General features: G+C 38.8%; 1 protein-coding gene across 1 annotated transcript; it reads left to right on the top strand.

The window, feature by feature from the left end:
* The first annotated feature begins 9,625 nt into the window (after positions 1–9,625).
* On the top strand, positions 9,626–34,160 carry DIPK2A (divergent protein kinase domain 2A). Its single transcript, XM_081954769.1, has 3 exons — positions 9,626–10,454; positions 30,087–30,390; positions 31,445–34,160. Exons 1-3 carry the CDS (start codon positions 9,801–9,803, stop codon positions 31,774–31,776), a joined length of 1,290 nt encoding a protein of 429 aa, XP_081810895.1. The 5' UTR covers positions 9,626–9,800; the 3' UTR covers positions 31,777–34,160.
* Positions 34,161–67,936: the final 33,776 nt, after the last annotated feature.

Here is a 67,936-nt window from a genome sequence, read left to right as displayed (position 1 = left end):
TTGGGTTTGGGCCATAACCACTGGTGGAGCCAAAAGGCAACCCAGGAACGATTGGACCCAACAGGCCAAACCATCCGGAACCTGCAGCACCCGCAGCAGATACCAAACCTACGGAAATCCAATGAGTCCCAAAGATCTACTGGGATTTGGCGGAGGTGTTCAGTGAGGAAGACGGAAACTACCTTCCACCTCACTGTCCCACAGATTGTGCAATAACTTCAAACCTGGGGCAACCTTACCAAAGCAAAAAATGTACTCTATGACTCCCAAGGAAACGATTAAATTAAGGAAGTACATCGACACCAATTTAAAATGGGGTTTATTGAACCAGCGAAGTCGAAAGTAGCGGCTCCAGTGCTCTTCAGAGAAAAGATGGTGGAGTTCGCCTCTGTGTGGATCTGCGAGCCTTGATTGCGGTATGCGAAAAGAACACCTATCCCCTCCCCCCCCATGAAAGATATGTTGAACTGTTGCGGCAGACTGTGACAGGAAACCTCAGTCAGCCAAACATAGGACGCGAGACCACAAGGTAAAAGAGAAACAGGTTTTTTAATGATGCATCAGAGTTCAGAGCGTTTAACACTGCAAAGTCTGAACTGCCCTGGGTAGGCCAGGACAGAACTTTAATACCCCTTCAGACGTTTTGGGGGTTCCATAGGCGTGTTTGTCCAAAGGGAAAAAGGAAGGTCAAGGGGAGGTACATTCGGTCAAGGGGAGGTACATTTTAGATTCATCATCATCACAACCTTTACAGTAAAATGTTACAAATATGCTCCTTGACATTTAACAAAAACAGAAGTGAATTTGTTGACTGCAAGAAAAGAGAAGTTGAAAATGCTAACATTATACAGAAAAACAGAAAAACAGAAATAATGTGTTAGCCTAGGCGATCTCTACATAAAGGTGAGTAAAATGCTAAATGCCACTTCCTTATTTCTTATCTTACCACATCTGTTTTTCTCTGTGCCCTTCCATAAAGCGTTTCTTAAGCTATGTGTCACTAAGATGTGTAATTTCCTATGCCAGCTACAGAAGTCCTTTTAATATGCAGACTTAATCCATGTTTTTATCAAGGAGTTTTATCAAGGAGTCTAGGGGCTCCTATACCCTTTAAATGAGGGGGTTATTTACCTGCTGCCTCAGAACCACTTGGCTAAAGGCAAGATTTTCACCAAGCTGGACTTGAGAGAGGCGTATTATCGCATACGAATCCGAAAAGGGGATGAGTGGAAGACCGCTTTTAACACTCCCCTGGGCAGTTTCCAGTACAAAGTCATGCCTTTTGGACTACAAGGAGCACCCGCAGTCTTCATGCAGTACATAAATGAAGTGCTACATGGCCACCTATACCACAGAGTACTCGTTTATTTAGATGACATCTTGATCTTCTCTGAGACCCTGGAAGAACATGTGAAAGTCCTGAAAAAATTTCTAGCTGCCAAACTATATGCAAAATTGTCGAAGTGTGAGTTCCACAAGACCTTGCTAGATTACCTGGGGTATCTTATCTCCAACGAAGGGGTAGAAATGGATCCAGGAAAAGTGAAAGCAGTGTTAGATTGGAAACCTCCAAGTACTCGCAAACAACTGCAAAGCTTCCTTGGATTTGCAAATTTTTATAGACAGTTCATTACAACTTTCTCGAAAATTGCCCTACCATTGACTGAGCTATTAAAGATGGGCCGTACCCCAACAAAGCCAAAGCAAACCAACCAACAAAGTGGACAATGAACTGTCAAAAAGCCTTTGTGAAATTAAAACAGCTCTTTGCCCAAGAGTCCATATTGCATCACCCCGACCCAGAGCGACCATTCATAATCCAGACGGATGCCAGTGATGTAGCGATAGCCGTGGTACTACTGCAAAAGACTAAAGAAGGCCACCTCTTGCCATGCGTTTACATCTCCAAGAAACTCACCACTACTGAAAGAAGGTGGGCCATTTGGGAGAAAGAGGCATTCACGATCAGGTGGAGCATGCTCACCTGGAGACATCTCCTAGAAGGGGGGATATACCGTTCAAGGTCATAAAATGATCATAAAAACCTCGAAGCTCTCCTAGCCCATCGGAGGTTATACCCAAACAACTTCACTGGGCACAATACTTCCAAAGGTTTAAATTCAAAATTAAACACATCCCTGCAGGAAAGAACTTGTTAGCAGATGCTGTCGAGAAAACCGCAATACGATAGTAAGAAGGAAGAAGTTATCCACCCCATCATATCTCCCTCTCACCAAAAGGCAGCTCATCACCACTCAAAGCCAAGATAAGCTGACGACCGAGCTGAAAGCGGCACTCCGGACAGACCCGTGGTTCAACAACAACCAGGACATCCTAACGATGAATGATGGCTTAGCCTGGAAGGGGTCCAAACTGTACGTCCCTGCAGAGATGAGGCTGCAAGTTCTACAGTGGAGTCATGATGCGAAACTAGGAGGCCACTTTGGATTTCTAAAAACGCTCCACCTCGCCAGGCGTCAATTTTGGTGGCCAAAGATGAAATCAGAGGTGGAAGATTATGTAAAAAGCTGTGCTACTTGCGCCACGATGAAAACCCGGCCGGGAAAGCCACCTGGACTACTATGAGTGGCTAACCCTAGCTGACCATGGAAAGAGATTGCAATGGACTTCATCGTCGAGCTTCCAGCCAGCAGCGGTAACAGAGTAATCTGGATACTTATTGATTTGTTTTCTAAGCAAGCGCATTTCATGGCTTGCTCAGGGCTGCCATCTGCAAAAAAATTAGCGAAAATGTTTGTGAAACACATATATTGCCTGCACGGGATGCCAAAAAGGGTCATTTCAGATCTCGGAGTTCAGTTCACTGCCAAATTCTGGAGAGAGTTCCTCAGATTGATTGGGTCCACACAGGGACTCAGCTCAGCATTTCATCCCAGCACAAATGGCGCAGCGGAGAGGCCAATGCGATGGTGGAACAATACATCCGATGTTATGTGGACTATCAGCAAGACAACTGGTCAATTTGCTACCCTTCGCCGAAGTGGCATACAACAATGCAGTCCACAGCAGTACCGGATTAATTCCTTTCAGGATTACCAGTGGCATGGAATTCGTTCCCATGTCTGAGCTGCCTAAAGAACCTCCCTCCTCCATGTCTCTGAATGAATGGATGGACACACTAAAGAAGGGATGGTAAAATACAAAGAAGGCTCTAGCAGATGCGGCAGAAGCCTACAAGAAGCAAGCTGATAAACATCGCTCCCTCCAACCCTCCTTCTGGGTGGGGGACAAAGTTTTTGTATCAACCAAATACATAAGATTAAAGATGCCTAGTAAGAAATTGGGTCCAAAATTTCTAGGTCCTTTCCCAATAGAAAAGATAATTAACCCAGTTACAGTTCAACTCAGCCTACCCAGAATTCTAGGGAAAATTTATTCGGTATTCCATTGTAGCTTGTTGAAACTAGTAATGGGGTCTAGCATAAGGCCATCCACCCAAGCTCCCCCTCCTCCTGTAATGGTAGAAGGGGAAACACATTATGAGGTGAAAAAAAATCTTAGATTCCAGGATGCATAGAGTTCGCTTACAATATTTAGTGCATTGGAAGGGGTACCATTTGTCTGAAGCTACGTGGGTGAAAAGTTGGGATCTAAAAGCGGATAAATTAGTGAAACAATTCCATGAGAAATTCCCCGATAAGCCAAAGGGTCCCCCTGGGGGAGGCAGAGGTGGTTAATTGTGTTATGCTAACTTCTTATTTTAATTCTCTTTTCCAGAAACGATTTCCCTTTTGAAGAGAAGCCGCCTGTCAGGCCTGCAGCGGTTCCTTTAAGAATCTTTGGCCTGCCACACTCTCTCTTCTAGCTTCATCTTTAGTATGCATATTCATTAAAGGGGGGGGGGGTAGCAATGGGTAGAATGTGTTGTTTTCAAAATAAAAAATTCCTTTCTAGAAGCTCAAGGTTATTTTTTGTCTCTACACCTTGGCACCTGACCGGAAACAGCGGGGTGGAGCATGGAAGAAGAAGATTGGAGCATGTGATGGATTAGTGAGTGTGGGGACAAGATCATAAACTTTCAACTGGGTGGGAATCCTAGGTAACTTCCAGAATTGGGATTCCACAGATGTACCAACATGTCTGACTTATTAAATTGGAACTTTAAGGAACGTTTTGCCTTGGACTCTGATTTAATTCTGCATGATACTTGGAACACTTACATATATAACATAACATAACATAACATAACCTCAATGCTGGATGGTTCTGTGATTCTCTAAGAAGGGGATATATCATAAATATAATTGTAATGCCAACAAACATAAAGCTTCAATTTTAACAGGTAAAAAAGCAGTAGGATCAGGAGCAACTTCCAACTTTCTGCTGGTTTTTCCATTGCCTTTGCTTGTGGGAAGCTGGCAGGAAATATTATGTGTCATGAATGATGATGACTGTGGGAATGCTGCAATGGAGACAACACTGCGAATAAAACTGGTGTGAACATTACAGGAAATTTCAATTCCACAGGAATAATAGGTCACAGATGTTTTATACATCCTTTAAGTTAGTGGATTTTAGGTATCATGATTCAAAAATTTATTATAACATAATTCAGTCTTTGGGTTGATTTCAGGGAACATATAGACAAACAGATGATAAGAACTTTATGAATATAGTATTATAACCCTAGACTCTTAATTGTTCATTCATAACTTGAACAGCTTTTAGCCAATGCAAACATGACCTTTTAAAACTGGGTTTATTATATTAAAATAAACTAAGGAATCCTTGTTCCAGAACAGGTTTTCAATTGGAAAAATAGGGAGTGGGCTTCTTTTCATGTAGATGATCTGTTACTTGCTTGTACATTTTAGCAGAAATTTAATTCTTGCAAAATGTAAATGTAGAATAGAGTGGTTTTGAGATTGAATTAAAAACCTTTTATTTATTTGAAATTTTATGCTTCCATAAAATTAAATCTCCAACAATTTCTTAATAACAGAAGTGGCAGTGCCCCAGGGAGCAGGATGGTGGTAGTGCTGAGCAAAGGGCAAGGCAAGACACAGTATCCAAAGACAAGTGGGGGGAGATAAGTAAGTGGGGGAAATTGAAGCATGTCCTATGTTGTAAATGTGGTCAGGCAGTCAACAACCAAATTCTGATCACATGACCATAGATATTTTCCAATGACCGTAACTTTGAGAATCAGTATAATTACCATTCATTCAGTGCAGTCATAACTTAGAACAGTAGCTGAACAAATGGTTATTGAGTGATTAAGTATCTGTAAGTTTCACTTAACAGCCAAGCTTTTGGTCCCAATTGTGGTTACTAAATGAGAACTGTATATAAAAAATTGAGGTAAGGGCTGTAATTTCTAGGGTAATTCATACCTAATTTATAAACTAAGGTGGATAGAGCAGTTTTTTCCTGCTACCAATAGCTTATTCATATTTTTACTAAGTCTGGACTGTTCACCATGGGCAATGCGATTCAAATGAACAAAAATGGGTTTGTTTCATACCATATTTATCTTGACCTTCACAAGATTCATAGTAATACCGCTGTATGGGCAAGATTTATTCAAAGGACTTATGTAGGGGAGGTTTGGATTTAATCAGGTATAAAGCTGTTTTTGTAATATATTTATTGTTTATACTATTAAGTCTTTAAAATATTGTAAGCTACATACACAGCATGGTAGCACTATTAGATCAGGGCTGCTAACTCATGATGGAATGCAAGATAGCAGCATAGGGTTGCTCCTTTCACTGCCATCTAGTGGCCATCTTTTTTTTCAGTTGATATTTGGTATTACTGAAAAGGTGATTTCCCCAGCCCAAAATTATTTATTTTAATGTCATATACATTGAAAAATAAGAGAAATGAAATAAATGTCTTTGAATTATGTATGTGTAAATGACTAAGATTACAAGAGACAATAAGAATCACCAATATATTAGTGAATTAGAAAAGTTTAAACAGCAAATAAAGTGGATATCTAAGATTAAATAATTTACAGGAACACCCTTATAAAAACTGTAAATAAACTATGGCAGACATTTATTCAACCACCTGAAATTGACAGTGTCATCTTACCAGTGAATACTGAAAAGAAATAGAAAGCTATTCAATCTTAAATTGGGTTGATATAAATAAGTATATTATTCACTGTGCTATCTACCATATTCGGTGACAAACAGAACACTAGATTCTTCTGTTACACTATGGATATAAAGTTTCAAAGAATCTTAAAATCTTAATTTTAACCTGTTTGTTATCTGTAAGATGATAGAGGCAGCAGTTACTTCCCGATTTACCAGTGGCTTTCAGTCAGATGTCAGAATTGTAATGTACTTATTTATTTAATTTATATTGCCACCTATCTCAAACAAGTGACTCTGGACAACAAAAAACAAAAATAATCAAATTACAAAAATACAGAGAAAAAAATAAATTTATACAGCAGCTGAAAAAATTATAATCCATAAATGTTTACGTACTGTAATATAATATACCATAACATTAGAGGAAGTAACAATTTACTTTGTTACTTCCTCCAATATCCAGTAGATGGTTCTAGTGTACTTCAGATATATCTTTTTAATTGATACAGAAAGCACAGAAATATACTTTAAAAAACAAGCCTTCTTCTCTTCCATTATTTTAAAACTATTTGAAAATTTTACAAGTATTATTTTTAAACTTTCTTATGTCTGTGTATCAAATGTTTGCAATTTTGTGAAAAATATACTTCCCTATCTGTACAAAATTTTTCTGATAGGATATTAAACATTTAAGAGTTTTATTTTTAGGAGTGAGAAATAAAGAGAAAAATGAAATTATGAAAGCCTTTGATCACGATAATTCTTAAATTAAAAGTAAAACACCGTAAAGTAAAAAAAGACATTTTTTAAGATTAATGTTGACAAGATGGTATAAAAATGTAGAAACAAATAAAAAATATAGAGATCTGTAACAGTTAAAACTCAAACAGAAACTACTAGAAAAAAATACAATGTGAGGAATTATGTTGGTTGTACTATTACAATGGAAAGGAATAGACTACTAATTAAATTCCAAACATAAGTTCATAAAGGCAGTGCATGCGTATTTAATCTTTAATTTTAATTCTCATAGAACATATGGTGCTATTTGAACTTGTTTAATATGCTTCAAATATGCACTGGAAAAACATTTCACATATTCAGTACTCAGGAATATTATTTAAAATGTTAATGACTTCATGTTCAAGCAAGACTCGAGATTCATACAAGAGTTTCATATTCCAAAATGTTGATTATAAAATGTTTCAAGGGACAATTCTTAGCATTTTATCAGGGATAGGTTAAAGCTCTGTAGAACCATTACAACTATTACTAGAATAATCAAAATTATTTCCTATTTGAAAGTATAACATTCTATTACATAAACTATTCTGAGGAACTAACATAAATGTAAGTGATAAGTAAACAGAAATATAGCTATATTTAGTAATTACAGTAGGAGCAATATAACTATGCTTTATGACTATGTAAAATGGAATTATTTTCACTTAGGTTTGTATTTCTTTAGTTTGGCCACATCAGTTGCCCCGCACCCTCAAGGAAAAAGAAATAACTAAAAATGTAACATAGGAATTTGCCATATTATTTTTATATGTACCAATATTTCCTAAGATAAGCTACTATTATTTATGAACCTCCATATTCTGCATATATTCAATTATTTCATGCAAACTAAAAACCTAATCTTCTTAATATAGTTGTTTTGAACTACGTAACTTTTGAAATCCAAAATATAAGACCTCTTTCTCTCTCCCATGCACTCACTTTACTTGCAGCAATGAAGATATGAGATTTTTGCTACCACAGGACAGGTTATTTCTTAATCTTGTTCACTGATATTGAATTATAGGCCTAACTAAAAAGTTACATGGAGGATAGTATCAGCTTTCTTTATTCTGAAGCAACCCATAGCCAATACAGACTGCATAACAATGTTCTTGCCCTCAATGTTATTGTGTAACTGTAGTTTGTTCAGGGTGAAGCTGTACAGTAGGTACATAACCAAAACACATGCATTTTGAAATTCTTTTAGGGAAAAATGTCATTTAACGGAATACAGGTTCTGTATCTCTCTTTTACTAGAGTGTGAGTGACAACCTAATTTTTCACATACAATATAAAATAATTTCCTAAAATTACCATTGCTATTATTACAGGTGTTAAGATGGTGTATACTTGTTTGGAACATACAAATTGCAATCTAAGTCCTGCATATGAAAATGATTCCAAACAACCCAGACTGGGAGCATTTCAACCATCTCATTGTCTGATGAGATAGTTAAAATGCTGATGTGCTAAGTCTCAGCCATGGAAATTTACTTGATTAGTTGGGAGCATTCACCCTCTTGATCCAACCTACCTCACAGGATTGTTGTATCTTGAAAACCTGGTATCTGGTGGACTACAAATGTAACCAATAGTAGACCAACCACATTTACAGTCTAGTTAATCATATTGGGCCAACTCCTGTGTACACAAGGGAGTCTTGTTCAAATAATTGTGGGTGATGGTGGAATAAAATCTATATATATATATACATTTATACATAAAACATCCTGATTTAAAACCACCATCGCACAAATGCATTAATGTGCTCTTAAAACGTAGCTCCCCTCCCTTTTTTTTCCTGCCACCTGGGAGTTAAAAGGAACTCCCATCATTTGGGCAGCCCACAAGTGTGACTCAGTATAAATGTGGGACATATATTTAAGTTTCCCAAAAGCTATTCGGTCACAAAACAACCTCTTTCTCTTTGTCAAAACCATCCCCACTTCAGTGCAGCGCGGCTGATCTCTGCGGAAAGCCAGAGCTGCTTTGGTCAGCCGCGAGTTTTAGCAATCTCCGAGAGTAGCGAACAGCAGGCTTAGAGGGGCAAAGGTGAGCTGGAAAAGTACGAGGACGGTTGCGGCCCATTCCCTGATTCGCACGGTTTTAATGGGGGAAGATGTTCAAATTAATTGGTCCCGGTCAATTAACCGAAGGTCAAGACAACGGAGAGCACCGGCCCCAGCGCCCCTGACCCCCCCCCTCTCCTATTCCAATAAAGGCAACATGGCGGACGCGGCTGATTTCCCTCATTCCAGCTCATTTCCACCCTTCTTCTTAAACAGACCGGGAATTTAACAAAAGACAAAAGCGGTCAGGAGGCAACACATTGTCACACAGCGGGATCTAGGAGGGGAGACATAATGAAGGGCGACACAATCCATTCCCCCCCCCCCGTCCCGCTTGGAGCGCGCTCGCGCAAAGCCACACCCTCTTACGCCCCCCCTCCACCCTCCACTATTCAGAGCCTCTCCGGCTCCGCCTCTCTTTCCATCCTCCCCTTTCTCAACCTGATACGGCGAATACCATAGTTGCTTCCCCTCCCGCCGTGCACAGAGTTATAGGAAGGTGCATCCCCTTGAAAGAACCGCCGCTCTTCCAACCGCCCCCCGCAACCTCGCCCTTCATTCGGATCGTAGGCGCGCGCCGTTAGCGCCAGTGTGGCACAGCGGCGATTGCTGGAACTCCTCCCCTCGAAGGGGGCGGGGCGGCCCCGTCCGGCGGGCTCTCGACACCGCCCCTTCACCTCCCATCCCCCTCCCCTCCGTAACTTGGCTGCTTTTTATCAGGCGAGCCCGGCGGTGGAGAGTTTATCGGCGCTGGCGCTGCAGCGTGGGAAGTGCGGGGCGCGAAAGGACGGGAGGCAGTGCCAGAGAGGGGGCAGTGCCCTGCCGGCTGGTCCGGCCGGCCGGCCAGTTGGTCGGTCGGCGGCGGCGGCGGCGGACGATGCTCCGGCTGGTGTCGCTGAAGTTGGGGCGGCTGTACCGCTACGTGAAGCTGGCGGTGCTGGGTATCCTGGCGGCGGCGCTGGCCCTCAACTCGCCTTCGCTGCTGGCCTCCCTGCAACGCAACGAGCTGGCCGAGCGGCGCTTCTTGCAGCTGAACAAGTGCCCGGCCTGCTGGGGCACCAGCTGGTGCCGCAAGTTCCTGAACGGGCAGCTGCGCCTGGAGAGCTGGGGCCGCCTGCGCCTCCTCGACTTCCTCAACGTCAAGAACGTCTACTTCGCGCGCTATGGGGAGCCCCGCGAAGGCAGCCGCCGGGTCGTGCTCAAGCGCCTGGGCTCCGCGCGGGAGCTCGCCGACATCGACGCCAAGATCTGCCGGCGCGCCACCGGCAGGGGACGCTGCGACTTGCTCCAGGCCCTGCACGCCACCGAGTTCGCCAGCATCAACGGCGACGTCCGACTTCTGACTCCCGACGTCGTGGAAGGTTGGTCGGACCTGGTGCACTGCCCGTCGCAGCGCCTCCTCGACCGCCTCGTCCGTCGCTACGCTGAGACAAAGGACTCGGGCAGCTTTCTGCTCCGCAACCTGAAGGAGTCGGAGCGCATGCAGCTGCTCATTACGCTCGCCTTCAACCCGGAGCCTCTCGTGCTTCAGGTAAGGGGCCGCCGCTGCTGGGTCTTCCCGCCTCCCCTTTGGCCCTGGCGGGGACCTCGCTTTTAGCTCCCGCCTCCCGTCCCCTTCCCAGGTAGTTGAATGGCACGTCAACTAATGGCTGTGTGAAAACGACCGCCAACGGCTGGCCGAAGAGGGATTTAGAGGTTCAGCGTAAACCTGGTTCAGGCAACCTGCGGTCTCCTAGGGATTTCCCCTCCCATCTGTAGATGAAGCCCTAGTTAAGCTTTCCTGCCTCATAATTTCCAAGATGAGAAACAATTTTAGCTGCAGTAGGAGCGGTATCATCAGTATCTTGTAATATCTTGAAGGCTTTTATCCATCTATTGCCTTGTATAAGGCTTCTCAGATTTCGTAAGGTAAGGTTCTGGTTTTAAAAGTGTGGGTTTTCTCTTTCCCATCCTCCCTCTTGAATGGGGTAGCAAATTTGAAATTCATAGCTGTGCAGAAACTGATTTTAGGGCTTCTTAAATGTGTATGGTTAGAATTGGTAACAATCATGCATCTTAATTGCTTCTCAAATGCCAGGCGTTTAATGAAAAGTGAAAAGTTTAATGAAAACCTCTTTTCCATCTACCAAAATTGAACTAATTTCTTTTTTCTTTCTTGTTGACTAGCTAGTTTTACATACTTTGAGTGCACCCTGAATTCAGGTGTTGAATGGCAATTTTGGTGGTAGAAATGCCCCCAAAAGCCTTAAATCACAACTGAAACTGTTTTGCATTCATTAGGTTTACTTGTGCATTGAGATTGTCCAGTGTCTGCCTTTTAATATTTTCTTCAGAACATAAAATAGAAAAAACAACAGGAGATTGTGAATGCACTAAACAACTTGTTTCGAGACAATGTAGCCAAGTACTTAAATATCTGAATATGTCCCAAGTAGTGTATTTGAATGCTAATGCAATCAGTTGAAATTTAGTTAAATCAATACTATTTCAATTTCAGTAATAAATTGAAACATATATTATAGACTGATAAAATATAATTCCTTCTCTTGAGATTACCAGTATGTTACAGCATAAGCTATGGATAAAACTGTATTTTTATTATTTATCATGTATTGAAATGTATCTTAATCTTCTGGGATATGTGTCTTTGTTCATAACTTTCTTTTTGCTAAACTTCCATTTCTTTCCAGCAATTACTATTGCTTGAAACTTGTTTCTCAGGTAAAAGGCTTATGGGGGCAGCCCAAAAAATGAAAGGTATCTTCCTGTTTGAGGCTTCAGTAATGTTAACATAGCATTCATTCAGTTAATCAGGATTGTTAGACATTAAGTGTTATATTTTTGACAAGCATCAAATTCAGTAATTCCAGTTAGATTTCAAAACAGTGCTATATAGAACAGTAAAAATTATGGCAGTACAGATCTAATTTATTTCTGGATGTGTTATGTTGGGAAATATGAACTATTTGACACAGTGTATTCATTATTTTAGGTATTCACCTGTTAAGAATATATTCTATGTTATCAGAAATAGTTAACGAATGGAGGGACAAAATCGAGATTACATAGGTGGTCATTGAACAATATACATTTTATTTTGCACACATAAGCTGCATAAGTATAATGCAATAATTAAGATTCTCTAATTGTACAATTTGATACATCTTTCACATCTTATGAAAGGCGGTATGTTTGTGAAATAAATGGTTAAGTCACTTTCAGTTACTGGAACGGTTGACAAAAAAGGAATGGCTGACAGCCTAATGGTCTTCTGAAACAGCTTGTGCTCTGTTAAGCACTTAGTGACTTGATATGTAACACTTTATATTTCTAACTATTTTTAAAGGATGTCATTAACTTAGTCTTCTTCTCCAACAAGCATAACTGATAAAGACTTTTATTGTGATTTTTTTTCCAGATTCGCTTTCAAATTAACTTTTTATGCTTTTATATGTGTAACTGCATAGTTAAAATTCTTGAATTAAAAACGTGATAATTATTTCTTTAGTTACTAAGATCTAATCTTTAAAATACGATTATTGTAAATAGATGAGCTGAAATAATTTTCAAAAATCATTAAAGATGTTGGTTCTGCATGAAAACAATACTTTAGATGCTGAAAGAACGCATATACTTCACAATATATGTTTATTGTTGTATTAATTGAGGTAGTAAGGCAGAGAAAGTGTACATGATTTTACTTTGGGGATATTGAACATAAAGCTAGGTAGCTTTATGATAGGTAGGTAGATAGGTAGGTAGGCAGAATATTCCGTGTTTCTCACTTTGAAACAATTGGTTAAGGGCTTTAAATATTTAGAATACCTCTATATAACATTGGTACATTAATTATCTCTCCAGAAGTAAATTATTATTATTAAGTCTGGAATTTATTTAAATATGTTTCTTTTTAAAACGTCTAAAAGATTTCACATTAACAAATTGAATTAAAAGGAAGAGGTAAGTATTTTATGTATCCTTAGGTATACATGAAGACTTTTTATTTTTCTAGGTTACAAGTGTTTCTATTATTACAGTTACCTATAATTCTGGTATCAGGATTATTCTATCATTTTCATGTTAGCAATGTGTCTTAGTCAGAATATTCCTGGCCAATGATGGATAATATCACATGTATCCAAAATGCACAGTTTTGACTTCATACGGTTAGCTTGTGTAATGTATGATGAATGATCATTGTGATTATTGACTAAAGGGGTAAAGAGACCTTATAATCAAGTAGTTGGACATTACACAGTTTCATCTTAAGAAATACTTAGAAAGTAAATACTATAATACAGTTAGCAGGAAGATTTAATAGTTGATTGGTGCTTAAGAAGAAATGGCAGTGCACCAGCAATAATAGTTTGTAGACTGTATTTGTTGCCAGAGTCAAAGCTAAACAATAATGTATAATTGTATAAATTGCTAGCAGTTTGGGATTATGTTACTTGGTAAAGCATTCTAAGTTAATTTCTACGAAACATTTTGCTGGCTATAATTGGAAATAGGATACTAATCTCAGTGGATCTTTAGTTGATTCTTCATTATATACTTAGGTTTCAGTAATCCAATCAGGTTATACAATGCACAATTACACATTTCTGCACAATTTCATGATAGATGAATTTTATTTTTTAAAAGTAGCATTGTTGCTTTATATTTAGTGATAAAAATTAATTTTTAGAACTGGTTTGTAATGGGACAAATTTGCTTGATAGTTCTGTGAAAGTGATTTGTGATTTATCATTGCATTTTTTGAAACAACAGCAAAAAATAAAAGAATATAGAATAAATAAATTGTGCAAAAGCGTACATGTGCTCATTCTAATATATTAATTTTTATCATCTGCATCTTTTGTTAAAATTATTCTTAACTGCTATTAAACTGTACAACTAAGAAAAATAGGAAAAATAGAGAAGCACAACAATTTTCAATGAAGATTTTTTTCAGACTTATAAATTAATACTACTTAAAATTGTAACTTTTGTTAGCGTGAAGGTATAATACTGCAAACAAAAATAATAGAACAGAAATCATCAATTAGAATAATTGAAATTTCGATTAGATTTAAGTTGAATCCTTACAATGAAGTAAGCATGATTTAATTTTTATATTAGCCTGTTTTTAAATTGCAAGTGATTTTTAAAATATAATTTTATTAAAAATACAAAGATAAACTAATAGAAACTAATACAGAGTTAAAAGAAAAAGAAAAAAGACCAGAGAGCTAAAAGTGTGAAATAAAAAAAACTACAAAGAAGTTGTTAATGGTTTTCTGTACAGCAGTTATATAGTGCATTCGGAAAGTATTCAGACCCCAGTCACTTTTGTCAATCTTGTTATGCTGCAGATTGATTCTACAATTGTTGAAATTATTTTTTTCTCATTAATCTACACACAATACCATATAAACATAAAGTGTAAGTTTAGACAAACATGATAAAATGTACTTTTTGTTGGTCACATGTCCACTTTATCATTTTTTTTTACTTCTGTTTCAAATTTTGATAAAAGTTCATATGTTTTAATAACATGTCCATCCTTTGTATACAGTTTTATTTCAATTCAGGCTTTCTCTTGTTTTATCTTATATTCCCCTGGACAAAATTCTAGTTTTTCAGGATATGTTAGCCATTTGCATTTGCTTATTATTTCTTGTCAGTAAAATGCTTATTATGAGACTCAGAAAAGTGATTTGGGTATTACATGGGTTTGTATCTTTTTATATTAAAACAATATTGCATGTCAGACATATTGATTTTTAAAATCTACAATACCTCAACTGTATTGTATCATAGGCATCCATGCCATCCAAACTCAGATTGGGTTCTTCTAACTTCAAAAGTCTTCTATTTCTCACAGTATCTACTCCTTCATCCAAATCAAACTAAGCTGCAAAATATAATTCCAAATCAGGTTAAACTGAATACTTCACTTCCCTTTTCATATTACAACACCTCGTATTTAATTCTTATTTTTTCCCATTATTTAAATGGTGTATCAGTTGTAAAAACAGGTAATGTGTCAAACAAACACAATCTAGGCACTAATCTTAACCACATAAATTCTTCCAAGCAAAGACAACTGTAGTTCTATCTTATTTTTTAACTTCATTCTATGCCTTTAGATCATTACTTTGTTTTAAAATATTTTTATTAGGAATTATAAGGGGGAAAAAATAAATTACAAACTATAAAAAATACCAAAAGGAAAAAATAAAGGAAAAGGGGCAGTGTGAAAAAGAAAAAGGAAAAAGAAAGAAAAGAGAAGTAACTTCTCCTTTCATCCCAGTAGGTAAAAACAATTTTAGTAATTTATCATTATGATATGTCTAAAGAAATGTGATTGAATTTAAATTTTGCACTAAGGATCTCCATTCCTTTTTAATTATCTCCTGGCTCCAAAATCCAGTCTTCAAAGTTTCCTTAACATTAAAAAATAATCCAAAGCAATCTCCATTTTCTATGAAAAAAATATCTTCTAAATGATTCAGAAATATAATCCCAAATCTTCTGGACTCTTAATATTTTAACTTCCCAATATCTATATGCTAAGCATCTATTTGTTGCATACTAAAAATGTTTAAAAATGTCTTTAAAAAAATTACAACTTCATATTTTAAGGACACAGAAAGTGACCCAGTATATACCTTGTTGGTATGAAGGGTCTTAATCTCTCATTCATACACACAAACATTCCCACATCTACTCACCCACCGACACACTTTCTGAAAAAGATAAAAGGTTCCCTTGAGTCTTTGTGAGTGTTAGCTTGATGTAATCCCGACTCCCAGAACTTCAGTCATAAATTGACCATAAAAATGGTAATTTCCTCAGTTTATTCACAAGGACAGCTATCCCAACTATCATTCCTTGTTCTGGAGAGATTACATTATCTTGGATCCAATGGCGAGTCCCTCACAAAATCTGTCTTGCTATCTAGTGAAAGTCAGCAAAGATGTTGACTCATCATGGCGCTTAAGGGAAGTAATTACTGATGTCTTGCTGGCTTTCACTGGATTTACACAATTAATTTAAAACCATACAATTCATATTTGTCATAATTAGACCCAAGTATTTTATCTTCTTCTCAATCTTAAAAATCCATTTTATTCATCAATTCTGTTTGATCTTGTATTTTCATTTTCATTAATATCTTTGACACCTGTTTATTGATCTTCAATCCTACTAATATGACACATTCTTTTAATCCACTTACTAACTTAATTTTGTTAATTTACCTAATCAATTTCCTTTAAAGAACATTCTAAAAGCAACACAAAGTTACTGCAAAAGCTCTTACAAGTCTCTGCTTTAATCTTTACTCCCATAAGCCTCTTATCTTATGCCTCTATTCAGTATTTCAAGAACCAAAATAAACAAGAAAGAGAATTGTTGGCAGCATTATTTTATTCCAAAGTGTCTCACATAGTTTTGTTAGACCTTACATTTTATACTTGCGCTTTGTATGAAGTATAAATTGATCTTACCTATTTTATAAAATTTTGTCCAAAATTTGTATCTTCAGTGCCTTGAACAATAAAGCTTAGTTCAAAGACATATCTACAACCTTTCTAACATTGTCCTTTAACTCTCTTTTAGATGAAAACCCACATTGATTTTCATGAATAAGAATTGCAAAATTATTTTTAATTTATCAGCTAGAATTGTTTCAAACTATTTATAATCATTATTCAATAATGCTATTGATCTACAGTTTCTTATTAAAGTCAAATTTTGTCATTCTTTAGTTATTAGTATATATTAGCCTCTTTCAATGGTCTGACATCTTTTGTCCCTGTAAGAAAGCATCCATAGTGTTTTGTAGAGGTTGCAAAAGTTCATCCTCAAAGCACATAGAATAAGCATTTGATAATCCATATGGCCCAGGCACCTTTCCTGGTTTAATCTTCTTATAGCTAAATGTAACATAATCATTGACATTGTTGCATATTCCACAGATTAGTCTTTCTTTGAAGGCAAGTGCAAAATTGACTCTGTATACTTTATAGGAATATCAAGGTTTACTAATATTTAACTGAAATACAACTGGCAGGATAGGCAATTTAACAGTTTAAGATTTGTTTCATTATCTTACAGTATTTTTTTTTTTTTGCTTTGTAACGTTTCTTCCAATCATGACTAAAAAACTCAAACTGATTTATTTCATTTCCAAATTTGAACATGAATTACCTATTTTTGGAATCAGCATTGAAGTACTGCATTACCAGTTTTGTTTGGTGATATTTAAAGTAAATGTGATATTTGTCTTCCAATTATCGCCTCTTGGTTCTGGTTAAATTCTTCATTAGTTTCATTATACAATTTTGATTTGCTCAGTTCCATAACTTATGAAGAAGGCTCAGTAGTTCTGGGTTTTGTGTTGCAAGATTTTCAAATTTGGTCAAGTCTCTTGAGTATCCTGTTCTGTTTTTGTAATTTTTTTTGAATATAATGTTCATCTGAAGATTCTGAAATTCATGAAGCCGCATATGGTCATTCCAAGTAGAGACCTCAACTCTTTATTTTAGTAATGATTAATTTTTGCAGTCTATGAAGATGATCTCCCCAGAAATTATACATTTTGTTCCTTCATTTTTATGAAAATAGTATTGAATGAAGGTAGAGATGTATTATTTTGCCATTTTTTACTTGTCCGTGATTCTAACATTTTTTCTGATTAAATAATGAACAAGTAATTCTGACTTCAGGGGTTGTTAACTGAAAATTACATTTTATAACAAGAAATATGATTATTTTTATATTGGTTTTATATATCCTATCAGTAAAATAGAATGTTGCTGAAATGATTTTTTGAATTTAAAGTTTGATGTACACTGTATTATCTTGATGGTGAACCTTTGGCATGCGTGACACAGGTGGCACGCGGAGCCCTTTTTGTTGGCACACAAACAGTTGCCCAGCTCAGATCCACTGTGCATGCCCGTGCTTCCCGCCAGCCAGCTGATTTTTGGGTCTCTGGTGTCGGCAGGAGACACATGTGAATGCATGGGGTGTAGGGGGAAGTCTCAGATGCATGTGTGGGGGGAGGGAGGAGAGCGCACTTTCAGGGGGAGTGGCGGGGTACGGCACGGCTCCCCCATGCCCTGTTTTTGGTGCTTCCCCAACCCACCCCCAGCATGCACGCGCAACCCTTGTTTTTGTGCTAGCAGGCCTCCCTCTGAAGTCTCCTGGTACCAAAGATGGGGATGGCTTTGGCTCTCTCTAACGGGAGAAGATCAGACCTTAACCTTGACTTGAAGTGGGGAGCCGCTCCAGGTTTTCATTCCCCAAGCGAGTTTGCCCTACTCAAAGGGGTGGGGGGAGGCCAAAAAAAGAGCACCAAAGCCATCCCCAAGCTGAAATATTCCAAGCAGTATGAATCACATGCTCCCATCGGCTACTTGGGAAAGAGATTGGGAGTTCTACCTCCCATTCCATTGCAGGAGAGGTGGCCAGATGGGCGCGCTCTCTAAAAAGCCTGCTTGCCTCTTCTTCCCACCCCCGAGTAGGAATCACTGAGAAAGGGGCCAGGAAGGTGGCGGCGCTTGGCTGCAGGCGCGTTTTCAAGCTGCCTGAAGTTGAGCCAGCCATTTGGCAATGCAGGTCCAAAGAAGAGCAAGAAGGAGGGGGGCTGTTTACTGGAAAGTGGGGAGGGGGGACAACGGCCATTGCTCCTTCGTGCTTTCCTCCATCCGACCTTTTTCCTTCCTGGGTGTGCATGTGCCTCTTAAGTTCCTTTGGCTTGAAAAATGAAAACAGGCGAGATCTCCACTGGCTTCTTTCAAGTGATTTTGGCCATTAAGACGGGCCACAATCAGATTTTCTTGCCCTTTTTCCTCTGCCTTAAAAGGCAACACGGATGTGTACATGTGTGTGGGCTCACGCATGAATGCAGTTACTTGAGCTCAGCAGTAATAGCACACAGGGTGCACAACTTTCCAGAAAAAGCCCCCTCTCCTTCTTGCTCTTCTCTGGACCTGCATTGCTGGATCGTTGGCTCAACATCAGGCAGCTTGCAAACAACGCCTGCAGACAAGTCTGCCACCTTCCTGGCCCCTTTCTCGGCGATTCCCACTCTGATGGGAAAAAGAGGCAAGCAGCCTTTTTAGAGAGTTAACCTCACTTGGCAACGGCTGAGACAGCCCATCATCTGGCTACCTCTCCTGCAATGGAATGGGAAGCTGCCTGAAGTTGAGCCGGCCGTCAGGCGATGCAGGTCCAGAGAAGAGCAGGAAGGAAGGGGGGCTGTTTTCTGGAAATAGGGGAGGGAAGACAACCACCATCTCTTCTTCACTTCTCCTTCACTGCTCTCTTCTTGCTGCTCATTCCCCTAGCCATGTTGGACTTGCTTGCCCCCAACCACGCTTCTTTACGCTGTTTGTTTTCTTTTAGCTGCCACTCGAACTCTTCAAAAGTCCAACATGGCTAGGGGAAGGAGTAGCAGGAGGGGCAGCTGGCCGCCCAGGCAGCAAATGCTTCCTTGCTCCCTTGAGCGCCTGAGCCGGCCAGCCACTCTTGCCTTTCTCCTTGCCACTGCATCTGCCCTTCTGGGGCAGCAGAGCTACGCAGGAGAAACGCCGGAGAGAGAACAGGAAGGATTAGGAATCCTTGTGTGCATGGCCGCCACCTCTTCTTTACCATCCCTCTCCCTCTTCCTAATTTGAAGTGAGTCTGAAGTGGTTTGGGGGGGGGGGAAGAAGCGAGGACCTAGAATAGCAGCAGCAGCAGCAATAGCTGAAGGCGGAAGGGCTGCTCGGGCGCATAGGGCGGCAGGGAGGGAGGTAGATGCGACTGGCCAGCTCCTCCTGCCAGTCTCACTCCAGCATGGCAAATTTAAGGGATTTTCAAGGGCTGAATTTGCAAACTAGGGTGCATGGTGTGGTACTGTGCATGTGGTAAGGACACGGTCGAGCTCTGCTCAAGCTGCAGTGCTCTGAGATTGCAAGCTGTCGCACCATTACTTGGGACGCTGCTTTCTTCACTGGCACTGCAGGGCAAGCCAGCTTGCGGTCCCCGAGAGGGGTGGGCTGCATGGGCAGAGCAGAGCATTTCTATAAGGGTGGCATGCCAGCAGCAGGCTGGGCGGCTCACTCCTCCGTGGTCCTGTTGGCTGGCATGGCTGACTGGACAGAGGCTGCCCGGAGTGCGAGGCTGCCAGGAGGAGGAGCTGCTGCTGCCTCTGCAAAAGCAGGCCATTTGTCCCAGCAAAGGTTGGTCCAAAATGGGGGGGGAGTAGGTGTGCGCATGCGTGTGGGGAAAGATTCGTGGGGGTCCGTGCATGTGCAGAGGCCGCACATTGCATTATGGGTGCTGGCACATGGGAGTGTTGGTGTGCGCATGTGCGTGTACTTTCGGCACGCAACAAGAAAAATGTTAGCCATTACTGCTGTATTATATCTTAGGGCTTGGTTTCAAATTGGTTAAAATAGTGTCCTAGAAACCAGAAGACTATGAATTCTAGGCCTATTTTAGACATGAACAGTCAGTCAGCCCACAATAGAGAAAAGCTTCCTTAGAACGGGCTTCAGCACGAGTGTGAAAGGTCAGAAGACTAAACCTCTGATCCTGGTGACCAATCCAGATTGGATCCTGCAACATTATCCTGGGACATGTATATTCACCTTAATTCATGAAGAGTCAGTCTCTCTCTCAATCCAACTCATGTCACTAGATTGTTGTCATGGGGAAAATAGGCAGGATTATTAAGTTTGTTTGCTTGAATTAATATATATACATATACAAATAAAATCTGGTTAAAAAAATCTGTTTAGATAATACAACGACAAATATTTATAGATCAGCTTATAAAAATACTAAGAGTAGATTATAGCAGACAATTACTTACATGTATACACTTACAGATATAACAGAGAAATAATTAAGAAATTAAGATTCTTGAAAAAACAATGTCAAACTATTATACAAGAGCAAAAGAAAAATTTAAAAAGTATGATGAACTAGAAAAATTGAGTTTATAAATAGCTTGCGGTTGTATTTTATCAGCCATAAAATCATTGTATATTGGCAGGAAATGATAATATCTTCATTGTTGAACTGTTAAATTTGAGCCTGAACAATTACTACAGTAGGTATGGTTGTGTATGCATATTTTGGTGCCTTCTAATATTATATTCCATACAATTTTCTTGGCAAGATTTCAAAAGTACAGGTAGTACATAATTTAGTCCAAAATTTCTGTCTCTAAGCAAGACGGTTTAAAATGAGTTTTGCTCCATTTTATTACCTTTCTTATCATAGTTGTTAAGCGAATCACTGCAATTGTTAAATTAGTAACGTGTGTATTAAATGAACCTAGCTTCCCATTGACTCTGCCTGTTAGAAAGTCGCAAAAGATGATCACTTGACCACCCCACCCGGACACTGCAATTGTTATAAATACATGCCAGTTACCAAGCATCCAAAATTTTGATCACATGGCCATGAGAGTGCTGCAATGGTTGTGTGAAAAACAGTCATAAATCACTTTTTCAGTTCCATTGTTGATCACTAAGATCACCTAGCTGGCTTCATGCCTAAGGCAAGACTAGAATTTACAGTCTACCAGTTTCGAATCCTCACAAAACTGGTTCAAGTGGTATTTATGCACCTCTATATCATTTTTATGAGTGCCACCTATTAACTGTCTCTGTAGATGCATTTTCCAACATAGATCTGGAAGATGTGAACTGTGAGTGCATCCATTATAAGTTATGAAACCTGTGTAATCTGTAAGAACAAAAGTCTTTACAGCTTTCATGGATTTATTTTGCCTTGATTTTGAACTGCAAACAGAAAATTGGAATTTTTTTCCATTTTAAACCAAAGAGCATTTACAGGTATTCTTTGCTTAATGACAATAACTAGGATTGAAATTTATGTTGCTAAGCAATGTGTATGCATAGTGTGACATCATCTGACCACATCACTTACTGATAGCAATCTTGGACAGTTCCTGTAGCCATTCTGAAGTAAAGACCATGGGTTGTTAAATGAGAACCTGCTTGCAACTTCCTGCCAGTTTCTAGAAGCACAGTTATTGCAGAAGCTGGCAGGAAGTTGTGAGTCTTGGATGGCTCACAGACCAGCAGATGGGTTAGTTCTGGAATAGTGCGAACACAGTGGTGGCTGCTGCAGTGGGAAGCATGTAGGTGTTTGCTGCAGCCTGATGTGAGTGTGGCCGAGTATGAAAGTGGTGGGAGCAATTTACAGGTACAACTTGCATTTTCCCAATTTACTTTTCTTGTGGGAAGCTGCTATCGAAGGTTGCAAATGGTAGTCATATGACTGTGGAACATTGCAATCACTGTAAGTGCCAACCAAGCACCAAGATTGGGATCATGTCACTACAGGAGTGCTTGGATGGTAAGTACCACTGTTCAGCCCCATTGTAACTTTGAACAGTTGTGGAACAAGTGATCATTAACAGAAGATTATCTGCAATTGATGTGTGGTCCATCATGATATACAAACATGTTACTTTGAGCAGTATAGTGAGATATTGCACGGCCCTTTCTTATTTCTTGATGTTAAAGTAGTAAATTCACATATAATCTTTCTATTACATGCACATTCACAATTTTATTACTGACAGAACAATTTGTTTTTATCTGCATCTTTTATGCCATTTTCAAATCCAAATTTAGACCATATATAAAAAGATATCACTTACAATATTAATTCAGAAATATTAGGGCCTAATGTTTTATTGGTGAGTCTGTCATATACCAAAGTTTAATAATTCTTTTCTTCATTTGTGATATATTGTTGCACTAGAAGTACTAGTATTATTCATTTTTTTCTCACCAGTTGTGTGAGTGTCAGAGGTACCTTGCCATATATTTTATTTGCTGTTGGTGGCAAATAGAATTTACTAGTGAAAAGGAAACACTGAGTTTCTCAAAGTTTAAATGCTTATACTGTATGTTGTTATTTATTGGAAATGATACTACTTTCACACTATATAGTAGGACAATAGAAGCAGCCTATCATCAGTAGAAAATATTTCAACAACACTTATTTATATCACTCTTGTGCTGAATAGAACATTTAAGTTAAAATAGGTATGAGAAAGTGAGATACGTAATTCTTGCATAAGAACTGAACTATTAAATTCCTGTTCTTTGTGGCGATTTGTTCATCAATGTATGATCATTTTCCTTTAGTACAGCTTGACATGATTGTACTGATCTATTACTGATGACTTAATGTTAGCGATTCTAACGTTAGGAAGAATTCTGGCATGTCCTGTTTCTCCAGTAGATTGCTATTCCAGGTGTGGTTTCTTTAATGGAATAGAATATTTCTTTTTGGAAGATTACTTCTGGGAGACTGCCAGCCCACTTTTGAATGTCAGATCATCATGCCCAAAATAGACAAACTAACTCTCCAGATTCCTGGAGTGTCCCAATTTTGGGGATGTGGTATGGTTTTCATGTATTTAATATATTAATATAATTTCTTCAATCAATGTAATAATTGTTTGCCACTCTTAAATCTGGAATACACTTTTAACTTTCCATACCTTATATTCCTGGTGGCCTCTCATAAAGGCATTAATTGATCTGACACTGCTGAATATTTTGAGATAAGGCAAGGCAGACTGAATGTTGCCACCTAGCCACGCCACTTATCAGAACCATGTTTCTTAATCTTGACAACTTAAAGATCTGTGGATCTGTAAGCCAGCATTGGGAATTTTGAAAGCTGAAGTTCACCCATCTTCAAGTTGCCAAGGTTGAGAAACGCAGAGAAAAAAAAATCCTTTTCTAGTTCAGCTTCATGTTTTATGATTGTCTGAAATCCATTAGTATCTGTTAATGATAGTTATTTTATTTGGTTCTTGCTATTCATATTCAGAAGTAAAATAGAATGTCCATGTCTCTCTCTGGTCATGCATGATTGTTTATATTGCTATTTACAAAACTTTGGAACATGTAGTTTGTAATTACTGAAGACCTTGAACATTCTTGAATAGTTGATCTTAATTTTAATTATGGCAGTCCCTAGTTCTATTCTGGCAAACTGCTCTTTGGAACTGTTTATGCTGTGATTTGCTATATTGAATGCAAAGTGGATTCAGTGCCAGGTATATGTATTACCTGCTGGTACTTGCATCTATCTGATACAGTCTAAATTACAAGTAATTGTTCTTTATATTCCTTCACAGTTAACCCTAAAGCAGTTGCAGCTATTTCATAATAGGTGCTTTGATGGCTTTGGGCCTCCTGTCACATATGAAACACCTTACTTTTCAGAGTAATTCAGGAAAGTTCTTAATATTTGTTTTCTGTGTGCTCCTATAAATTATCCTTATTGGGCTGTGAAACCTAAACTGTATGAAGTGGATTAAGCTATAACTGGATTTTAGTATTTTGCGTGCCTTAATATTTTTGTCAGTTCGTAATGATTCAAAATTGTTTCAAATTGCCTTCAATCTTAAAAGCAGCCTATAAACATCTATAGTACATTGAATTATGGACAGATTAGCTATACTCTTACATTGACAGGTTGATCATTATACAATACTATATTGCAATACTCAGTCACCTAAATGAAATCACCAACCCTGGATTCACCTAGGTAAACTATAATTTAAAAGTCACAATATCTGAAAAATAAAGCCAATAATTTTAGGACTTTTTGACTGTATGAGAGAACTGTTAGATACTTGCTTCAGTGGTTTCCACCAAGGTCATCTGTTTTGGAGGGAACAGAGGTTTAATCCTATTGGTTGAAGGGTCTGACAGCTCCCTATAAAAGGGCTGCTGTCCGACTCAACCTTCGCTGGATTGTTCTCATTTGTTGTACTTAATAAAGAGCTGTTGTTACCGTTAAGCCTGTGTGTGCCTATCCATTACCCAATCTAACACTGGCGACGAAGGTGGGATTGGAAGGCAACTAGGCGAACCGAAAGAGCGTAGCAATCCAGCAAGTACATCCAGCCCGGAGCTCAGCGTGGTTTCGAGCAACCATTTTTGAGCGGCAAACTCAAAATGCCCTCTGAACATAAAATGGCCATGCACTCCCCACCGACTTCATATGACCCAGTCACCGAGCACTGGGACTCGTACATGCTACGGTTTGACTGCTTCCTCGAGGCAAACGACCTCATGGGCCTTTCTGAAGGCCGCAAGAAGAACATGTTCGCCGGCATGAGTTTAACATCAGAAACCAGAAGGAGGGTGAGTCAATTAACAAGTATGTTGTGGTGCTCCGCAAGGCCGCAGCGTACTGTAAATTCCAAGACCTGGACGAGCTGATTCTGGACTGCATAATTTGCAGCGTGCGGGACATTAACCTGCAGAGAGGTTAGTTGCTAAATCTAATCTCACTGCAGATCGCACTGGACAAGACCAGTGCATACGAATCAGCCGTCAAATCTACTGAGACGCTGCAGTGCCAAAGCACTCCACAAGACGCGCGAAAGAACATGTGTACATCTTGAGACTGCAGAGCCCGAGAGCTCAGAAGGTGAGGAAGATGACTGCTGTCGCATGCGCAGTAGCCGCACCCAGCCAGTGCACAAATTCGAACTGCGTCTCCCAACTTGCGCTAGCTGCGGAGGAGACCATGCCAGATCGGTTTGCCGTTTCTACAACGCAACCTGCCAGCACTACAAGCAAAAGGGGCACATCGCCAAGGTGTGCCGGAGCGGATTCCCTGCCAAAGGTGTGCCGGAGCAGATTCCCTGCCACTGCCTGGCAGCCTAGAAGTGCACCAAACCACCAACAGAGGCACAACCAAGGGGCCTGGCAGAAGCCGCCCTCAGAGGGCGACAATAGAGTCACCTACCACACATCAATCGGCCAAGTTCGCATCAGCGGCCAAAAAAGCTGAAGTTCACAGTGCTTATCGAGGACTGTCCATGTGAGATGGAGATCGACACCAGGCCATCACTGACCATCATGCCGTGGTCTACCCGAAAGCAGGCTATCCCTAGTCTAAAGAAACAGCATCTTCGCACACCTGACATCCGCCTATGTGATTACCAGGGAAACCGGGTCCCCATCGTGGGCAAGGCACCTTCCAGGTGAAGTACAAGCACTTCAGCCAAAAACTCCCAGTGAAAGTGGTAAGCGGCAACCTGCAGAGCCTCCTAGGGTTAGATTGGTTCCAAGCCCTGGGCCTAGAGGTGACGGTATCAACGCCTTGAAAGACGATGGCGCTGAAGCCATCTTTAAGGAGTTCGAGGACATCTTCGGCACCGGTCTGGGTAAGTATGTGGGGACTCCGATTTCCTTTAGTTTGGACCCCAACATAGCCCCAATAAGGCTAAAACCCAGGAGAGTACCTTTTGCTCTCCGCCTCAGAATTGACAGGGAAATTGACAAACTCGTAGGCCAGGGAATCCTAGAGCCAGTCGATCACGCACGCTGGGAGACCTCTATAGTGACACCTGTCAAATCTGACGGGTCTGTCCACATCTGCGCAGACTACAAATGCACAATCAATAAAGCATTACAACAAAGTGCTTACCCTGTACCCATTGTACAGCATCTACTACATTCTTTAGGCCCCGGCAAAGTTTCGCTAAATTGGACATGGTGCAGGCATACCAACAATTGCCTGTAGATGGTGCTACGGCGGAGGCCCAAACCATTGTGATGCACAGGGGTGCATTCAAATGTCACCTCCTGCAATTTGGAGTTAGTATCGCCCCTGGACTGTTCCAAAGCATCATGGAACGGCTTTTGCAGGGGATTCCAGGAGTCGTCCCCTATTTCGACGACATCTTGGTATTAGCTGCAAACGAGGCACAACTTTTGAAAAGTGTACGAACAGTTTTGGCGAGAATTAGAGACAAAGACCTCCGGCTCAAAAAAGAGAAATGCCAAATTAACGTGCCAAGGGTTGAATTCTTAGGGTACCTAATTGATGGCTTTGGGATTCACCTGACCACACAAAAAGTCAAAGCAATTCAGGACGCCCCCACACCTTGCAATCAAACCGAGCTGCAGGCGTTCCTCGGGCTCCTTAATTTCTACAGAGTCTTTCTAAAACAGAAAGCCACAGTTGCTGAGCCCTTTCACCGTCTCCTGGCTAAGAATGCAAAATGGTCCTGGGGCAAAGCCGAGGCTGCCGCATTTGCCTCGGTAAAATGACTCCTGTCGGCGGACTCCTTCCTGGTACAATACAGCCAGACCCTGCCATTGGGGCTGACCTCTGACGCTTCCCCGTTTGGTGTCGGCACCGTCCTCAGCCACTGCATGCCCAATGGAACCGAAGCCCCTATTGCATTTAGTCTAGGATCTTGTCTTCCACAGAGTGGAACTACAGCCAGCTGGATCGTGAGGCTTTGGCTGCAGTCACCGGAGTAAAGAGGTTCCATGAGTATCTATACGGCTGGGACTTCGAACTGGTTACGGACCACAAGCCGTTGTTGGGCTTACTGGCTGGGGACCGACCTACCCAGTGTCATTATCACCTCACATGACCAGATGAACCATCTTCCTAGTTGCCTACTCCTACCATCTAATCCACCGACCAGGCTCCACTTTGGGGCACACTGACACTCTAAGCCGCTGCCCACTGCCTGAACTTCTCGCTGACCCTATCCTCAAGACGCCAGTCCTCCTCATTGACTACCTTGAGACTGGGCCTGTCTCATCCAGTGACGTTGCCCATCACTCTGCGAAGGACTCTACCATCAAACAAATTTTGAACTGGGTGTGGATATATTTTGCAAACGCGATGAGTTATCGGTTGTAAATGGCTGTTTACTGTGGGGGGACCAGGTCGTTGTTCCATCCAAACTGCACATTGCAGTACTAGAGGCTTTACATGTAGGGCATCCTGGAATTGTCAGGATGAAGTATTTGGCCAGGAGTTACGTGTGGTGGCCTAATATGAACAGGGAGATCGAAGAACAGGTGGCTACCTGCACAACGTGCCAGGAGTCCAGACCAGCTCCCCCAGAGGCGCCTGCTAAGGAGTGGGAGCGACCTCAAGCACCATGGTCCAGGGTGCACATTGACTTTGCTGGCCCAGTTCACGGCCAGACATTTCTCGTAGTTGTGGACGCTACTCGAAATGGTTGGAGGTAGTCCTAATGACCTTCACTACGGCAGAAGCAGGTACTACGGAGACTTTTCTCCACGCACAGCCTCCCTGACGTCTTGGTCTCTGACAACGGGCCCCAAATCACAGCCATGCAATTTGAGACCTTCCTAGCAGCTCAGGGAAACAGGCATGCCCTGGTCGCACCATTCCATCCAGCCCCCAATGGTCAGGCGGAGGGAATGGTGAGATCTGAAAGAGAGGCCCTCTAGGATGGACCCGGGAGATTGGCAAACACAGGTTGACCACTATTTGCTAATTCAACACATCACACCCAGTGCCACTACAGGGAGAAGCCCCTCCGAGCTTCTCATTGGTCGCCGGCTAAGTCCAGCTACACCCCAATTATTCTGCCTCATCACCCCCAGACTCCACAAGCAAGATTCGGACATTTAGTGTAAGGGAATGGTATATGCCCACAACTATGCCGGGGGAACTCTGTGGATTCCTGCCACAGTGATAGGCATCACCGGCCCTCGCTCTTACCTCCTAGAGCTCGAGGACGGTAGGAATTGGAAAAGGCATATTGACCAACTCTGTGGCCGCCTCTCCAACTCCACTTTAGACAACCAGAGGTAACTCCTGCATGAGTTAGCCGAAGCCCTGCCCAAACGGAGCAAACACTCACTCCTTCCATGGCCAGCTCAAGCCCGAGGGTACCGGGAAATTTATCTGATTATGTTGCAGGCCCGCAGCGAGCTCCGAGCAAACTGACTCTAGAAGCTCCAGCCACGGCCTGTGAAAGGTTCCAGGAGCTTCCACCAAGCAGAGCTACAGAGCAAACAGGTCCATCCGACCTGTCCAAGGAAACCCCTCCTACTGAACTGCGCAGGTCAGGCAGAGCTACCCAAAAGTCCGCCTACCTGTGACTACCTAACAAGTAGGATTGTTCCATCCAAGAGGGGAGGAGTATTAGATACTTGCTCTAACTTCAGTGGTTTCTACCAAGGTCCTCTGTTCCTGCCGGAACAGAGGTTTAATCCTATTGGTGGAAGGGTCTGACAGCTCCCTATAAAAGGGCTGCTGTCAGACTCAACCTTCGCTGGATTGTTCTCATTTGTTATACTTAATAAAGAGCTGTTGTTACCGTTAAGCCGGTGTGTGCCTATCCATTACCCAATCTAACAAGAACCTATCTAGTTGGGGAATAGGGCTTAAAAGGATATAATATAATTATGGTAGAAATTGAGAGTTTAAATAAGTAGTATTGGATTGTTCCTCAAGGGGATTTTTATTTTATTTTTCTGTAAGGTTTAGGAAAAAATTGAAATACTGTATTTTTTGGCAGTTTTTATTTTTCAAGATATTTATTGAGATTGGATATGGAAAGTGTAGCTTTTTCATGTGGTGACTTATTTTAATAAACCTGTTAATTCATCCAGCTTTTTCTGGACAAGTCTGGGGCTAAATGTAAATTAATTTATCTGTTAGGTTTAATGAGAAACCAGTACTATAAATGTGGATTGGCATTTTTGGAAATAAATAATTTATTTATGATATTTATAGGCATCTTGGTGTGTTATGAGAACTTGTGTTTCACTGAAGTGGAATAAAGTTAAGAAACTCTGGTATTGTGATCAAAATGTGAATTTCAAAGTTTTACTGTGCTAAAGTGCTAAAACTTATAATGGTAAATTTTAGTAAATTTTTGAAGTATTAGAGTAGAATATGTGATTTTGAATTGAGTTTACAAACATGGAGAGATGAAGAATTATGATATAATTCATTTTATTTATTGTAATTTGTCAAACAGAAACAAAAAGAGGAATAATAAGTAGTTGTTCACACGCGTTTTATAGCGATTAAAACAGAAAAAATCATTTACAGCTCAAACATTACTATGTACAATTTTGTATGCAACACCTAAGTCTGACTGCAAGCAACGCAGTTCTAAGTTGTTCATATGAAGAATTTCGAACCTAGTAGCATAGGGAATTCTATTATGATAAGAATACATTTCATAATTCTTCCCATTTTGGAAGCTCATGACACTGGAATAAGTTTCAATTACAAACATAAATATATGGAGATTTTTTATACAAAATGCTGTGTGAAAATGCTTTTAATATTCAGCCTTAATAATTGGTTCTTCCCATTACAGAGTTTTCCTTCTGATGAAGGATGGCCATTTGCAAAATACCTTGGAGCATGTGGAAGAATGGTAGCTGTAAACTATGTGGGAGAAGAACTATGGAGTTACTACAGTGCCCCTTGGGAAAAACGTGTGGACCTGGCATGGCAGTTAATGGAAATAGCAGAACAACTAACAAACAATGGCTTTGAATTTGCGCTCTACCTCCTTGATGTCAGCTTTGACAACTTTGCAGTAGGTCCTAAAGATGGAAAAGTCATAATCGTGGATGCTGAAAATGTTTTGGTGGCAGATAAAAAGTTAATCAAACAAAGTAAGTGGGCTTCTATTTTATTCTGTTGGTTTTTGACAGTTTAAGCTATGGTTTGATTTTTCATCCCCCATCTAAAAATGATTGGTGTTAATACAGAAACAAATTTTAAAATCATTTTTATTTTTGCATGTATTTTTGAACAACTAGGATTTCTCAGTATACATGCTTATTGAACAAACATAAACTAGGGATTTTTGCTTCTATAAGATATGCAATAAAAGTGGTTCAGTCCTTGGAGGACATGCAAGAACTATAAGTAGCCAGAGTAAAGCTATCACTTCTTGGGCAATAAGATACAAAAAAAATGTCTAGGACAGTGATGGCAAACCTTTTTTGGCTGCCATGCCAAAAGCAAGGGGAGCAGAGGGAGGTCATGCATCGGCGTTCCACACCCATGATGCTATGCCCGCAACCCCCCAGCGCGCGCGCATGCACGTGATCACTATTCCCAAACTTCCGGTTTGTCCTTAGGGCCGGTTTTAACGCATCGCGGTGGCCAGCTGACAGGGCAACGTCTCGCATGCCCTGACAAATGGCCTCCACGTGCCACCTGTGGCACGCATCCCATAGGTTCGCCATCACAGTTCTAGGATGTCACCAATTAGAATAAGCTTTAGATTGGTAGATCCCAAACCATTATATTTTGGGTGGCATACCCATGTATGTTCTGACCTGCCTATGTGACCGACTGGCCTAGGATGTGATGATTAGGTAGTGATAATTACTCTGCCATAGAGTTTTTTCCCCTTAACTTCATAGAAATTTCCTTACTATAGAAATTATAGTATTCAGTTTAGGAAAGTTACTTTTTAAAGAATCAATATCCTTGTAAACTGTATATTTATTGTCCTTTAATATGAATGTTCCAAACATTCTGAAAATCATGTTTATGCCTTTTTAAAAACTGATAATGCTAAAACAGCTTTAAATGTTTGTAATTATGTATTTTAAACAAAAGTCCCATGACAAGATGCCTCCAAAGTGCATTTTGATTCTGTGAGTATTCTGTTACTATACTGTTTACTTACTATTTTGTTTTCTATGCATTTCACAGATAAACCTGAAAACTGGGATGTATGGTATGAAAGCAAATTTGATGACTGTGATAAAGAAGCTTGTCTTTCTTTCTCAAAGGAGATTTTGTGCACTCGGGTCACTGTGGATCATAATTACTATGCTATTTGTCAGAACCTTTTATCAAGACATGCCACCTGGCATGGCACTTCTGGAGGACTTCTTCATGATCCTCCAGCTGATATTGCCAAAGATGGTCAACTTGAGGCCTTGCTGGATGAGTGTGCCAATCCAAAGAAGCGATATGGTAGATTCCAGGCTGCAAAAGAATTACGTGAATATCTTGGACGATTAAGTAATAATGTGAGGTAGTTCATAGTGGGCGGACAGTCAGAAACTGTATTGTGTTGGGGCAAGGACACAAGGACAAGTGAATTCTGAACCTGAAGCAAGAAAGCAACCAGAATGAGAAAATAAATTGCATAACACTGTTGCTACATGAAGGTTGACAAAAGTTACATATCCTACTACAACTTGAGTTACTTTTAACTGAAATAGGAAGACTGAAAATATAATTGAATTCACTTTCTCAATAGGATTTCATTGTATTGTGAGAGTGCTACACTTCTTTGGAAAGTCAAGTTATATGGGCCTGTTTTAAAGGCTTTTATTTCTGATGTCATTATTCTGCTCTTATACAACCTACAAAAGAGGCATTTGCATAGATGCTGATAATCCAAGGTGTCCTTGATTGTTTTTGTAATTACTAGATTTTCATTTAATGTTGTGTGCTTTTTGAGTACAGGATTCCTCTTCTTATTCTGTTGTTGAATTCTTTTTGTTTCATATGTTTGTATGCCTTATTAAAGATATGCTTGTAAAAGCTGTCTTAAATGTTGTGTGAACCTAACCTAGTTACGTTGGAATTGTTTATATTTCTGCTGCAGGTAATACTTCACATCTTAGTTAAATAGAAAACTCCATTCTTTCAGTGTATAAAAGTATATTCTCATCAGGGAATTGAAATATACAAACTATTTCAATGAAGACAGTTTGAACCTGTCATGCTTACATTGATCCAGCAGAAATAGTGGACTATAAGACAGTCATGCCTACACAATGACTGATTGATTTCCATGGATCAACTTTAAACATGACCTAAAGTAAACATTTTTTGTGCTAAAGAAGCACTAGATAAATGATTTTTTTTAAAAAAAATTGCTATCATAGTAATCATAAGCCAAAGAAAATGGTTATGTTTAGTCTCTAATTGCTTAAAATAACGTACTGTAGTGGCACTAGCCTACTGACAAACATTTTAGTCAGTTATTATCATTCTACTAGTAGTTAAAAACAACATGCAAATAAGAAAATGCTTAGCAGGCTAGCATTTATTCTGTATTATTCACAATTCTGCTAATTATCGGAACTAATGTTTACAGGACTTAAATTTTGAGGTTTACTATCTAGTAGCAACCTTCATGTATACGGTAGAGGGCTTCATTGCATTTTGTGTAATTGCAGTTATTATTTTTTCTCTGATGGTTACTATTTGCCTGAAATTGTTCCCACAGATCAGGAGTTGAAGAAGAAATTGGATCACTTCTAAAAATTAACTTTTAAAAGGTATGGTTTTCTTTATTTACAGTAACTACTATAAAGGTTCTCTTCACTGGAGTGATAAAGTTCTGATCAAGACAAAGACTCCTAATTACAGAAACAATGAATTGACTACCAATATTTTAAAGTGGAACACGGATAAATTGTATACTAAGGAGGATAAATATATTACTGAAAAATGTATTTGGACAAGAGGGATATAGCAGTATGAATGAGCTGAAAACTGCCCTATTCATTTCCAAACTTTGAAAACATGCAGAATATGTCAAAGGTATATAAAATAAATGGCAAGGCCTATTGTTCTTCCCTTTGGCTTGCTTAGTCATATACTATTACTTCTTTGCAAATTGTGTCTTTACAGTGTTACTTTCATGTAGTTGTTGAGCTGTCGCCTGGGAAAATTTCTTGCTGTGGCAGTTTCTTTTATCTCTAATATGACTGAATCAGAGCACATTAGGCATGTTAGCATCCTACAGACATAATCTATAGAATTTAGAGGGTAATATCCTGTTTATTTATATAAAAATATAGTTTTTGCCTAATTTTCACTGGATTCTGTTACAATATATTCCAATAGTATTTAGGTTGCTATAGTTCACACTTGAGCAAAACTGAAATGTGAGATTAAACACTAGCCTGCTACAAAAAGCCTTGCTTTATTGCAATTTTAATTTGATACCCACACTTTCTAAGGGATAAGAAGCATTGTTGCTGAAGGCTTTAAACCACAACACTACCAGCTACTGAGTTGGTTCAACTGCCAATGTTTCCTGGGAGTTTAACGTTGGAAGTCATGGTTCATCTTGAAATACTGTGCTGATAAGCAGGATTCTGATGATAAAAGGAGTCCATAATTTTCAGTCTACAGGGAAAACACCTATGTGGAAAGCAATAAGTTTTATTCAATTTGCACCTATCAAGTATTTATTGTACAGGGACAATTTATATTTTTAATCATTGCCCATGAATAATGGTAAAATATTTTTGAATGAGATGTTTGGGGTTTGTATGTGCATAAAAATTGTCTTTTGTACTGTAACTGTTTAATTTGGTTATCAAAACTGTTTCCTGTGCCTTTATATTAAGGTTGTTTCTACAACTTCTCTTGAATAATAAAAAAATACTTATTTTTTTTCTTGGCCTTGCTTAAATATAATGCACTGGTGGTCCGTTTTAATACTGAAGAGGGTTTTTACTCCACCATGAATAGCAACAAATATAAGTGCTACTTTGAAAAGGATAGAACTGATTTGTAGAGAGTAGTATCACTACTCAAATCTCCAAATTTGGGCAAAACATTTCTTTTAAAAGTAATTAAAAGGGTTATTACTAAGGTACTTTTACATACTTTGTGTAGTAGTAAGTGCTAATAAGAAATAGATTTTTACTTTAATATTGCCAAGAAATGTTCAGGATTTATTACATTCATAAAAGTTAGGATTAGAATTGGGGTTTTTCACTTTACAACTATTGCTTTTATATGACACTATGAATGAGGGAAACATGGAATGTATATGCTGTTATTTTCTTTTTGGCTAACCAGAGGAAGGTATACTTGATAGATTTGGAAAGTTTTTGGATATGAACTTAACTGGATAGAAAACAAATTGGCTCAACAAACTAGCTGTACAGTTAATGGTTTTAAGGTCACTTGCATGTTAAACGATCAGTTCTGGAATATTCATAACAAAAAGTGAGGTATATTGGGAAGTGAAAGTAACTTGAAATTGATTTCCACATGCAGAGAGATGACAGAGCAATTTATAATTTATTTCAGCTTATGCATCTTATCCTAAGAAGCAATTGCTGCTAAACTAAATACATTGCTGCTGCTTCCAGAAAAAAGTTAACTAGTATTTTAGCTGTGGTATGGTTCGGATCTATACTAATTTTCTGTAATTTCAGGTGTATAAATTTAATTGTAATTTAGGAATTTCTATTATTTCAGATCTGTTTATACAAAGATAATTTTTGTGAAAGTACCATGATACTCTCAAAAAGTAGACCAATTCCATGTTTTTAAAAATATTTTTGATATATTAAATCTAATTAAAAACAAAATTTTTGGCTTCTCAAGATCTGATTTTTTTTTCTTTTTATGCCAAACCACTTTCTGGAAGTCAAGTCAATAAATTGCTATGCCTTGCTTACTGGTTAAGAGTTACTTTCCCCTTTCTAAAATTAAAAAAAAAACATGTCCATAATGTCTAGGCAGCAAACGGTTGCTGTGTAACATGGCCTAACCTTTTACTTGTGTCTATTCTCTACACACCCACAAAAATGCATCAAAGCCAAAACCATAATTGGATGTGGGCTGAACACTGGCACAACAGAAGGAACATTTTAACATACTACTGTACAAAGATACTGAAAACAAACTTGTTTGAAAAGTTACAAAGCTCCAGAACAATGCTTGTTCTTGCAAACCAATAAGATATACTAAAAAAAGAAGAGATTCTTTGATTAATACTCTAGGAAAAAATTAGTGGGGGGAGGGGGGAACTGTAGTCCCTATAAATTACTGAACAAAAGTTCCAGTAACCTCAAGTTACTTAATCAGGAATACTAGGACATGAAATTCAACACTATCTGATTTTCCAAGGTTAATGATTTTTTTTAATCATACCTGGAAAATACAAGTAATCCTTGACTTACGACATATCAGTTAGCTACCCTTCAAAGTTACACAACACTCCAAAGCTATTACTGACCTGGTTTCAAAGTTATGACTGCTGTATAACCCATGCAGTCATTCACTCTTATAATGGACTGCAGGGATGCTCTAGCATTCAGTGGTGGATTTCAAAATTTTTTAGAACCTCTTCTGTAGGTGTGGCCTGCTTTGTGGGAGTGGCTTGCCGGCCATGTGACTGGGTGGGAGTGGCTTGCTGGCCATGTGACCGAGTGGGGGTGGCTTGCTGGCCATGTGACCGAGTGGGAGTGGCTTGGAAGTCATGAGACTGGGTGGGCGTGGCCAACTTGTGAAGTGTGGTGAAACTCACTTAACAACGTTCTTGCTTAGCAACGAAAATGTTGGCTCAGAAGCTCTGGCATTTGAAGCACGCAAGTCTTAAAGCTGTCAAGTTATAAGACCCTTGCACCCCTAACCCTTTAGAAAAAAACCCAGAGGTGTTCAAACTTGACAGCTTTAAGGCTTGTGGACTTCAACTCCCAAAATTCCTCCTCTCGCTCTTCATCTTGATGATGTGTGGTCGGGTGGGGGAGGGAGCTGGAACCGGTTCTAAACAGCACTGTAGATTGGTTAGAACTGGCAGGAACCCACCCCTGTCAGCCACCCACTCCGCTGGGTCCCTGCAGTGACTACCCAGTGGAGATCAGGCAGATATATGTAGCTGCATGAATTACCTGGAGCTTGTGAGCCTCGTTTCCTCTGCACCCAGTGATCAAGGGGAGATCTGGGCAGACGGAATTTGCAAATTCTAGCAATCAAAGGGAAATCCCACCCAAGAACTTGCAGGACTTCAAGCCTGCTCTCAGGCCCACCAATATCTAACTTGCCTTTTGTTTCAGTTCTGAAAAGGCACCTGGCCCTGGAGGATCATTTCCTTACAGAGCCTCATAGCAAATTCTTCCGATTTTGCAACATGTTCTAGTCTTGGTGTACTGTAAAGCTTTTTCTAAAGGAGCCTCCATAAATTGCACAAACAATTTGACCCTCTTTAGAAAATGGACCCTCCTTAAAAAATAAAGGCTCCTTTTTAAAAAAGTATTGTGACACTAGAACATGGTGCAAAATCGAAGGAATTTGCCACGAGACCCTGTAAGGAACTGATCTTGCAGGCCGAGGTGCTTCTTCAGAACTGAGGGCCTTCTCCTTCTGAGTGTTCCTCCCCCAAGCAACCCATGTTCAATTTAACGAGACTCATTCTTTAATGTTTACATCAGGGAGAACAAGGAATGGGTTGTTAATTGAGGCTGTTTCAGCTAATGACTGTTGCAACATATGGCCATAAATGGGCAGGCTCCATTATGGTTGCATTTTGAGAACTACCTGTAGAATTTTATTTTAATCTTATTCAATTGAATTTCTCTAAAGACAAAAAACAGTGATGTTTCAATGCAGCTGTACAAATTCCACAGTTCTTTGCCATTAGTCAAACCTGTTGGGATTATAGGTAGTCATCAATTTACCACCAATTGCTCAACAATCGTTCAAAGTTATGGACGTTCCCAAAGCTACTGAACATTTGTTTTTGAAGTTATGATGACTGCACATACCTCCCCCATGGTTATGTGATTGCATTTCGGGTACTTGGCAACTGATTCACATTTATGGCCACCTGTAGTATCCTGTATGTGACTGACTTGCAAAGCGGTTTATTTTTTGCCAGTTTTCAATATTTCCTTCTGATCACTGGCAAAAAATGCCTATTGGAGAAAATTATTTGATTCTGTTTGCTTAACAACTGCTGTATTCATTTAATGATTTAAAAATTGTCAAAAACTCAAGTCTAATCATGCTTATGTTAACATATAAGTTACCACAATAACTTATAATCATAATTCCGGATACAATTATGGACTGCCTATAATACAGATTGGTCTAAAACTTTTCTCAGACTTTTCCTAGCATACTGGACTGGAGCCAATTAAATGTGCACAAAAATATTTAATAAATAACATTTATTATACAAAAGGTCAGAATCCAGTAAGATAGAATTCAATTAACTGTATAAAGCAAATGTGACTCTATTATCTATGATGAAACACAGTATATTCAGATTCTTGAGCCTCTAATGAGCCACAAATAATGGGATGGGCAAGCCTAGTTTCCTCTGATGCTGATCTTGATAATGGATAGATCCAAGAGATTGTTTTATGATTGTAAAAGAACTGTTTTAAAGTATCTTGTGAACATCAAGTTGCCTGGTCTTTCCCTGATGCAATATAGTTAAGTTTCGTGGTATTGTTTTATTGTGAAAACAGGAAATGTGTGCAGAGATGAAGTACCTAAAGTCTCTGTCACTTTGCTGATTTAAAGAGATGTCTGTCCATTTTGCAAAACTATAGAGGCATGAAATTTCTTGCTCCCATGGTCAATCCCTGTTTTTGATGTCTGCTTCTCTTCTGCTTACAGCCAAATAGTATTGTCTTGATTTTGTGGGATAAGCATTTGGTAAAGAAAGCATTAGGTTGATTCCATCAGATTTATTTTCATCTTCCTTCTGGCTTTTTCAGCCAGTGGGAAAAAATATCAACCAATCACACTACTACAGCTGGAATGGAGTGGGTCTGACTCCAAGACTCTCTAAAGCTCCTTCCCATGACCCTCCTCCTACACTCTTTGCATTGCAAAACAAGCTGGATTTTTTAAAAAAGGAATCAGAAACAGAACTGAACCACAAGCAGCATTTTCACTTAGTATTTCTCCTGCTTTTTCTTTTTTATGTAGACATCAAAAACTGATTTCCAAATTCCACGTAATTTGTTCTGAAGGTAATGGGCCTGTTACAACATTTCACTCTTGTGCTATTTCACTATTAGATCATTTCACTGTTACATGATTTCAGGTCCCAGCAAATAGTTTTCTTTACATTTCATGTTTCAGCTGTGACGCTCTTTTGGGGGAGACAACAATAAAACAGCAACAGATAATGCCAGCATTATCTTGAAATGACCAATAAGTGCTTTTTAAAGCCTCATCTGACTTCATTTCTGATGTACTGAGTAGTGAAATATAAGAGGCTTGAAATGCCTGTCAGCTCTTTTTGGATGCTGTTGGCTTAAGGAGATACAACACTACTTCACCAATATTATTCAAGATTACTTAATGTTATCTCACAAATATGTTGGTGACGAGTTCAATTCAATAATATGGAAACATGGAAGTAAAAAAAAATGTTTGACTGGTTGTTTACAAGTGTTGAAAGGCCCATACATTCAGCAGGCAATCATGGCTCCCTGAAGTTTCATTTTTTTGTTAAAAAGCAGTGCTCATTATAAGCATCGAAGGAGTAAAACAAATATCTGATCTAAGAACTTTAAATGATCAAGGCCCCTAAACTCAAGTCTGCTTAGTGTCTTGCTTAGGTATTTGCACAAGCTGGCAAACGTGTACATAATGGATTGGTTTGAGCTGTGTAAGGAGCTCTCTGAGTCAACCATAGAATGTAATGAAGCAAGCTGCTTCTTAAAAAATGGCACATTGATAAAATTGTCAGCTTGAAATAGTAAACTTAAAGCTAATTTCTCATGGATGGTTTTGTCTCCTTGTCTGTACAGTACACAGTGCATATATAACAAACTGGAACTTTAAAATTGATTTGCTGCACAGATCATAACCTAGTTTGCATTTTACACTATTTAATGGGTAGATCGTACTCGGAAAAACTAAGTACATCACATAATTTAGAATGATGAATGAAGGAAAACTATTTTATTCAGGGAGATTCCATTGTATTGGACAACCATTTCTATTAACCTTGATCAGAGTGTCCAGCACAATTGAAGTATATCTAGTTAACTTCTGTTCTTTTATTTTTCAATAACAAAATAACAAAAACAATAACCCTAAAACTGAAATAAATGAAAGCTATAATGTTTAAATAAAGTCAGAATTATGCCCAAAGGATTTTTGAATGAGTTTGTTTTAAACAAATTAGGACAGATTCAAACAGACTTTCTGAGGATAGCTCAGCAAACGTTGAAGTACAATGATTGGGGGGAAAAAGCTTTGACTTAGAACAGCAATACCTCATATTAATCTGAATTGACTGATAGAATGAAAAGAAGCAGTGCTTATACCCAGTTTGGCTATTGCTTTTAAATTTAATAAAAGATTAGATGGGGATTAGGTGGGTGAAGTTTGTATTCTACTCTTACATGACGTCATGATTATGGTTTGAATCATGGATGTTTACATGTAATCTGGATATCATAAATGGAGATCACAAAAAACTTCAAAACTGCAAGAACTGAAAAGCAAATTTTTATCATGTTATCACTTGTCAAAAATGGGAAACAAGCAAAATTCTTCAATGTCTTTGTAATTTCAAGAAACAGAAAAGTAGAAAAAAATAAGTTATTTTCTGGGGCTTATCATGTTACATGGTCTATCAGCCATGGTGGTGCAGTGGTTAGAATATAGTATTGCGGGCTAACTCTGCCCATAGTCTGAAATTCGATCCTGTTCAGTCCCAAGGTTGACTCAGTCTTCCGTCCTTCCAATGAAGAGCAAGATTGTTGGCAATATGCTGATATTTGTAAACCACTCAGTGCTCTGTGGAGCTGTATATAAGTTTAGGTGCAGACCATGTATTATTGTGGCTATAATGTCTTTTAAAAATCTGGTATTATTTTATTTTTAAACCTGGTATTTCTTTCTTTTTTACTTCTACATACAGGTGAAACTCGAAAAATTAGAATATTGTGCAAAAGTTCATTTATTTCAGTAATGCAACTTAAAAGGTGAAACTAATATATGAGATAAGACTCATTACATGCCACGCAAGATAGTTCACGCCGTGATTTGTCATAATTGTGATGATTATGGTGTACAGCTGATGAAACCCCAAATCCACCATCTCAGAAAATTAGAATATTACATGCAAGCAATAAAACAAGGATTGTACATAGAACAATATCGGACCTCTGAAAAGTATAAGCATTCATATGTACTCAGTACTTTGTTTGGGACCCTTTTGCAGCAATTACTCCCTCAATGCAGCGTGGCATGGAAGCTATCAGCCTGTGGCACTGCTGAGGTGTTATGGAAGACCAAGATGCTTCAGTAGCGGCCTTCAGCTCTTCTGCATTGTTCGGTCTCATGTTTCTCATCTTTCTCTTGGCAATGTTCCATAGATTATGGGGTTCAGGTCAGGTGAGTTTGCTGGCCAATTAAGCACAGTAATCCCACAGTCATTGAACCAGGTTTTCGTGCTTTTGGCAGTGTGGGCAACTGGAAAATGAAGTCTGACTTCATTTTCTAGCTGCCCACACTCCCTAAAGTACCAAAACCTGGTTCAATGACCGTGGGATTACTGTGCTTGATTGGCCAGCAAACTTGCCTGACCTGAATCCCTAGAGAATCTATGGGGCATTGCCAAGAGAAAGATGAGAGAGATGAAACCGAACAATGCAGAAGAGCTGAAGGCCGCTATTGAAGCATCCTGATCTTTCATAATACCTCAGCAGTGCCACAGGTTGATAGCTTCCATGCCACTCTGCATTGAGGGAGTAATTGCTGCAAAAGGGGCCCAAACCAAGTACTGAGTACATATGCATGCTTATACTTTTCAGAGGTCCAATATTGTTCTATGTACAATCCTTGTTTTATTGATTGCATGTAATATTCTAATTTTCCGAGATGGTGGATTTGGGGTTTTCATGAGCTGTATACCATAATCATCACAATTATGACAAATCACGGCTTGAACTATCTTGCTTTGCATGTAATGAGTCTTATCTCATATATTAGTTTCACCTTTTAAGTTGCATTACTGAAATAAACGAACTTTTGCACAATATTCTATTTTTTTGAGTTTCACCTATATGTCATGCTGGATGGTTTGAAATTCCAAGGTGCACATCTATGGCCTACGGATGGCTTGATTTTAATAATTTCCAGTCAATTTGGGAATTCAAATGAATGAATGCAAAGTGGAACATGCCCTGAAAAGCCCTGGCTAGATACTAAATGTTATAGGTTTTATAGCTATTTTATTTAGCTATTTATAAAACATAAATGGTCTTCAATCTACAGATTATTCTTTTAAGTAAGATTTGAAAAAGCAAAGATTGTCACTGAATCAAGCTTGACTCCTGGTAATCAAGTTTTCTTGGAAAAGGACAGATACTGTATGATGTTAAACTTCTATGTTATTTCTTGAATTCTTCCTCAAACCTAGAGTCTGGTGGTCTTCTGTGTACACCTGAAGTACTAAAAGCATCAATTCTCATGGACCCCTTTTTCCAAGATCAATTTAGTACTGCCATTCTACTATTGATAGTAAAATGAAATTTTATATATTTATCTATTTTATATGGCTTCCTATTTCAACAGTGACTTTGAGCAGAATTAAAACAAAAACAATTACAAATATTACAAAAGTTAAATCACAAAGCAGTTGAGAAATATCAAATCCAAATCACTAACATAGCCAAGAAGTTGGTTTGTGCTGTTAGTTTAACCCTCTCATTTACAATTCACAGTCTGCGATTTCTCTGTGAATGTATTTTTGCAAACATCACATAAATATTTAATACCCATTTTGTGTAGGTTAACAATTTGTTTCTTTATTGAGGGGGTGAAGAAAGTGTCAAAAATATTCTTGTATTAAATTATTAATTTTGCAGTTTTTATGAAATCTAGTTTTATATTGTTAAAGAAGTAATTAGATATTGCAGTATATGTAATACAATCTTCAATGTGACCTGCTTTCCTACTTCTCTTGAAATGAAAATGTTTTAAAAATACTTCATTGCCACATTTTTCCAAATCATTTTCCTCAAAAATATATGGTGTGACATCTTTAATATTTTTAAGTAACATTAATGATCTGGCATATTTGAAACTTCATAATCAAAACTCATAACTGAAGTGTACACCTGGAAATTCTCAAAGTTGCATTTTGTCACACCTTAGGTATTGTTATTCTTCTGAATCACGATCTTTAAGCATTTTGAAATTACTGTCAGAAAGATTTGGATGATAGATATTTCTTCATTCTATGTAAAGCCATTATTATTTACCTCAAGTGTTCTTATATTCTTCCTTTGAGGCTTCAGAAATACTTAGTTCGTCAGATTTTCATCTTGACCTTGATAGCAGTAAATAAGCATGTTCTAAAAGGGAAAACTTTAAATGAAAATAATGTAGTTTATTATGAGTTTTTGAAATACTATTCCATTAAAGCAGATATTTCTTTTTCAACAGGGCTTGCAGAGAAAAGCTGAACAATAATTGCCTATTTAGAAAGAGATCTAGTGTTAGATGCTGCACCTTCTGTTTATTTCTTCAGCCATTATTCCTTGGATTCTTTTTCCACTTGCCTGGCTCTAATTGAACTAGCATGTGCTATGATGAGAAACAGCTCAGTGATAGAAGGCAGGTGCTTCTGGAAAAAGTTCAAGATTTCGTTCTTGCAGTTTCAGGATGTTCTGGAAAATATACCTTGATCACAACCTTCTGATTAAAGAAGTTAATTTCTATGCTCCTTTAAGAATTAGGATTAATATTTCCCAAAAATTTCAGTATGGTGCCCCAAAATGTCAATATGTCATTGAAAACAGTTAATGGCTTTCACTGCCATTGTTTTCAATGACATATTGACACTTTATGAATCCGGTACTAGCCTCCTATCACTTCCATTCTTGTCCTCCTTATTGACCCACCCAGAGTCATTTTCCGAGATGGGCGATTATAGAGATCAAATCAAATTAAATAAATAGACAAATGACTAAATGATTCCAACTTTAAAAAATGGTTCATAGGTCTTTGGGCACGTTATTCTAATTCTTGTTGGATTGGCTACATTGTATTTTAGTATCTTTTTATGAATGTTCATATGATACTTTTGGTTTTATATATATCACATGCTTTAATCGTAAGGTAAATAAATAGCCTGAAACTATCATTTTGTCTTGACAGTTAAGAAAGCATAGCTTAAGATGACTTAATAAGTTCATTACAAATACGAAGCCCCAAAGTTAATAATTTGTAACTTTGTTAGCCAAAACTATATCAGGTTTTTTTTTTTAGCTAGTAACAGACCAAGATCGCTAGAAGAAGAAATGTCATTTCACACATACAAACCAGCAGTCTTAACCCAGGTTTAGGATTCTGGTAAATATTGTATTATATTGTATATACAATATATTGTGTTATGCAGTGGCGTAGCGTGGGTTGTCAGCACCCGGGGCAAGGCAAGTAATTTGCACCCCCTAAAGCGAGGGCGGCCCGACTGCAGCTGCCCCTGGGTTGGCATCAGTCAAGTGAGGCTCTCCATGCTGGCCTCCTGCCTTCCTCCCAAGGAGGAGCTCGAAGGGCAGCGGGAAAAGGCTCGACTGAAGGGAAGCAGGTGCCGCGGGGGTGGGAGGCGCACTGGGGGCTTCGGGAAGGCGCCGGCTTCCCGGGGCGCTCCAGGCGGAGCGGGAGGACGCGGTGGCGTTGCAGCGGCGGGCAGACGGAGCGCAGCGCAGCGCCGCTCTCCTTCGGCTCCGCCTGGAGCGCCCCGGGAAGCCGGCGCCTTCCCGAAGCCCCCGGTGCGCCTCCCACCCCCGCGGCACCTGCTTCCCTTCAGTCGAGCCTTTTCCCGCTGCCCTTCGAGCTCCTCCTCGGGAGGAAAGAGACGGCCACAATCCGGCAAAGGGCGGCGCAGGGCGAGTCAGGGCGCCCCCCCAGATGTTGCGCCCGGTGCGGCCGGCCCCCCCTGCACCCCCCACGCTACGCCACTGGTGTTATGTGCATTATGCAAATGTGCATGTTTGATGGGCTGAAAGGTAGGTTTAAACCAAGATAACTTGGATTAAAAACATTACAGCTATAGATTTACAATCATATTTAATTATAACATTTGGTTTCTTTGGTTTTTGCTTCCAGCATTATATGATTAACACCAATGGTGTGCCAGTTGTAGTTTATTACAAGCAAAGAATGAAATCTGCCAAAACAATTGCTGTCTTTCTTCTGTCCATTTTAAAATAATTGACTTGAAAGTTATGTTTCAGAGTGTCGTATAAGCAATACCAAATGCTATTTACAACAGACATCCCAATTTCCAGTCAATGTATTTTGTTAGATTTCCAATACAATTTATGAAGGACTCTTAGAATGCATCAAAAGTAGTAGTTGCATAGCAACAGACTTGAGAAATATATTGAGAAACAAGCTTGGACCAGAAAAATCAATTGTTGTGCATGGAATAAAAAATATGATACTTTTCACTCATGCCAGTCTAATAGTTAATACACAATGATACAATAGTAGAGTTGGAAGGGACCCTGGAGGTCTTCTAGTCCAACACCTGCCTAGGCAGGAAACCCTATACCATTTCAGACAGATGGCTATCCAACATCTTCTTAAAGACGTCCAGTGTTGGGGCATTCACAACTTCTGGAGGCAAGCTGTTCCACTGATTAATTGTTCTCACTGTCAGGAAATTTCTCCTCAGTTCTAAGTTGCTTCTCTCCTTGATTAGTTTTCACCCATTGCTTCTTGTTCTACCCTCAGGTGCCTTGGAGAATAGTTTGACTCCCTCTTTTTTGTGGCAACCCCTGAGATACTGGAACACTGCTACCGTGTTTCCCCGAAAATACAACCTGTCCCGAAACTAAACCCATGCCACATTTTTCGCGTGGGCAAAAATATAAGCCCACCCCCGAAAATAACCCCCCCTCCGGCCAGGCAGAGCACCGCTCACTGACCTATTGTTATTCCGAAAGCGCCAAGTCCAGGAGCCGGGGGGGGGAAGCGCTCACGTTGCTTGCTGCCTTCGGGATACCGCTAGGTTGGGGAGTGGCGTTCTGCCTGGCCGAAGGGGAGAGTTGCCGGGCGGCTGCTCCCTTGTGAACTGGCTCCCGAAGAGCCGGGCACAGCCTCAGCGGCGAAGCAGACATGAGGTAACCATACTCACGAGCAGCCACCCGGCAAATCCCCTCTCCAGCCGGGAAGAGCGCCATTCACTGACCTAGGGGGTAATCCCTAAGGTGCCAAGCCATGTGCCGTTCTGCCCGCCCCCCAGCTCCTGCGGCTTGGCACATTCGGGATACCCCCTAGGTCAGTGCATGGAGCTCTGCCCGGCTGGAGAAGTGGGTTGCGCGAGCGCCTGTTCCGCCCGCAGCCTCACCAAGCCCTTGCGCAGCTCTCCCAGGCCACCGCCGTTGGCTGCTGCTGCCCGCCGCCGCCCCGCCCCGCTCCGCGCAACTTCAAAACTCGGGGCTGAGTCTTTCAGCATCGGCCGCTCTAGGAGTGCTCTCTATGGTGGGCCGGCTGCTGGAAGACTCTCTGTCCGGCTCATGAGCATGGTTACCTCATGGCTGCTTCACCGCTGAGGCTGTGCCCGGCTCTTCGGGAGCCAGTTCACAAGGGAGCAGCCGCCCGGCAGCCCCAAAACAATAAGCCCTCCCTGATAACCCAAGGGCATATTTCGTGGGGCAAAAGAAAATAAGCCCCTGGCGTATTTTCGGGGAAACACGGTATCATGTCTCCCCTAGTCCTTCTTTCTATTAAACTAGAAATACCCAATTCCTTCAACTATTCTTCATATGTTTTAGTCTCCAGTTCCCTAATCATCTTTGTTGCTCTTCTCTGCTCTCTCTCCAGAGTCTCCACATCTTTTCTATATCGTGGTGACCAGAACTGAATGCAGTATTCCAAGTGTGGCCTTACCAAAGCATTATAAAGTGGTATTAACACTTCACATGATCTTGATTCTATCTCTCTATTTATGCAGCCTAGAACTGTGTTGGCTTTTTTGGCAGCTGCTGCACACTGCTGGCTCATATTTAAATGGTTGTCCACTAGGACTCCAAGATCCCTTTTACAGTTACTACTACTGAGCAAGGTACCATCTATACTGTACCTGTGCATTCCGTTTTTATTGCCTAAATGTAGAACCTTACTCTTTTCACCATTGAATTTCATTTTATTAGATAGTGCCCAATGTTCAAGTTTGTCAAGATCCTTCTGTATCTTAAGCCTATCTTCTGGACCATTAGCTATTCCTTCCAGCTTGGTGTCATCTGCAAATTTGACGAGTTCCCCATTTATTCCCTCATCCAAATCATTGATGAAGATGTTGAAGAGTACTGGGCCTAAAACAGAGCCTTGGGGTACTCCACTGCATGCTTCCCTCCATGTAGATACAGTTCCACTGAGGACTACACGTTGAGTGCGGTTGGTCAGCCAGTTACGAATCCATCTGGTGGTGATGCTGTCTAACACACATTCTTCTACTTTATCTAGTAGTAGGTTATGATCTACCTTATCAAATGCCTTACTGAAGTCCAAGTAAACTATATCGACGGCATTTTATCTAGTAGTAGGTTATGATCTACCTTATTCCTCTGGTCCACTAATTTTGTCACATTGTTTTTAACATGTTGGAAGAAGCTTTTTTTGTTAATTTTTACTTTTGTGGCAAGCCTTTCTTCATTGTGAGCCTTAGCTTTCCTCACTTCATCTTTACAGGCTCGGGCTATTTGCTGATATTCTGCCTTAGTTATGTCCCCCTCTTTCCATTTTTTATACTTATCTTTTTTGTCTTTCAGTTTGTCAGAGAGTTCTTTATGCAGCCATGCTGGTTTCTTTTGGGAGCTGTTATTTTTCTTCTTCATTGGTATTGTGCTAGACTGGGCTTTTGTAATCTCATTTTTCAAAATTTCCCAAGCTTCTTGAGTTGTTTTCCCCTTGAAGATTCTCATCCATGGAATTTTTCCCAAGCTCTCTCTAAGTTTATTGAAATTAGCTTTCTTAAAGTCCAAGACTCTAGTTTTACTTTGTTTTACTACTTGTGTTTGCATAATGTTGAATTCCAATATTGCATGGTCACTTGCCCCCAGGGTGCCTGTGGTTTCAACACCTTCTGTCATTTCCTCTCTGTTAGACAGAATTAAGTCCAATATGGCTGATCCTCTTGTGCCCTTCTCTACTTTTTGGAAAACAAAGTTGTCTGCTAGGTTTGTTAGGAACCTGTTGGATCTTCCACTTGGTGCAGAGTTTGTTTCCCAGTTGATGTCAGGGTAGTTAAAATCTCCCATTACTATTGTGGTGTGCTTCCTACATATCTTAGTTAGCTGACTAGCAAAAAGTGTGTATTTGGAATATATACAGTTCATTATCCTGATTTATATAGGGATGCAGTGGCTCAGTGGTTAAGACGCTGAGCTTGTTGATCAGAAAGATCAGCATTCAGCGGTTTGAATCCCTAGCACCACGTAACAGACTGAGTTCCTGTTACGTGTTCCAGCTTTTGCCAACCTAGCAGTTTGAAAGCATGTAAAAATACAAGTAGAAAAATAGGGAACATCTTTGTTGGGAAGGTAACAGAGTTCTGTGCGCCGTTGGTGTTTAGTCATGCCAAGCACATGACCATGGAGATATTTTCGGAAAGCGCTGGTTATTTGGCTTTCAAACTGAGATGAGCATCACCCCTAGAAGTGGAAATGACTAGCATCTATGTGCCGGGGAACCTTTACATTTACCTTATCCTGATTTAAAAGTCTGGTTCATAGTAAAGTTAAGAATCAATTATGTATACCAGTAACTTCTTATTTCTGATCATTTAAAAATCTTGCATCAAATTATCATAAAACCATAACATTTATGTTTTTTTATAAATATAAATCATGCACATATTTTTTCTATACTTCTATCACTTGTTTACTTGATTTTTCTTGGATATTTTGCCAAGATTTCTCAAAGGCAATTTGCTATGTACACCCTTTGAAACAAAGAAGTCAAAAATCCCATAAGATCTTTAACATTTCTGAAATAACTCTTTGGCTTTTACTTGTCAGTCATGAATAGTTCAGATTTTACTGTCTTCCTTGATTATCGTGATCTGTGCCAAATAGTTTCTGGACCCATTCATAAAGCAGATCCCATATTAGAGTTGGTTCTTCTGTTAATGCTGAGTTAGCAATTTGAAGATGAAGAAACCCTCTGAGATTTGGTTGTAATGAAAAGATCACTTCATTGTCGGACATCTGATGATCTCCACAAGCGCAGAGGAATAGTTACAGTAGTTCAATTTAGGCACCTAATAGATGCAGGTGGCTTACTTGGGTTTCTACATTCTCTATTTGTGATCTCTGAAATGGCCTAGTAGTTGCTAGTATCGCTAAATTGGAATGCAAATGCAGGGTTTCTTGCATTGGATCAGTTTAAATATAAAAAGAGTCCCACCTGAAAACCCATCAGAAGTTCTATTTTGTTGCAAAGGAGGCAACAAGGGTTGCTTCTTCTCTCCCCAATGTGTGCTTATGTGTGTGTATGTATGTGTGTAATTTGCATAATACTTTTTGGACAAGGTATTTACCTGGACTTCTTGGCTTAGGCTCAGAGTAATTTAGGGAATGCTAACGGTAAGGTTTAAAAAGTATTACTCTGGTCAACACCTAATACAATTCAATGCAATACAATAGCAGAGTTGGAAGGGACCTTGGAGGTCTTCTAGTCCAACCCCCTGCCTAGGCAGGAAACCCTATACCATTTCAGATAAATGGCTCTCCAACATCTTAAAGCCTTCCAGTGTTGGGGCATTCACAACTTCTGGAGGCAAGCTGTTCCACCAATTAATTGTTCTAACTGTCAGGAAGTTTGTCCTCAGTTCTAAGTTGCTTCTTTCCTTGATTAGTTTCCATTGCTTCTTGTATTACCCTCAGGTGCCTTGGAAAATAGGTTGACTCCCTCTTCTTTGTGGCAACTCCTGAGATATTGGAACACTGCTATCATGTCTCCCCTAGTCCTTCTTTTCATTAAACTAGACATACCCAATTTCTGCAACCATTCTTCATATGTTTTAGTCTCCAGTCCCCTAATCATCTTTGTTGCTGTTCTCTGCACTCTTTCTAGAGTCTCCACATCTTTTCTACATCGTGGTGACCAAAACTGAATGCAGTAGCCCAAGTGTGGCCTTACCAAAGCATTATAAAGTGGTATTAACACTTCACGTGATCTTGATTCTATCTCTGTGTTGATGCAGCCTAGAACTGCTGCTGCACAAAAAAGCCAACACAGTTCTAGGCTGCGACAGTGACATAACTGGGAATAGTAAACTTCTACATTCCCCAACACTAGAAGACTTTTATGGTTCTTCAAAAAGCCTAAAAAGTAGTGGCGGTAGGTGGTGCTGAGACTAGATATTTGTGGATTAATTGTTTCAAAGAAGTGGTTTATCAACAAGAAATATTTGGGATACTGATTGTGTCATTTCTACAAGGAGGGGCTCCTTGAGCATAACAATGCATATCCATAATTGTTGCATACTGGCCTATCAGTATATTCTGAACCGACTGAAGCCTCTGGAAGTTCTTCAAGATCACCTCACATTGCAGTAATCCTCTTAGAAAAAGACCAAAGCATGAGTGACAGGTTACACAACACAAAACTGTGCAAAAGCCTCAGTTCACGGCTACCACCTATTCTTTGAACAAGAGCGGGAAGTCCACGACGTTCCAAATTGCATACCAGATCTGCCTGGGGAGTGCAACCTCAGTACTACAGATGGAAGATAATCATATCCAGGAACCTGTTAAAATGCTAAATTACTCTATAGGGTTGAGCTGAAGCCTGTTCTTTGCCATCTAGGCAACTATAGCTATCAGGCATAATCTCCTTTGGCAGTATTTTATTTGGTAAATATCTTTAGTATTTATTGTTATCTTTAGCCTGTGCTTTTAATGTGCCATATACTGTTTTGACTTTTACAGTTCTTGCAATCTTGCAGAAAGGTAGAATATAAATACAATAAAAGAGAAGGAAGGAAAGAGGAAAGAAGGAAGGAAGGAGGGAAGGAAGGAAGGAAGGAAGGAAGGAAGGAAGGAAGGAAGGAAGGAAAAAGTGGTCTAATACTGTTGCTGAATTCAGCAATGAACTTTTATTTCTTGTCTAGTTCTACAACACACCTCTGCAGTTACATATATAGTACAAATGGTAGTAATTTTACAAGTGACAGATAATATAAATATACTTTTATAGTTCCTGCCTTGTTATTTGTCATATCTTTGGTTAAAAAGATAATTTTCCTAGCTAACATGGCATGCTCATCACTGCTGGTGTCACATAATCAAATAATTTGGGATAACATTGAAATGAAGGAATGCTGAAATAAGTTTTTTAGAGATTTGGGGGTTTAGTGATATGTTGAAGAATAAGTTGGAATGAATGCTATTGTCCAAGAAAAAAAAATAATGGAAAGGAAGGAATAATTGAGAATGCTAAAAAAAAAAAAAGGAACGCTGCAGGTATACAGTAGGTGCTGAAAATACAGATATGTTAAAATATGTGTATAGTTTCCTCGCGAAGCAGCTATGTAATGTGCCTTCTGTGTGTTGGGAAGCTGCATCTATACCTGATAATTTGAACAATGCTGCTATTATTTCGTATGGAATGAGAAAGATTGCAAGAAATTTTAAAAGGAATATATGAAATTGTACAGATATAATGGCAGCAAGGATTATATGCAAAAGTAGAAATATATATAAAGGTATTGATGCTGGTGTAAAATAGATTTAGCTATGTTTCTTTCCATTTCTTAAAACCCTTTCTTAAAATATCTTGCCTTTAATTTCTTTGGCTTATTATTTCTAACTTTTCATAATGTTGTTTATTCCATAAGGGATTTGTTGGGTGTGTATATTTGCATGTAGGCAAGTGGGTCTGAGGCAGCCAGGAGAGAACGGCCAAAATCTCACCATATCACCTGGGTATAGGAGCCCCCAGACTCTATACTTTAAATCAGTAATATGTCCTTAATAAGCACTTTGATTAAACTCTGATCTCTTTCTTCCTCAAAATTGTTACAAATTTTACTAGAACAGTGTGGTAAGACGTTGTAAAGGAGGGGCACAGGAAGCCAAGTGTGAGTGTAAGATAGAACAGAGGTGAAATTGCCGATAGCTTAAGACATGATAGGAACTTCTCTTTTTGTATTTTTCCTATGTACTTCTATGTTTGTAACATTCCAAAATGAACTTCTCCTTTTCGAAATGTCATCTTTGTCTCGTGTATGGAAACACCTTGAGAATGCTCAGTGTGGAACACGGCATAAAAGTATGGGTGGAGCCCAGGCAGTTCAGATTTTGGTGTGTGAACACACTGAACTCGATGCATCAATAAACCTGTTTCTCTTGCACCTTCGTGGTCTCACGTCCCATTTTTATTGAGCATTGTGGCGCAAACCTCAACCTGCTGCGACAGGTCTCCATAAACATCCTTAAGAAGCGGAAAAAGCCCTTCTTGGCTGAAGCTCATTTTTTTTAAGGGTTGCATTTTCTTTGAAGAGTGTACCTATGAATCTCTTGGGATGGGTTGGGAGGGATGTCAAAGACATATTTTTAGTAAGCAAGGATCCTGGAACCAGGAGGAGATGGTATGGAAAAGTTCCCATCAGTTTGCTTTCTAGTAAATAAATACTAGATTGGTCACATCCCACATAGCAGACATTTTGTGGCATGTATTCATCATTTTGATTATGCCTTGAACTCACAAAGTATGGGAGAGGGTGTCCCTGTTAAAATGGCAGTAGATGTATGTATGTATGTATGTATGGTATGTTATGTTATGTTATGTTACGTATGTATGTATTTACCACATTTTTTATTCTTATGAACAACTCAAAATGGTGAACATAGCTAATTCTATTTTTTTAATCAAGGATTATTCATGTTGTTCTCTAAGCAACTGAGTAATGTAGATTAGATGAAGACACAATATGTAGCCCAAGATTGCAATTAGGATAATAGCTTAATCCAAGCAAAATATTATATTCCCTGCACTATAGTAACTATTTGGAGAGTTCCGTTACTTTGAAATAATAAATTTGAGCATATTATAACCTTTTGGCAATTTATGATGTTTTACAATGCTGTAAAATATAACAAATTATTTTCTGCTAAAAATCTGCAAGAAATGTAAAAAATAAATAAAAGGTTTATGTGGAGAGTGATGTTACAACCAAACTACATTGGGTTTTTTTTTTGCAAACGTAAATTACCTGCAAGTCCTTTACCAATTCTAAGTACAATATGTAATATTTGTGCTCCAAACTGTAATGTAGTGCTTCATTTCTCCCGTAATTTCTGAATCTGGAAACCAAAGTAATGTTCTCTCTCTCACTTTTTTAGCTTACAGCTTGATCTCCAAAGACTATTTCATGGTCTGGTAGACTCTAATGGAAGTTGCTGGTAATGAGATAACATTTATTTATAAAGAAACTACATTTACTTACTGTACCTGAAATGTATTAGGAGCAAAGTGTGTATTTTCCACCACTGTGTTGTAGATTTTCAGTGATGATACAGTTGATTAAAGAGAATTGGAAGCCAACCATACAAGTGGGCAACTAGACTACGTGGCTCCTAATTTCTTTTTGTAAGGGATGAGCAAAGAGATTGTGAGATTATGCCGTCACATCCATTACCTTGAGTGAGCAAACCCTAAGAAAGAAGGGGGCAGTCAACAGCCAATTGGGCAGAAAAAGCAAACAAGACTGGCATACTCACCTTACAAGGTGGTTGCGACAGGAAAATAGGAGGGGCAAGGTGTGTTGGATACGCTCACTGCATTGAATTATTTGTAAAAATAATAAAGGTGGGATACAAACAAAAAAAACCAAACAAATAAATACTGTAAAATTAAATACATCATGTAAGCAGCATCTGCCTATTGTTTTCACTAGCCTGTATAAAAGACATGCAGTGGAAAGCCTTTTCTCTATGTTGTTTCTATGTTTTCTCTAACTTGAATCAGAACTGAAGAATCTTCTTCGATGAGAAGAAAAAACAAGAAACTCCAGTTGCTTCTTGGAAAAGCACCTTTGGGACAACCATGATCTGGAGGATTGAGAATCTCCATATACATTTACCAGCTGTTGCTTGTTTTTATTTATTTATTACATTTATATCTCACTTTTCCTCCAGGACTTTAAAGACAGTGTAGTTTTCCATTCCTCATTTAATCCACCCAGTCATCTTGAGAGGAAATTTAATCTGATAGTTACTGACCTGAAGAATAAGGGGCATGGAATAATGGAATGGAGCCTGGATCTCCTCAGTTCTATTTGAATATTTTAAAATGTACATCCCACTGTCTTAAATAACTTGGGGATCTCTGCTCCAGTAGCAATGACACTATCCCAGGTTTTTTACTAGGCACTATCTCTTGTTATTCTATCAAAAATTAAGTAATATAGGTTAGATTGAGAACAAATACCTGATCCCAAATGGCAAAATAATCAGGATCGTAGCTAATGTAAGCATCATATTATATTACCTGGCATATATAAACAGAACTAATTAAATTACACCTTCCAATAAAATGCTAGGGATATAAGTTAACGGCTTTTTAAAAAACTGAGGTGGAATAAAGAGTTGACTATGGCGCCAAAAGGGTGAGATCTTAGTCCTGTATCTTTCAATATTTTTATCAATGATTTAGAGGAGGAAGTGTAAGGAATATTTAGCTTATATGCAGTGGATACAAATCTGGATGGGATAATTAATACCCTAGAATGCAAAAGTAAAACTCAGAATGACCTCAGGTGGACTTATTGTTTGAAAATAACAGAATGAAACTTAACAGAGGCAAGGTTAGGAAACAGAAATTAAATACTTAAGTACAAAATGCAAAATAATTGATTTGGTACTACTTGTGAAAAAGATATTGGAGCAACAGTTGATTATATAACCCAAATATATAATCAATTTGCTGAAACTGCAGAAAGAGCAGATTTGTGTTCAGAGGTACGGTTTCCAAATCACATGAAAAAGATATTCCACTTTAATCTATAATTAGAGCCTACCTTGAGTATTGTGTGCACTATGATTTAAGAAGAAATTTGAAAAAAAAAGGACAATAACATTGATCAAATAAGTACTATGAACAGAATAAAGGACTAGGAATGTTTAGCCTTAAGCATAACAGACTGGATATAACTAAACTGTTCAAATATCTGAAATTATGTATAACACAGAAGATGTTCAAAAGCCTTTTCTTTTCTAGGGTGCAGCACATAGAATAACGGATTTAAATTAGAGGAAGTCAGATTCTCATTTAATATTGTAAAAGTCTTTCAAGTAATAGCAGCAGTTTGACAGAAGAACCAATTACCTAGAGAGGTGGAGATCTCTTCTTCATTGGATGTGTTCAAATGGAAACTAAACTAAGCACTAAAGAAAGAATTGGACTTCACAGGCTAAATAGTTACATTTCCCCCAATCTGTGTGTATATTTCGATCTCAATATTGTATTGCACATTCTGTTCCAGAAGTTGAAGTTGGAAGTTTTATATTTAATGGTGTACTTTGGTTGCTTGGGTGCAGAGATAAACAGCTAAAAAGTATACTCCATGTGTGCAATTTCTAGTATCTGACACATTTGGTTCTTTCTTTACAATAGTACAGAAGTGGTTTGCTAGTGCCCTGGTATTTAGTCCAAAATGTTATCAATGTCAGTGGTACTGAAGGCTGCTGAGAAATCAAAGAAGGCTAGCATGGATGAACACTTCCACTACAAATCTTCCTTAGATTATCAAGTACAATCAATGTGATCTCAGTAATATATTCTAGTTTGAAACCAGATTCAAAGTGCTCTATTTTTTCAAGGACTTTGAAACTGCAACATGCCCACCTTATCAGTGCCATGCCCAAGAAAAAGGTTGAAGATAGGATGAAAATTGTACAAGTATGTTGTGTTCAGCAATGATTTCTTCAGAAGATAGTGCACCACTATTGTACTTCTATAAGCTAGTAGGACCATACTCTTAAGTATGTTTTTAACATTTCATGGATCTAATAATATATCAACTCCCTTGAATTAAACTGAGCAGGAAGGCCACAGAACTAACAGCCACAACGACCCTGTTTTCAGGAATAACAGGTTCAAAGTTATCTCAGGTAACTGGACAAGAGCATGTTACCAGCCCCTCATCCAAGAGGCCCTGGGTTACCTTAAACAAGGATGCTGGCCAGCAATCAATGGATGTAATAAGAGTGGAGAAATAATTGCATGTTGCTACTCTTACCACCACAATGTAATCTTTAACAAAGGCTCTTATCTGGACTTGGTCAAATTCATTATTTGTCTTCTCCAATAGTCATCACTTCTGCCACTTCATCATCTGGAAGATCCACTAGAATCCAAAAATAGAATAGAATAGAATAACATAGTTGGAAGGGACCTTGAAGATCTTCTAATACAATTCCCTGGTTAGGCAGAAAACCCTACACCACTTCAGACAAATGGATATCCAACATCTTAAAAACATCCAGTGTTGGAGCATTCACAACTTCTGGAGGCAAGTTATTCCATTGATTATGGTAATTTTTCTGTCAGGAAATTTCTCCTCAGTTCTAGTTGTTTCTCTCCTTGATTAGTTTCCACCCATTGAGTCTTGTCCTACCTTGTCAGGTTCTTTGGAGAATAGTTTGACTCCCTTTCTTTGTGGCAGCCCCTGAGATATCGGAATACTGCTATCATGTCACTCCCTAGTCCTTCTTTTCATTAAACTAGACATACCCATTTTCTGCAGCCGTTCTTCATATGTTTTAGCCTCCAGTCCCCTAATCATCTTTGTTGATCTTTAAATAGATTGAAGTTGTATGGATGCAGGTCCACAGAGTTGCAATCCAACACGTCTGTCAATACAAGCAATAATTAATGCCTCAGTTGAACCACATATCAACATCTCAAAAAGAATTGCAAGGTTCCTCTTAGACCAAGCCAGATCAATCACTGTTTTGGGTAAACCTATAATTGAGAAAAGCAATAGAACATTGCAGGTTTAACATGGAGTAATCTGTTCATGACAAAGGACTGATGATAATATCCACCAACTACAGATCATAGCCATGGTGGTGCAATGGTTAGAGTGCAGTACTGCAGGCTACTTCTGCTGACAGCTGGCTACCTGCAATTTGGCAGATCGAATCTCACCAGGCTCAAGGTTGACCCATCTTTCCATCTTTCCGAGGTGGGTAAAATGTGGACCCACATTGTTGGGGGCAAGAGACTGACTCTGTAAACCACTTAGAGAACGCTATAAAGCACTGTGAAGTGGTATATAAGTATAAGTGCTATTGCTATCATATGCTGGGTAAGATTCATGGTTGCTATGAACTCTCGAGACACCTCTGATTCTGTACCCTAAAAAGGTAGAATCATAAGTCTGAGGAATTGTCGTAGCACTGATCAGCATAGGTAGGATAACTGCTATGTATAAGGGAGATAACAAAGTCAGAATTTTGGAGATTTCCATCTAGTCATTAGAAGACAAACTGAACTCAAGGGAAACTTGACTTTATAAGCTTAGAGATTAGAGATCTCAGAATTCAGAGCAAGGGACACTTTTCTTTTCTTAAACTTTGCTTTAGTTGGGAAGCTTTTCCTTGTGATTTATCCATTGTGTCCTGATGCTTGGCATTTTGCTTGAAATACACCATAAAAATGTACTCTATTCAACCATAAATCAAAGAAACTTCCAAGGGATGCAGGCTGCATCATGTAAAGAGCTCAATGAGCTAGAGCCCTGGATCATTTAGGGGAAAAAAAATCCTCAAGCTACCTGACTAAACTGAGCAATTGAATTTTTATAACTGTTGAAATGTTTTACATGATCCCTTTAACTGTGGGCCTGTGTTATGCCTCCCAGGAGTCTTTTTTGGCTTGATTTGTAAACTTTTATGTGACACAGAGATAAATGCGAGTATCTTATGAGGCTGTACTATCAAGTTGATTTAACCTGTGAGAAACATCTAGCTAACATTAACAATAAAATTTGATTGAAAAGCTGGAATGAACTAGCAGCCTATTCCATTAAATTATTGTGGCATATATGTAGCTGTTTTGATATGCTTACATGCTTTATATAAGAGGAAAGAATTAGAAGCAAAGTATGAAAAATGTAGAACAGAAATTCAAAATTCAAAATAATTTATCTGTGCTCTCTTTTTTTCTAGTCTGCTTAATGATGTGGAAATTGGATGCTAGAATTACAATCCAATTCTTGGTCACACTATAACCTGCAGCCATGCAGAGATGAGAAATGTAATAACTGCGCTCAGGCATAAGCTGTTGCTGAGAACAAAATGCATGTGAGATGATCTATGAGCATATGCTATGAGCATACAACATACTACTCTTGCACAATGGGATGGAGATGTTACATATGAGATAGCAATATAGACAACATTATCAGAAAAACATCCTGTGAATTCACAAACATGTTAAACGAAAGAATAATGAGATGTTTAACAATAAATGTAGAAGTTTGCAAATTGGATCATTTTTATTAAGTTTTACTAAAACATTCAGTAAGCACAAGAAATAAAAAACAATATTTATTACTACTATCACATAGTATCACAAATATGTCTTTAGATTCTCTGTAAGTATCTATCCAGGTCTCTGGATACATATTTTATCTAGGGGTGGAGGAGATATTGCCATATCCCGCATATTGTCAATCAGGCCCAACCCAAGGAACAGCAGGAAAATGATATTAGATCTGGACTTTGGCCTTGTTTATTCAAACCTTGAACTGGAGTTCTGTTCTTCTAATTTATACATCTTCTGTTGGAATAACAGAAGACTAAATAATTGTGCCAATAGTCACTTGGCTTAATGCTAGATATCAAGACATATAAAACTCAGGCAGGGTTATACTCAGACCTGAGTATAAGAAGTTCTTATATTTAAGGAATTGTCTAAATAAAATTGTCTTAAGGAAATGTTCTAGTGGTATAGCTTTTTTGGAAATTTTGACTTTGATCCGCGTTGATTGATGTCTGGGCTTCAAACTTCTAGAAAAAATATTATCTTTTTCTAGATGCTTGCAGACCAAATATCATTGACAGAAGAGATACAAGAACTAGTTTTCTGCTGCTATTTACCAGGCATCATGATGACCTTTAATATCCCAGATCTGATCATCCTAGATCAGTATTTCTCAACCTTGGCAACATCCAGAATTCCTCAGTCAGAATGTTGAGAAACACTATCCTACCTCATGCTTTGCTTTGGATTTTTGACACCGGTGAGAACTCTTAATCCTTTTGCATTCAAATTATATTTTTTCACATTATCTTTGCATGATGGCTTTACAATTTGAATTGCTAACAAAGCTATTCCTGCTAGCAAGAAAAAGGGAAAGGAGGGGCCTAACATTGGAAGAAACAGAATGTCCTATACAACTTTCTTTAAAAAATATTTTTGGAAATATGATTGGGTTTCATTGCACATCAAAGTGCATCAGAATATTCGCCACATGGAAAAGTGCTTGTGCGAGCAAAGCGTGATTTGATTGCTCGCACAAGAATGAAGCCAAAGACACCAGCGAGGATGGCGAGTGGGACCTCGTCGAAACGTTGCCAAGATACTCTCAATCTTATACGGGAAAAGTCCATATATACGCCAAGACCTGCATACCTGTACCCGTGAAAATCTACGAAAACATTATATAAATACACACACACACACACGCACACACACACACGCTTTGCTTAGTGTTGCAAGGACAAATCTTCCATTCCATTTAACACTAATAAAAGCCACTAATAAATAAACCCAGAAGTCCTAGCTAATGTGACTTTGGCACAGGACGAAAGAAAAGTGAAATTCTAAGCAGGGTCTTTTGAAAGCCCTTATCAAGTTAATTGATCTAAACTTTCGAATTATGCAGGCTTTTATTGCAAACCCACAGCCATATGCCTTTCCCCCCATCTTCCTACAGGCTGGTGCCTATGCAAATACAGTTAGGCTATGTTACATATTCTTTTTGGGATTCAGTGCACCTTTTGCTAGTTCTCCTCTCACCTTTACAATCAGCAGGAGGGCAGCATTATTGAAATCCCACTTGCAATTTTTTTCAGCAGAACCTTGGCTAATGATTAATTATGCATTAAGTCTGTTAATGCATTAAACCTCAGGATGTCCTACATAGATTCATCTCCTCTATCAGTGTGCTTCCATTACACAGTTTAAGAATAAATCATCAAATTTGCTGATGCTTTCTAAGCACTTTGGGAAAAACAATCAAATGTATTTTAGCTCAGTCACAGAAGATGTTCTATGATTGGAGAAGAATGAGCTGAACTATAGAATAATTCAACATCACACAATATTCCCAAAGCTTTTAAATCTATAAATCTATTTTATAGATATTCTTAAGTATTAGACTGGAGGGGAGAAGAATTAATTAAATAAATTAAATCAAGATGTGATTTGAACTGAATGCTCATTACTGTCAAAGACTTTGAAGCGCAACACAATTTCCATTACATTTATATAAACTGAATTAACAAAGCACATTTAATTAAAATTTAATTAAAATTGTTGACTAAACTACAACTATCTAAGTTCACTGTTTAATACTAAGCAGGAAATCTTGTTTTAACCAAAAATTTAGTTGTCTTTGGACAACACATTTAGTCAAAACAAGAAGAAAAAAATTATTGTGGATTAAAAAAAGGTAAGGGCGCCAGTGTTGTCTGAAGATGCTTCCATGGTCATGTGGCCAGCATGACTATATGCCAAGGTGCACAGAATGCTGTTACCTTCCCACTGAAGTGGTACCAATTTATCTACCGGTACTTGCATTTATATACTTTCAGACTGCTAGGTTTGCAGGAGCTGGGGCAATCAATACAAGCTCATCCCAGCATGCATCACTTGGATCTTGAACTGGCTGTCAGCTTTCCATCTAACAAGATCAGCCACTCTAACTGCTGAGGATCACATCCCCTAATGTTATGTATAAATCCACAAAAAATTGTAACCATAACGCCACTGCTGATTCCAATGGCTGTAAAAACTCCCCATATAATTTTATAGTCTTTATTCCATTTCATTTCTCATATGTCCCAGTGCCTTGTCTTCTGATTGCCATTTATTTGATATTTATCGATAATATATTTTTAATGGACAAATTTATTTCAGCCTGTAGCTAATACCCCATGGTTCCCCCCCCTTGAAGTTTAAGAGTCTACAGATTATAAGAAGTCTAAACTTCAAAGTCCAATCATTCAGTGTTGTTAGAAGATAAAGTCAACATTTAAGCAATAAAAAAACTTGAGTGGGGAAGGGGAAGGATAGCTTTTCATTGTGCATATAGTTAACCCCACTGCTCTGTATTATGTGGGCACACAATAACTGTCAGTTCTACTAAAGGAGAGGAAAGAGCAGCTTAAAGAGAACCAAGATCAGACGAGTAAAAATGCACAGAGATTGGACTTTTTGGAGGAGGAGACGGCTGAGACGAGGAGGGAGGTGAAAGGGGTGCAGAAGGGGTACCAAGAGCTTGAGACCCACCAGATGAAAGCGGAATTTGAAAGAATGTCCTTTTTCCTTAGGTTTCAAAATGTGGTAGAGGCGGATGATGAAAATTTAAGGGACATCATGACAAATCTTTTGGCTGAATATATTCAAAAAGATAAACAACAGATGGGGTGGGACTTGGACCTGGTCTATAGAGTAAACTCAGCATACGCTAGAACACACAATGTTCCAAGGGAGGTACACATTAAATTTCTTAGAAAGACTACAAGAGATGAGATTCTGGGTGCACAAACGGGGCAAGCTTTGAAATATCAAGATAGAGAAATAACCATTCTGAAACAGATCCCTAAGAAAGTGAGAAAGAAAAGAAAAAACTATTCGCAATTAGCGAAGACGTTATACCAGAAGGGGGTGTTTTTCAGATGGCTGATGCCTGAAGGCATGTTAATATTCTGGGAGGATGCAAGAGTTAGAATCAACATAACCATAGAGGCTCAGGCCTTTATGAAAAAAAAAAAGCACACCTAGATAAACTCGATGACTCCACACCAGATTTACAGGACACGGGAGGGGCCGGAGCCCTCCTGGCGGGGGGAGAAGGGGCAACACCAAGAAAACTCAGATCACAAAAATGAACAAGAAAATCTGCTTGATACAAATTGATTGAAATTATTATCTGAATTTATATGCTGACAAAATATTATTATGTAGTGTTAAATTTATCTATGTATAAATGGAAAATATGAGCATGGGGGGAGGGGACACCTTCTACATGCTGTAACTGCCAAAATTTGTAACCTATTCCACCACCCCTTTCCCTTTTATTTTTTTTAAAAACCAATAAAACTTTGTTTAAAAAAAGAATAACTGTCAGTTCCAAACCTTAATTTCAAAGAAAATTACTAGGTGTAGATATTAAGGGATTATACTATGAACAAACTATGGAAGAAGGCAAATATATTCCTACTCTATCAAATGGCTTTCTCAAAATGTCTGGCTGCTTTCTGTAGAAATAAGGCAGGCCTATTTATTTAATGCAATATGATTTTTCTTTTCCTTTGTTATTTTTATTTATGAATAGAAAAGGTATTTTATACACAAAAACTAAGCAAGTCATCTTAAATGCTACACTAGACTTCTAATTATATCTTTGCAATATGTCGTGAGTCTTAAATTACAAATGTTACATAATTTGTATCTTCTGTGGGCCCAAACCACAAAATCACCTGTTTAATTTCAGTTTGTCTTTGATTGCTGCTTGCTACTATAATTTGGAACCTCACTTTTGAGCCAAGGTACTGAATGCCTATAGTTAAGAATGCAAGTTGCATGAAGCTTTGTTGGATAATAAAGTATTTCAAAACAAATCTGTGCTTTGTTCTGCTTTTGGGGAGGAAAATTATATTAATCCTGATTAATTATGCTTTGAGATGACAGTATACAAAATATTAAACTTAGGCCGGCACAGATTGCCAAGCAATACCAACAATAAAAGTTTTAGCATCAGAACACAGCCAGTAATTTGATTGCTGATATATGGAGCAGAATAAATTACAGTTGAGTTTGCAACATGGCAAAATGTTCTTTTTTTAAATGAATGGGCAAAGTAGATACAGCACACAAATGTATCCAATGAAGTTTTATTTTGTTTTTGGTAATTACAAGTTTAAGCACAGAACTGTTTTGAGAAAGGAAAACAAAAAGAGGTATCCTTAACCCTTTCCTGACTGTAGTTTGTTTTATCACCTAACTGCTTCTTGCCGATTACTGATCCCAAATGTGTCCTTTTATGAAGGTACATCTCTGTCTGTATCCTCGGAAGAGGAATGTTCCTAAAAAAGGAATTTTCTGAAAGAAAACAAACCATAGGAGGAATTATCTTTTCTCCAATGCTTTTCTATTCAAGAATTGGACATGAAACTTATTGGTGCAGAGGTATTCAACCAGTTCTGTCTGATTCTGGTGAAATGGTAGCAGAAATTTTGAGTAATTTGGAGAACTGGCAAATACCAACTCTAGCCGGCTCCGCCCCCCCCCCCCCCCCAATCTATTTGCTGCCTCCGAGTCCAAGCTGATTGGCTGGATCTTCTTATGTTGCCCTGCGCCGGAGAACTGGAGCTGGAAAGCAGTTTAGTGGGATGGGGAGGGAATGGGGATTTTTCAGTATCCTTCCCCTGCCACACTCATCAAGCCACACCCACCAAGCCACACCCTGCCCACAGAATTGGTAGTAAAAATGTTTGAATCCCACCACTGTATCGGTTCAAAATTCTTTTGTACATTCTTTTATTAGATTGGAAACTTTCTGGTGCTGAGTGGGAAGTTTTATATTCAAAGTAAAGGAGCAAGAGGTGAGAGTTTGTAGGTTGAGTAACAACATCCTCCTATTATTTTATTATTTATTTATTTATCTATCTATCTATCTATCTATCTATCTATCTATCTATCTATCTATCTATCTATCTATCTATCTATCTATTTATTTATTTAGATTTCTAGACCGCCCCCTCTCCCCGGAGGGACTCGGTTACCCATGTTTCTACCTAACATCTAATTTATATATTTCTAATAAAAATAATGAAAGTTCAATTATTGAAAATGGTTCCTGCAATAAAATTGCACTTCTACTTCTAAGTCAGTCTGCTTTCTAAATTTGTAAGTACTGTGAGTTGGCAGAGGCTGAATTGCATGTGTCACTATTGGTTATGTTTCCTAGGGTTGCTAGGAATGGCATTTTATTTCCAATATATTGCCACACATTGTCAGTCTCTTATATAAAAATGCAGGTAGTCCCCCTCTTACTACCACGATTGAAGCCCAAATTTCTGTTCTTAAGTGAGTTTTGCCCCATTTTTACGTTCTTTCTTGACACAATTGTTAGGGGAATCACTGTAGTTGTTAATTTAGTAGCACGGTTGTTAAGTGAATCTGGCTTCCCCATTGACTTTGCTTGTCAGAAGATTGTTAAAGGTGTTGACATGACCCCAGGTCACTCCAACCATCAAGCACCTGAACTTTAATCACATGACCATGGGGATGCTGCAACTGTTGTAAGTGTGAAAAAGAGTCCTAAGTCACGTTTCTCAGTCCCATTGTAACTTTGAATGGTGAGTAAATGAACTGTTGTACTTTGAAGACAGCTATTCTTTATTGTTCAAATATTTGCATCATGCCATTATGAACGAATTACTTGGCGAATATTAAAATCAATTTATGTTTACCTTTCATTGAGTAACATTGAGAAAGAATTCTGTAGAAAAAAATATGACAAAGCGGAGAGGTTTGGATTATGGGAAATATGTAAATATGAAGTTGACTGCTGAACGTTATAAAATAGCACATAATGGAAACAAAGCAAGTATGAAATGAAATGAAATGCTTATTGAATGGTTTGACAGTAAACAGGGAATAAGGCAAGGATGATGAGTGTTTTATGTGTTTATGGATAGATAGATAATATGTAAGGAATACCTTAGAGATTAAGAATGGCTGGGTGGTGAATTAATATGGATAGAAACAAAAGTGATTGAAATAAAAAGTATGAAAAGACAGTAGCTTCAAATGAAGTGGATAGGAAACTCTTTGCCATAAGTTCTACCACCCATAGTTTGGATCCAAACTCATTCTGGCTGCTCTGGGTAGTTTGTTTTTGTTTGTATATGTGTGTAAATAGCTGGATTCAGAAAATAAACATTTTTTCAGGGAATATATCATGCTAAATACCTTGAAGGAGGTGAGATATGACCTCTTCTGAGAAGATCTTCCCTAGCTTCAACAATTCAACAATTTTGATCAAGCACTATCCTGTGTCCAATCTTTCTTTTTGGGGGTCATTTATTTATTTATTTATTATGCCACCCGTCTCACTGATACAGGTAACTTTGGCCACTTACAACATAAGAAAAAACTTAAAAAGATAATACAAAACAGTTAAAATTAAGAAAGCTGAAATAGAAAGCTAAAATCAAGAGGATAGGCATGACATGGAGTTGGGGATCTTTTCTCTACTCTGTCATCAACCCCCAATATAGCGTGCCCCTATTAGGTCCCAGGCCAGCCAGCACAGCCAAATTTTCAGGTTCTTCTTGAAGACCAGGACTGTGGGGACAGATCTTACCTCTCATAGTATAATATTTTAGATGGTGGGAACCATAGAAGAAAAACCTTTCTAGACCCCACCAGCTGAAATTTTTTGTCAGATGTGATCTGAAGGAGCATGGTGGGCTCGTTCCACTGTGGTGAGAGCTTTAAAGATAACAATACTTTGAATATACAATTATATATTTATAACCTGTGCCAGGCAAGAGATACTAAAGGTATCAAGCCAGAAATTGGAGAATATGGAGTTCCAGATGGAATTAAATAGACTTAAGATGAATTCTGGCAAGATGGAAATGTTGTTTGTCAAGCAACTATCTGGTGCCCCACTCCAGTTTTTAGCCCGGATGAGGTGTCACTCCCCACGAAGTGTCTTGGGAGTTCTCCCTAATTTATGACTACTACTAGATTCAGAGGTGGAAGATTTTCTCCAGGTTTGGAAGTACAACAGTTGAAATCCTACCCAGTGCTGCGAGTCCTGGCACTAATAACTTATGCCTCTATCCTACTATTGTGGACTATTGCAATATTCTTCATATTGGGCCGTCCTTGAAAACTACTTAGAGAAAGAAGGATTAGGGGAGACATGATAGCAGTGTTCCAATATCTCAGGGGTTGCCACAAAGAAGAGGGAGTCAAACTAGTCTCCAAGGCACCTGAGGGTAGAACAAAAAGCAATGGGTGGAAACTAATCAAGGAGAGAAGCAACTTAGAACTGAGGAGAAACTTCCTGACAGTTAGAACAATTAATCAGTGGAACAGCTTGCCTCCAGAAGTTGTGAATGCCCCAACACTGGAAGTCTTTAAGAAGATGCTGGATAGCCATTTGTCTGAAACGGTATAGGGTTTCCTGCCTAGGCAGGGGGTTGGACTAGAAGACCTCCAAGGTCCCTTCCAACTCTACTATTGTATTGTATTGTACTTAAAAAGTGCAGAATAGTACGGAATACAGCAGCCCACATTCTAATAGTGAGAGCTTCTACAGCTGCATAATATTATTGGCATTGCATCAATTTCTGATGGTTTCATGAATACAATGCAGAGTGCTAGTTTTAATCTTTAATCTATTAGGCTGGCTCCCGGGTATTTGCAGAACTGTCAGCTGATCATGTATTCTGACTAAGGTTGGGAATGCTTAAGTCAGGGGTCTTGAAAGAATGTTTTTCTTTGATAGGTCTCTTCAGAACAGTTTCCTAGCAGAAGTCTGACTGTTACCTTCTTGAGAATCCTTTATGCTGTGGACATTTTGCTTTGGGCATCAGTAGCTTAGTAATCACTACTACTAACCTGGGTTTGGCACCGTGTTTTTAATTATTGTATTAAGATACAATTGTATTGCTTTTAGTTTGGTTTTATTGTATGCTATGATAGCTATGTTGTAAATCTGGTAACTGTTAATGTGTGTTCTGTAAATAATGGAAAAAATATGATTGGGACTAAGATATAACAACTATTGGTCTTGTATTGATTAGAAAGTTAGTCAAAATATAAAAATAAGAATACATTCATAAAAAAATACTTGGTTTGTTTCTGTATTGATTGTATATTTATTCTATCAAATAACCAGAGTGGGACAACATTTATATTGGAAAATAGTAGCATTTTAAAAATAAATCCCATGAAACTTATTCCAGACAAAAACAATGGAAGTGATTTAAGTCATGTGAAATGGAGAAGAAAGAAAGAAGACAAGATGATTGGTGTGTTTAGATGCAGTGGCACCGCTTTGCTCTCAATTGGCTCATAGAATTTAACAATTGGCTCTTACAAGGCTGTTTAAGCTGGCTCCAGGACAAAGGGAGCACAGGAGATGTGACCGGTGAAGTGTGACCTTAATAGAGAGGAAGTTGATTTGTTTAGCCATTTTTCATTGATGGAGGAATTATCTGAATGCAAAAGAGGTCGTTAAACCTTGAAGAGACTGATTACACCTATTTTAGCTTTTTCTCCCTCCATACTGCAAAAATCACATTGCTGAAAATGGATGATTTACAACTGAATTTCATCTGCATTAACCAAGGGTGTGCAGACTGCTGGACACTGCAAAAGTTAAATAGGTGTGCATCCACCCTTTGGTTTGCAAAATACTTCCTCCTGGTTTAGAACTATCTTATATTTACATATAATAAATATTCACATATTTATTTCAAAGTTTTGTGAACAAGGTTCTGGTGATTAATTTCTAAAAAATGTGTAGAACCATTCAATTTCATTGAACATATTGAGACTACTAAATTTCTTTACCAATTGTCATATTTCTTCTATTGACAGGCAACTTGACAACATTTCGGAGATATAGGTGACCGTTGCTTAATGACCACCCATTCAGAAACTGTTAGAATTAGTAACAATGCTAAATGAGTGGTATTTAGGCCTGATTCTTAGGGTTCTGGCCATTACATCATCCCCATGGTCACATGATTGTGATCTTGGCATTCAATGCCTAGCTTGTGGTTATGACATTGTGGTGTCCGATAATTATGTGGTTGCCATTTATGACTTTATTTGTGGCCTTCTGACAATTGCCAAGTCAATTGGGAAGGCAAGCAGGAGGTCACAAATAGCAATAGCACTTAGACTTAGATACTGCTTCATAGTGCTTTACAGATCTCTCGAAGCAGTTTACATAGTTAGTATATTGCCTCCAACAATCTGGGTCCTCATTTTACTGACCTCAGATGAATGGAAGGCTGAGACAGCCTTGAGCAGCTCAGAAATGAATTCCTGGAGTGAGCAGTGAGTTAGCCTGCAGTACTGCATTATAACCACTGCACCACCATGGCTCAAATGGTGACCATGCGACACCCGTGCTTAATATGATCCATGGTGATCTGCCAGAGTGAGAATGCTAAAACTGCCATT

This window comes from Natrix helvetica (genome assembly GCF_964273705.1).
Source record: "Natrix helvetica genome assembly, chromosome: 5".
NCBI classification, from domain to species: Eukaryota; Metazoa; Chordata; class Lepidosauria; order Squamata; family Natricidae; genus Natrix; species Natrix helvetica.
Note: the sequence above shows the minus strand (reverse complement) of the source record. Positions and strands in the feature narration are given on the sequence as shown.

Bases quoted from the DNA above. Each gene is read 5' to 3' on its own strand.
- DIPK2A (XM_081954769.1), top strand. From the start codon at position 9,801: ATGCTCCGGCTGGTGTCGCTGAAGTTGGGGCGGCTGTACCGCTACGTG. The intron at 10,455-30,086 runs GTAAGGGGCCGC...TTCCCATTACAG, and splicing joins CGGAGCCTCTCGTGCTTCAG to AGTTTTCCTTCTGATGAAGG. The intron at 30,391-31,444 runs GTAAGTGGGCTT...TGCATTTCACAG, and splicing joins TAAAAAGTTAATCAAACAAA to ATAAACCTGAAAACTGGGAT.